The following is a 72,089-nucleotide window of genomic DNA, read 5'->3' on the forward strand; positions in this document are numbered from 1 at the left end:
TTTCAGGTCATTGATACTGTAGTCATACCGGCTATGTACTCAGACTAAATATAAAAAGGAGTAGGAGACTTCCAGTGCATACATTCCATGGTTACTGGATGCCAATGTACGTGTTGCGGTACAAAGAAAATGAAAAAAGGAAATACAAGAAAACAGCGTTAAAATAATTATACTAACGTGTGGTGCGTAATTACGAAGACTACTAAGGTCTCAGAACACATGAGCTGGCTCTAAGCAGGCAAACAACAATTAAAACAAACTTTTACAATACTAACTAATGCATGTCGGCAGATGGGACGCCAATTGCAAATAGCAGGGTGAGATGAGGTAGATGACCACAGATTCGCCGTATCGGTCAGCTGCACCTGCTGGCGCATTTACCTGCTGTGTTCTCACACTGACGGCTGTGCGCTACGGCCACGTCAATCGAGCTGCACAAGCAGACTGCTATTAACGGTATTTCGACCGATTCTACGGTGTGACAGATAAGGCACCAACAGGAGTTTCTAAAAGCCAAACGCTCTTGCCTGTGTGGAGACTGTTGCCGTTGAAGTCCCCGTCTTTCCGCCAGAGCCTGTGCCGCACAGCCGGCCGGGGTGGCCGAGCGGTTCTAGGCGCTACAGTCTGGAACCGCGCGACCACTACGATCGCAGATTCGAATCCTGCCTCGGGCATGGCTGTGTGCGATGTCCTTAGGGTAGTTAGGTTTAAGTAGTTCTAAGCTCTAGGGAGATAGTACCCATGGTCTAGGGTTAGCGTCTTTGATTATTAATAGAAACGTCTTCGGTCCAGGGTTCGATCCCCGCCACTGCCTAAATTTTTATAAGTAATCAGCATTGGCGGCCGAAGACTTCCGGCATAAGAAGTCAGCCTCATTCTGCCAACGGCCTTGTCAAAGAGGGCGGAGGAGCGGATAGAGGTTCAGGGCACTCTCTAGGGGTGGGAAATTGCCCCTAAAGGCGGAAGAATCAGCAATGATCAACGACATGAGGATGCAGAAGGCAATGGAAACCACTGCATTAAAGACACGTAACGTGTATCCACAGGACATGTGGCCTGTAATTGAAGAAGTGTCATGATGATCTCTCCATTGGCAAAAGATTCCGGAGTAGTCCCCCATTCGGATCTCCGGGAGGGGACTGCCAAGGGGGAGGTTACCATGAGAAAAAGATTGAATAATCAACGAAACGATAACGTTCTACGAGTCGGGGCGTGGAATGTTAGAAGCTTGAACGTGGTAGGGAAACTAGAAAATCTGAAAAGGGAAATGCAAAGGCTCGATCTAGATATAGTAGGGGTCAGTGAAGTGAAGTGGAAGGAAGACAAGGATTTCTGGTCAGATGAGTATCGGGTAATATCAACAGCAGCAGAAAATGGTATAACAGGTGTAGGATTCGTTATGAATAGGAAGGTAGGGCAGAGGGTGTGTTACTGTGAACAGTTCAGTGACCGGGTTGTTCTAATCAGAATCGACAGCAGACCAACACCAACGACAGTTCAGGTATACATGCCGACGTCGCAAGCTGAAGATGAACAGATAGAGAAAGTGTATGAGGATATTGAAAGGGTAATGCAGTATGTATAAGGGGGACGAAAATCTAATAGTCATGGGCGACTGGAATGCAGTTGTAGGGGAAGGAGTAGAAGAAAAGGTTACAGGAGAATATGGGCTTGGGACAAGGAATGAAATAGGAGAAAGACTAATTGAGTTCTGCAACAAGTTTCAGCTAGTAATAGCGAATACCCTGTTCAAGAATCACAAGAGGAGGAGGTATACCTGGAAAAGGCCGGGAGATACGGGAAGATTTCAATTAGATTACATCATGGTCAGACAGAGATTCCGAAATCAGATACTGGACTGTAAGGCGCACCCAGGAGCAGATATAGACTCAGATCACAATATAGTAGTGGTGAAGAGTAAGCTGAAGTTCAAGACATTAGTCAGGAAGAATCAATACGCAAAGAAGTGGGATACGGAAGTACTAAGGAATGACGAGATACGTTTGAAGTTCTCTAACGCTATATATACAGCAATAAGGAATAGCGCAGTAGGCAGTACAGTTGAAGAGGAATGGACATCTCTAAAATGGGCCATCACAGAAGTTGGGAAGGAAAACATAGGTACAAAGAAGGTAGCTGCGAACAAACCATGGGTAACAGAAGAAATACTTCAGTTGATTGATGAAAGGAGGAAGTACAAACACGTTCCGGGAAAATCAGGAATACAGAAATACAAGTCGCTGACGAATGAAATAAATAGGAAGTGCGGGGAAGCTAAGACGAAATGGCTGCAGGAAAAATGTGAAGACATCGAAAAAGATATGATTGTCGGAAGGACAGACTCAGCATACAGGGAAGTCAAAACAACCTTTGATGACATTAAAAGCAACGGTGGTAACATTAAGAGTGCAACGGGAATTCCACTGTTAAATGCAGAGGAGAGAGCAGATAGGTGGAAAGAATACATTGAAAGCCTCTATGAGGATGAAGATTTGTTTGATGTGATAGAAGAAGAAACAGGAGTCGATTTAGAAGAGATAGGGGATCCAGTATTAGAATCAGAATTTAAAAGAGCTTTGGAGGACTTACGGTCAAATAAGGCAGAAGGGATAGATAACATTCGATCAGGATTTCTAAAATCATTGGGGGAAGTGGCAACAAAACGACTATTCACGTTGGTGTGTAGAATATATGAGTCTGGCGAAATACCATCTGACTTTCGGAAAAGCATCATCCACACAATTCCGAAGACGGCAAGAGCTGACAAGTGCGAGAATTATCGCACAATCAGCTTAACAGCTCATGCATCGAAGCTGCTTACAAGAATAATATACAGAAGAATGGAAAAGAAAATTGAGAATGCGCTAGGTGACGATCAGTTTGGCTTTAGGAAAAGTAAAGGGACGAGAGAGGCAATTCTGACGTTACGGCTAATAATGGAAGCAAGGCTAAAGGAAAATCAAGACACTTTCATAGGATTTGTCGACCTGGAAAAAGCGTTCAAAATGGTGCAAGCTGTTCGAGATTCTGAAAAAAGTAGGGGTAAGCTATAGGAAGAGACGGGTCATATACAATATGTACAACAACCAAGAGGGAATAATAAGAGTGGACGATCAAGAACGAAGTGCTCGTATTAAGAAGGGTGTAAGACAAGGCTGTAGCCTTTCGCCCCTACTCTTCAATCTGTATATCGAGGAAGCAATGATGGAAATAAAAGAAAGGTTCAGGAGTGGAATTAAAATACAAGGTGAAAGGATATCAATGATACGATTCGCTGATGACATTGCTATCCTGAGTGAAAGTGAAGAAGAATTAAATGATCTGCTGAACGGAATGAACAATCTAATGAGTACACAGTATGGTTTGAGAGTAAATCGGACAAAGACGAAGGTAATGAGAAGTAGTAGAAATGAGAACAGCGAGAAACTTTACATCAGGATTGATGGTCACGAAGTTAATGAAGTTAAGGAATTCTGCTACCTTGGCAGTAAAATAACCAATGACGGACGGAGCAAGGAGGACATCAAAAGCAGACTCGCTATGGCAAAAAAGGCATTTCTGGCAAAGAGAAGTCTACTAATATCAAATGCCGGCCTTAATATGAGGAAGAAATTTCTGAGGATGTACGTCTGGAGTACAGCATTGTATGGTAGTGAAACATGGACTGTGGGAAAACCGGAACAGAAGAGAATTGAAGCATTTGAGATGTGGTGCTATAGACGAATGTTGAAAATTAGGTAGACTGATAAGGTAAGGAATGAGGAGGTTCTACGCAGAATCGGAGAGGAAAGGAATATGTGGAAAACACTGATAAGGAGAAGGGACAGGATGATAGGACATCTGTTAAGACATGAGGGAATGACTTCCATGGTATTAGAGGGAGCTGTAGAGGGCAAAAACTGTAGAGGAAGACAGAGATTGGAATACGTCAAGCAAATAATTGAGGACGTAGATTGCAAGTGCTACTCTGAGATGAAGAGGTTAGCACAGGAAAGGAATTCGTGGCGGGCCGCATCAAACCAGTCAGTGGACTGATGACCAAAAAAAAAAAAAAGTTCTAGGGGACTGATGACACAGCAATTAAATCCCGTATAGCTCAGAACCATTTGAACTATTTTGTGCCGCACGGTGGGGCAATTTTATGTCTGGCTGGGCCTTCAGTAGTCCAGTAACATTGAAAACGGGCGCCTAAACTACATCCAAGTCGTGGAGTACTTTTCGTTTTTTTTTCTTTTGTTTTCTTTTCTTTTTATGGGATGTGACAGAGATGCAAAATACATTACACTATTAGGGTACAATTTTCTAAGGTTTACGTCAGAACAAAGCATATAGTTGAAAAAAAACATGGTCAGAACTGGAGGAAGTGGTGGATTATGTCTATTAGAGGGGGCAGGATGTTGAGCGTTCTGCAGTGCTCCGACTGGAAATATCGAAACTTCTTCAACGGCTGACCGTTTCCACTAAGTTGGACAGTGTAATGTGCGAAATATGGTGAGAGTATGGATGCGGCGTCCAGGCAGTGTAGCACGTTGTGAACAGGCACACACCTTTTCTAGGTTACATGGCAACGAATCACGCCTGCCGCGGCCGGCAGCTGCCTTGCAGCTGCGCCTGGGAGTGCCGTGGCGTAGCAGCCGGCAGGTAACGGCTTGGACCGGCCGCCACCTGGTCCGCCGTTTGGGAGGCTTAACTGCGCTCCATCAGCGCTCCACCGCCGGATTAGCACTACTTACGCTCATTGCCCGATAAACAACGCGTCAGCCCGATGGCAATAGCCGGCCATTCGCCGCAGCATTCGGAGAGCCTGATTTAGAGGCAGGCAGGCCCAAATAATTTCGGTTATTATTACCAACTGAGTGGCCGAAACTTTTCAGAAGGGTTCTCGTCTGAACGGCTTTACATCAGCTACTGAAAGCTGCTCCTCTCACGCTAAGGAGATAAAATATTTTGACTCGTTTTTCATTATCTCGTTTGCCACAACAAAAGCATTGAATATGCCACCCCTTATCTTCCCACAGTAAAGAAATAAAATATTTCGACTCGTTGTTTAATATGTCGTTCGACACAACAAAGAGGTGAATATGACACCTGTCCAGTATTTTTATTATAACAATCCCTGTAATATGTATATTCAAAGAGTGTCCATTCGTTTGTTTGTAATTCATACAAATCTACGGATTTTTCCGATCTCGACGAAATTTTGCACACTTCATCTTCAGGATGAAAGGAAGATCACAGTCTACTTAAGATTTCGCAATCTGACTTCAAACATACAAGTATGTGATATATAATATGGAATGGTTGTTACCAAAAATCTCTAAAACTTCGTGGCCGATTTACGTCAGATTTCTAGACGATCCCCCAACGAACATTTGAGCGGACTAAACGTTGTTATTAAACGTCTCGAAAAGTACTTGATCAATTTGCTTCAAATTTCTATGTTCAGGTGAAGCAATAGACAAAATTACGTGCCTAACAAACGAAACATATCGTGGTAAACTGACTATAATTCCTGTCGCGATAGTAAATTACGGTGGCAATACCCATTGTGGAGGTAGTGCCGTCAGATGGTTTGCAGGACGAGCGAAAACGCTCGAGAATTTAACAGGAACATGACTGCAAACTCTTATTTATTGATTAGTTGCCGTAGTTAGATATATTTGTATTTGTCTTACTCAAGCGGTACTTTTTCCGTAACTCTGTACATTTGTACGCTATGTTTAAGGACAAATATTATTAAATATGAGAAATATTTATTCATTAAGCATATGTACATATTTTTAGAGTAAAAATATTTCCTGCAGAAAATAAAATGTATTGAAATGATAGAAGTTTGCGTCTTACAGTTAGATTTTAGGTACATTATACGTCACAGATATATTACTTCAGTTTGCATTTTGAACAGGAGTCGAAGAATTATCTATAACGAAATAGTCATTTCTAATCTTTCGGTCTGAAATTGGTATGTATTTACAGAAGTCAGATACGGAAGCCCAGAATCCGACTTTTATGAATGCGCATTCCGTTGACGTGATTCAAATATGCACTCTGATTTAAACCGACTGCAGTTTCCCATGTGGCTAGCATTCGCTTGGAGTATCAACAACGGACAGGGTCAAGCAGCAGATAGTAAACAGCTCCGGCAACTCCGGGCATTACAACTAGTACTCCAACGAATTTCTGCACCTATTACAGCGCCGTATGTGGAAAAATCTAGAAAGTCCCTTAGCTTATTAATCAGACCATATGAAGTATGTTTCGGAAGGAAAATAAATGTTAACATGTCATCGTGTCGAACATTACGAAGGGAGAACATGAAGTAGACGCATCTCCAACTCCAATGCCTTTTCCTGGTCGTGTAGCCACAGGCTGTACAGAAAATTTTAGATGATGCCTGAACACCTTTATGGACATCAGTTGTAGTCTGATACTGACAAAAACATTGCGAATAATGATATCTGAACTTACCATCGCCTCTGATTTTCATTCCCGACAGTTTAAATACGTAGCCATATCATGGAAACTGTTGTGTCACCGCCTGACACCACACTTGCTAGGTGGTAGCCTTTAAATCGGCCGCGGTCCGTTGGTATACGTCGGACCCGCGTGTCGCCACTATCAGTGATTGCAGACCGAGCGCCGCCACACGGCAAGTCTAGTCTAGAGAGACTCCCTAGCACTCGCCCCAGTTGTACAGCCGACTTTGCTAGCGATGGTTCACTGTCTACATACGCTCTCATTTGCAGAGACGACAGTTTAGCATAGCCTTCAGCTACGTCATTTGCTACGACCTAGCAAGGAGCAATATTCAGTTATTTGTGAATCATGTACCGTCAGGAGCGACGTTCATCATTAATGGATTAAAGTTAAGTATCAAACTAATTACGTCCGCTTTCTGAATGCTCATTCCTTGTCATGTTCCAGACCTCACGTCAGTATAGTTCTTCCCTCCTCACGCCAGCCTGCGTGAGCTAAAACGCGTGCATTTCGGCCTCCACTCGTAACACTGTGTTGGCTCTCCTGCTAACACAAAAGAAACTACCGAAAATAGTCCACATGCTCCCATGAATTCTTCCCTCCAGAGTCGTCGGCAAGGCCATCTCTCAACGAAAGCCACATCGACAGACGTTTATCGACACTCACTGCTGTTTCGTTACAAAAATGTTTTCGTCCATCGCGTCACAGACGAATGACAGCGTCGTTTGCTTCACTCGAAGCGAAAGTGATCATTATTTCTAACAATCATTGGTTCTTGTGCAGTCGCATCACAAAACACAAGTCCATTCGCGTTACGACAGATCACTTCTATACCTGTGCCCAACGAAATTTCTTTACTCTTTTTCTATTGCCAGCAATTAGGGACGTTGTATATCGTGGATCGGCCTCTATCACATGCTGTCCTATGCCGATTCCATCCAATTTCCAGAGAATACTAGCAGTTGCAAGTCTTTTCACAGTCCATCCTCCCATCTTGTTCGTGGTCTTCCACCGTGGGAGGTTCCTTCCAGTCTTCCTACCAACACTACTTTTAAAAGCATCTTGGATCAGCCTCGAAACATGTCCAGTTCACTGTATTCGCTAAAGTTTGCTTTTTGTACTACGTACGTTGGTACATACATTGGCACAATTCATCACAGCCTATAATTCTCCATTTTTTCCGTCTCCTCCGCCCATTGTATGCTTTCGCTGACTGAAAATCTTCGTCGTAATCATAGTCTTCCTCTCAAACATGATAAGCTTTTCACTATCGTTCATGGTGGTAATCAGTGTTTCAGTGCAATATAACATCGCTGGGGCAATATGCATTCATTTTAACTTTCGTTCGGATTACTCTTGTGAGATAAAATTGGGCGAGTTCTGGCGCCCTGAAAATATTCTGAGTTGGCGGCCACCGCTTGGGAAACTCGGCAAGCCGGAGCTCGTTAGCAACCATGTGATGCCGTACAACGGCCGGACCACGTGGTCCAGCCGACCGCGTGGCTGGGAATTTCATGTTGACGCTGTGTCGATGAATGAGACATGCAGGGAGTGCCAAAGATGGTGGACTTTGTGAAACCTTAATGACAGATATATCACAGTTCATATAGAAATTATTAGTAGCCAGAGGAATCATGATACCTCAAAACGAAACAAATAAATTGTACTGCACTGTATGGTGGTGTACGCGTATGTGGAGAACTTGTTTGCGCAGCAATCGCCGACATAGTATAAGTGAGGCATAATAAGGGGAACCAGCGCGCATTCGCCGAGGCAGATGGAAAACCGCCTAAAAACCATCCACAGATTGGCCAGTTCACCGGACCTCGACACAAATCCGACCGCACGGACAACCGGGCGGGCAACATATACATTACCATTATTTGCATGACGTTTCTGATGATGTAATCAGATTTTCAATATCTTTAGTAGTTTAAAGTTTAGTATCTGACTGTAAATTACACAAGTAACACCCAGCAACGAATTTCCAAAATCTAAACGGTTCATCCGATTTTGTCGATCGATGTATCTTTAGAAAGCGATTATTGTAAAACTAAATTGGTATAAATTACTGGCAGGTAACTTCAATAGTAGATGAGTTATTAGAGGTCAAAGTGGTCGATTAGTATCGACGCATCAGGCCATAAGTACTCCACAGTTACACGAAAAAACGGTAGCAGCATCATTATAAATATATTTATTCATCTTCGTCTTTGTTTATACCGTTCATATGCTATTCATGAAGAAATTGGTCAATTATTTACTGCGTTTAAGAAAGCACAGAGGCTACTGGCTTACTTCTATTCCTTTGATATATGTTTATTTAATCTGTTTATGTATTTAATAATGTGTGCTAGAGCGTGTTTATGGTCCAGCCATAGGAATATTTATTTGATTTCAAGTTATTTAACTGTAAATCCAGTATTTCTAATGTGTTTCATTATGTTTGTGAGTGTGCCTTGGCTTGGAGACAGGGCAGGAGCACTCTAGTCAATCACAGCGATCGTTCCAAAAAGGAAATGTGGAGAGACTGTATGGAAGTGGGGGAGGAGCGTCGTTTCGAGAGAGGACATGGAGTTCTGGACAGTATGGGAGAGGACATGAGGGAGGGCTGGACGAGTACGGCGTGACGGACGCACGGTCGCGGGAAAGACTTGGAGAGTGGAGCAGTGTTTTGCTCGTGGTCGTGATAGATAGAGATATTTCGTAGTGCCGACTTGTGCACTTGTGAGATTTCCGAGGCTTCTGCAGCGAAGACGTAGTACACGTTTGGAAGTGAATATCTCACGAACTATGTTGATGTTCATAACTGATTACGTGAAGTAGGAATCTATTGCTTTCCTGTTATTCAACTTATATTTTATTTAATTGCTGGACCATCGACACCAATAAGTGTTTCACAGTAATAAAGGGCATTCTTAAAGGTACTTCTGCTATCGTACCCATCATTTAAAGTCGTTAAAATAGTACCTGCAGAATTTATTTAATTCCAATCTCTCATTTATAAATGTCTATGTTACATTCAAAATTCGCAATTGTCGAGTGATAGGAACCTTTGACCATTCGATTCATGTGTGTATTCATACTGTATACTGTAGACTCAGCAGTATTTGGCTTGTAATGCGACAACTACGTATCCCAGCCCCTAGACAACTAAACCAGCCAAAACTTTTAATATTTCATCTCTGAGTCTGAGGGTACGTAGCTGAGGACCACCACTCACCTCATTTTTATTTTGAAAGCCAGCACTCTTGATTTCGTGATTGGTTATAGGTTTTTGTATGATCTGGAAGTTTTAAAGATTCGTTAGTTTGCTTCTAGCTGGACATAGTATTTCGCTATGTATGATAAGGTAACTAGTCATACGCCCGAAAAGTGGGTTAAGTTTACTACATACCCGGTTCTCTGTGGAGTATGACAGATCCGCATAGAGCTAATAAACATGTGCCGTCCTACATACATATTGGTGGCTGCCGTGCATTTATAATTTATGATGGCCAGCCGAAGACATTCTCGGGATGTGGCAAAGAAGGACACCTCCGTCCAGCTGTCTGCAACGCAGAATCACAGTTACCGCCTAGGGACCTGCAGGCCACGACCGCTCCGACGACACTCCCCCTGACGTTTGTCAAAATTCTCCATAATTTCCCCCGACCGCGATCACCACTGGCTCCTACCACTGACACATCGTCGTCTCCGGTAATTCCTCAGGCTGTTGCGGACAGACCGACGCCCTTGCCTCCTCTTCCCGTCATGCGCAATGGTGAGCAATCTCTAGTGCAGGGTATGCCCTCCATGGTTGTACCTACCGATGCTGTTGTGCCCGACCATCCGGATCCCCAGACGTCTTCGGCCATTGAAGATCACGTGCGCAAGCAACGGTTGCCGAAGAGACGTCGGAAACGGCGGATCGCCCGGTCTGACCCCTGCAGGACGCAGTCTCAAGACGATGAGGATCACAACTATCAAGATGTTCCCCCTATGGATGATTCCGTAGCGGAAGCACCAGTCTGTCCCCCGTCGGAGGTACAACCATCTTCCCATGCACCAGGCGCTTTAACCTATGAACGCTGAACAGCACCTGAGCCAGCACCACTCTTCCACTGACGAGGTGACGCCGCCTTCGGACTCCACAGGTACTCCACTGGACGCACACCATCCACGCACCTTTGCGTGGTCTGACGATGTAGATGACGAAACACCCACCGTTGTGACAGCAGTGAATGCTGCTGCTCCAGCCTACGACTGCTACTCGATAGTATTACGGGATGGGGATGTGCACCCTGCTGGGACAACGTTCCTGTTCACTGCTGCTCTTCATGCCTCCATGAGCGTCCCAGAAGTTCCAATTCCGCGACAAGCCTACAGGATTGGCTCCATCAATCTCAACACCATTAACACCCCTGTCAAACTACAATTTCTCCATGAAATGTTGAGGGCGTCGGACCTCGATGTTGCCCTTCTGCATGAAGTTCGCCTAGCGACGTTTCCTAATATCTGTGGCTATGTTTCTTACCTTGCGCCGCGTGCTGACGGTGCTGACGGTGGCTACTCCTTTAAAGAAAGACATTGAGGTAGACGACGTGATTTACCTCCCATTCGCTAGGAGTCTTGCCGTGACTTTTCACGGTGCCCGAATCATCAACGTTTACGCTCCCTCGGGCACGGCCAAGCGACGGGAACCGTCGCGGTTCTATTCAGAACAGGTCGCTCCTTTGTTTGTAGGTCGCTACGACCATATTATTCTTGGCGGCGGCTTCAGTTGTGTATTATCCCAGAAGGACCAGCATCCCCATTTCACCACATTCCAGGAACTCAAGTTGCCCGTGCATGATTTGAACCTCACCGATACTTGGGACCGCGTGCATGGTGATCGACCTGGATATATGTACGTCACCAGGCATCCAGTAATTCGTCTTGACCGTGTCTACGTTTCCCAAGGAATCGTAACTGCCACGCTTGACGTTGGGTTATGTCCTACCGCCTTCTCCGACCATATCGCCTACATTTGCTCTGTTTCGCTCCAGAGGCAGAAGATGTGGCGCGGTCGAGGCCTGTGGAAGCTGAAAGTCGCCCATCTCAAGGATCCGGAATGCAGGCAGGTCGTAGAGACGAAGTGGAACAACAACTGTGTAAGACGCCTTCCAACGTATCCTCCAACACTCCGGTGGTGGCTCGACTACATCAGGCCAGCTTTACGTCGTTCGATGATGAATTACGATCGCGACAAAATGCTGTGGCAACGACGTATCACGGAATACTATTTCGCAATTCTCCGGGAACTCTCAAACCATAACCATGCCCCCCCCCCCCCCCCCCCCGCTGTTCTGTTCAACGACAGGTTGAGATTCAACGGATTAAGGCGAAGATTATTTCTCTTATGCGTCACCGCCTTGAAGGCATAAGAGTACGCGCAAGATATCACGATTTTGTACTAGAAGAACCTCCGTCCATGCATCATATTGTCCGAGAGAAGCAGCGGTGCCGAAGAAAGCTGGTCAACGCCCTCGACATACCAGTAGGTCGCCGATTGACGTCTCAGAATGACATCGTAAACGTCTTTGTGGACCATTACAAACAGTTCTGTGCAGCAGATGACCACGACATTATGGGCTCATGTTGGACTGCGATGTATGAAGAACTGATGAACACTGACCTTCCCCTCCCACCCGAATTCGTAGAAAGCCTGCTTATCCTGGTTCCCAAGCCATCGGGGGGGAGTTGGACATTATCGACCGTTGACCATGTTAAATTGTGACTTCAATATTTTTACCCAGATTATTGCCGCTCACCTTCGGCGCGTCAACCCTCAAGTCATTTCTCTGGATCAAACGTGCTTCGGTGGTGACAGTAACATTCAGACGGCACTCAGCGATTGCCGTGACGTAATAGCCCTGGCCACGACCTGCCGCAGTCGCGATGCCTTAGTAACAGTGGACTTCGACCACGCCTTTGACAGAGTGAGTCATGACTTTCTAGGAAATGTACTCCGACGGATGGCCTTCCCCCACACGTTTATACACATCGTCTTGCGGCTCCTCCGAAGTGCCACGTCGCGAGTGCTGGTTAATGGCCCTGTGGCGGGCCCTATAAATGTCTTGGGACAGGTCCGTCAAGGATGTCCGCCATTGATGCTCATCAGTCGCCTAGAACTTAGAACTAATTAAACCTAACTAACCTAAGGACATCACACACATCCATGCCCGAGGCAGGATTCGAACCTGCGACCGTAGCGGTCGCTCGGCTCCAGACCGTAGCGCCTAGAACCGCGCGGCCACTCTGGCCGGCACACACAGACTTCAGGCGGCGTTCGGCTACTTTGTAAGCGCGGGTCGTGTCTTCAAAGTCCGCTACGACGAGCTGACACTTCCTCCTCGAGATGGTGACTTCGGCCTTGTCAACGCCCAAGCGAGAGCAGCTGCCCTTTATGTAAGCACGGTGGTTAAATCGTGGACCCGCCGCCGACTCGGATTATCGGGAAGCCTGATTGACGAACTGGCCCCTCCCTCCCAAGTATCTCTCGTTGCAGTAGCCCATATTTCTTATTCTCTCGCACATGTCAGGACGTTTTCATCGAATACAGTTATTTCCATGCCGACTTGCCTAGTACCAGCAACTCTACGGCACGTGATGTTCACCGCCTAATAATGAGGAATGTTGTGGAAAGCCGATATCCCACGATCGCACGGCCCGTGGTTTGGCATTCTGTGCATCATGTCTTCCTCGAGACGAGCGCTCGTGTGACTTGGTATCTGGTCGTTAATGGAAAATACATGACACAACTTCGTCTGCAGGCCATGAAAATGACAGATTCGCCACTGTGTCCTCGTTGTCACAAGTTCTTTTAATTTTTTAACTCCGTTTACGTTTTTTTTTTGTTATTGATGGTAATTACACATCATCATTTTTCGCCTGGAGGGCATCCTATGTGATGTCAATAAGTATTAAAAATAATAAATAAATAAATAAAAATAAATTGATACGTTACATGATCTGAAAGAAAACGATATTGAAAAAGTATACTTATTAACGTTTCCAAGAAATATTTTTATTTTATTTTATGAAGAAGACCGTCGTTTATTTTAGAACACCAGGTATCTTTATTTGCTTTGTCATATTTAAAAAAAAGAACAACAATAAAGACAAATTCTTTTTAATGTATTAGAAACAAGAAGTGGTTAGGATAGCTGGCTCTCACCCAGCAGGCACGGGATATAAAAAAAAAAAGAAACAAAATGGTAAGGCCGGCACAAATTTTCAATGTCGTCATTCCATTACACAGCTGATGGTTGTCCATAATCTCAAATGCGTGTCATTTCGTGTATTTTACGCTATGCATTTACTGGTGCATAACCTAATGTTACGCAAACGACATTTAAGGGGTTGGCTGGAAACTTTTGGCAACTGTAGGTCACTCTAAATGCCTTCTGAAACACTGGTTATATTACCAACTAGTAATTGTTCCATGCTTTGATCGTCCCCTCAGTTACACAGCGTGTTGTCATTTGCTCCACACATCGCCACCATTTTCTTGTATCGGATTTCTTATTTGATTCACACCACCCAAAGTATACCAGAAATCTTGAAGCGATTAGTGTTTCTGTACAGATCCTGCAGATCTCCTTCCAGTGCTATCTGAATGTCCTATAGTGCTTGACTGGCTTACATAGTGAAGACCTAGATTTGAAGCGCTTAATATAAATAAAACCTTGAATTGTGAAAAATCCAGAATTATTATTAACAATCTTCTTGAAAGGATCCAGGTGATTGAGAGTTATACCCCGAATCTCTCATTTGCAACAAGGAAGAATGCCTCAAAAATATCAAACTGGGGCTTGGGACGGATTTTCTGAGAAAAGTCAAGCTGAAACAAATTGTAGAAATCATAAAAAATTACAAAGTTTTTCGTTAGCTGGGAAACTAACCGATTACAAGTAAACAGCAGCTCTGGAAATCTACGCGTACGAATGTGTATTGGAAATTTGAAAGAGCACAAACTTACGGAGGTCAAAAAAGTTTCCATTCGAGGTTCTTTGCACACATCTCCAGAAAAAGTGAACGACTGAAATGACAATGGTGCCAAGGAATGTAGAATACTGACTACCGCAAAGACGGCTACCGACAAGGTGAGGAGAAGGAAGATCACTGAATTCAACATCTCTGGGAGGCTAAGGTAAGTACTGACGGAGAGCAGGAAGTAGGCAAGAACGGGACCGGAAATCTGCCATGGCCTTCGCCTGAATCTGGATGAGCTACTGGTGAATCGAAGACCAGTCTTAGCGAAAGCGAATCCAGTGTCTTAACTACTGAGTCACCTCGCTCGATTCCAAAGACCCAGGTAGGCTGTATGAAAGGAATGACTAAGAAATCTCTTCACGTGGCAGTATAACTTACGACGGTAAAACATTGATAATTGTGCAGCGTCAAGAATCTGTTACCTTTTTCACTTTTCTAAGTTACAAAAACACAAAGAGACTCCTTGACCGCGGAAAAGGCTCTTTTTAAAAAAAATCGAGAACATTTCGTTTCTGCTGCAATAGCTTATTTAACCCCAAATTTCGCAGCACTGTACTAACAGATACGTTAGTCGTACGTCCCACATTGACTTCTCCGGTTTTTCACGCAGTGTTGCTTGTCTGTTAGAACTGACAACTCCACGCAAACGCCGCTGCTCGCAGTCGTTAAGTAAAAGCAGTCGGCTACTGCATTGTCTGTGGTGAGGGTTAATGGCTCAGATTTGATATTCCCGGCACACTCTTGCCACTGGGCGTCTTCGAATACAGAATTCCCCAACTATTTCCGAAATGAAATGTCCCATGCGCCTAGTTGCTACTATCGTTCCGCGTTCAAGGTCTGTTAATTTCAGTCGTGCAGCCATAATCACGTCGGACACCATATCACATGAATCACCTGAGTACAAGTGACAGCTCCACCAGTTCACTGCCCTTTTGTACCTCGTGCACAGAAAACAACCGCCATCAACAGATGTGCTGACTTTCGTCAAAAAAAGGGCTCTGAGCACTATGGGACTCAACTGCTGAGGTCATTAGTCCCCTAGAACTTAGAACTAGTTAAACCTCACTAACCTAAGGACATCACAAACATCCATCCCCGAGGCAGGATTCGAACCTGCGACCGTAGCGGTCTTGCGGTTCCAGACTGCAGCGCCTTTAACCGCACGGCCACTTCGGCCGGCTGACTTTCGTCGCCTCAGTGTATATTTCAATATGCATTCTAACTTAACAGGACGGAGAAAAATGTGGTAACGAGAGCAGGGTAGGATGACATCGAATCGAGCGAAGTTTTACAAACAACCATACGAAGGGCGTTTGAAAAGTCAGTGCAAAATTACTTACGTGTTTGGGGCAAACCTTTTTTATTTTTGGACATAGTCTCCTTTTAGACTTACACACCTCGTCCACCGCTCTTCTAATTTGTTGATCTCTTCCAAATAATAGGAATTGTCCAAGTCTTCAAAATAGCTATTAGTTGCTGCAATCACCTCCTCGTTTGAATAAAATTTTTGTCCCACCAGCCATTTCTTCAAATTGGGGAACAAATAGTAGTCCGAGGGAGCCAAGTCTGGAGAACAAGGGGGACGTAAAACGAGTTGGAATCCTGTTTCCATTAATTTTGCGACCACAACTGCTGAGGTGTGTGCTGGTGAATTGTCGTGATGGAAAAGGACTTTTTTGCGGTCAAATCGCGGGCGTTTTTCTTGCAGTTCGGTTTTACAACGGTCGAATAGCGATAAATAATATGCACCTGTAATAGTTTTACCCTTTTCCAGATAGTCGATGAGGATTATCCCTTGCGAATCCCAAAAGAAAGTCGCCGTATCCTTTCCGGCCGAAGGACTGGTCTTCACCTTTTTTGGTGCAGATTCTCCCTTGGCAACCCATTGTTTAGATTGTTGCTTGGTCTCAGGAGTATAGTAATGTATCTCTGTTTCATCCACAGTGACGAAACGACGCTTAAAGTCCTGCGGACTCTTCCTGAACTGCTGTAAACCATCCTTGCAGCACTTCACACGATTCCGTTTTCGGTCAAGCGTGAGCAAGCGCGGAACCCATCTTGTGGATAGCTTTCTCATGTCAAAATGTTTATGCAAAATTTTATGTACCCGTTCATTCGAGATGCCGACAGCACTAGCAATCTCACGCACCTTAACTCTTCTGCCATCCATCACCATATCATGGATTTTATCAATGATTTCTGGAGTCGTAACCTCCATAGGGCGTCCAGAATGTTCAGCATCACTTGTGCCCATATGGCGCCTCCGAAAATTTTGAAACCACTTATAAACTGTTCTAATCGAAGGTGCAGAGTCACCGTAATGTTTATCAAGCTCCTCTTTACTCTCCTGACGCGTTTTGCCTTCCATAACGTAATGTTTAATCACCACACAAAATTCTTCCTCGCCCATTTTTTGACTATCACTCGACTTCCTTGATTCACACGAATGCCAAACACAAAGAAATAGATCAATATGGCTGAAACTTGGTGTGCGTCCTTTCCAAAGATGCTACTAACTAAACATGACCTCGATACGCGCCGGTCGCGCCGTCTCTCGGATTTTGCAGGGACTTTTCAAACGCCCCTCGTAGATTGCAAAAACACCGTTGGGGAACTATCACGGTTAAATGATAACCACGCGTTTAATAGCATGTGACAATTTTGATGATTTTTTTCTGTCGCCGGCCGATGGTGGCCGAGCGGTTCTGGGGCTACAGTCTGGAACCACGCAACCGCTACGGTCGCAGGTTCGAATCCTGCCTCGGGCATGGATGTGTGTGTTGTCCTTAGGTTAGTTGGGTTTAAGTAGTTCTAAGTTCTAGGGGACTTATGACCTCAGCAGTTGAGTCCCATAGTCCTCAGAGCCATTTGAACCATTTTTTTCTGTCGGATGCGAACGACAGACTCGGCGGCTCTCTCTTTCCTCTTGTAGACGAGTATACTGTGTACTGCCATTGTGTTTCCCGATTACCTTCTTTCATCGTCATCATCATCATCATCATCATTGTGGTCGTCGTCGTCGTTATCGTTGACTTTTCGCCATCGTTGTCACCGGCAACAATAAAAACAACAACAACAACAACAACAACTGTTACACAAACACAACACTACGCACTTACCGACAGAACAGCACATTTAATAGACACCTGACTAGCAAGCAGCACAGTTGGTCTCATCTGTAAAGTGTTGCACCCGGCCATGAACTTCACTAATAAATAAATAGAAGGCAGAACGGTGAATGATCGAGACCTTAAAAACACAATTATAAAGCGTATGTGTCATCAGGATATCCCCGTGGTAACAAATGAGTTAGTTATTGTTGAAAGGGAATATTCTAAAGCGCGTGAAAGTGGCAATAGCACATGTTTTCCACTCTGGGATAAACACTTGGCCATTCGCCATGTGTGCTCATTTAATTTATCTCGCACAAAGGTGTAACACCTCAGTGGAAGTTCACTCGACGTCTAGACTCGTGTGCTAAGGTGTTTTACCGAGCTCATTAGCCTTGGCCTAGGCCGCTATACATCACGTTACTCGTATTTACGGCCGCACGAGACCGTCTTTAATGACTCTATTATAAGAGCCGCACCAACACGAAATTATTGTGAGGTACGAGCAGATCAGGATATCAGTTATGTTAGGCGCATGTTTAAGCAGAAGTGTACTCTCATTAGCGGGCCTCAGCCGGGATTTATGGCAGGTGATAAATGGCCGTTCTGGTAACGAACGCTGGAGGCTGGATATCGGAGACCGGGCCGTGCCAGCAGCCTCATTTCCTGCGTATTGTTCCCTAATTGCGGCCGCGGGCGACTCCTGTGATTCAGAGTTCAGTTCTCGGCCACTCGACTGGCCGTCCAAACACAGTGCCCACCTCACCCCAGCTGGTACCTATGTTACGTTCATGGAGGAATTTAATCTCTTACGTCGTGACTGGTCAGTTTGCAACCAGCAACATACCACGTACCGTTTGCAATGAGTGTAGGGATGGCGGTTGTCGCTGAAACAACCTGTTTTGGATACACCTTTTTTTTTCAACACCAATTAATCGGACAGTTAAGACCTCTCAAAATAAGCAGCTTCTGAAATAATCGAATTTCGGTTTTTCCCTATTATTTCCTGTAATAAACGCAGAATAGGCAAATAAAAGGAAACTTTGCTGCTTTTCTTGAAAAGTTTTAAGTGGTTTAATATTACCAAAAAAAATTCTATTCTGTTACTGGTGCTAATTTTTTGACACTCTACTCAAAAAAACATGTCGTAATCGAATCCTATAGCTATTTGGACATTTCGAAGCCGCTGGATTCGGCTATATTAAAATGGCCACAGTGAAACGTGGACCTTGCTACGCCAGACAACTCATTTTGGGCGTAATCAATTCCCATATGGCTCAATGTCGTTGCAAGGCAGATGAAGTATTGTGCAACAACTATAAGGAGGCCTCTCAAAGCATAACTCCTGAGATGCCCCGCCAAATTTAGAAGTAGACGTGGAGACGAATACATTTCTGTGCAAGGCCCGATGGTACACGTACAGATCCACTGGATGCACAAGCACAGAGACAAACACACACACACACACACACACACACACACACACACACACACACACACACCGTGAATATTGCCTATGGTGTTGTGTGCATGTGGCATGGTAAGGAAAGCATAGGCTATAAGCGGAGCTGGAGAAAATGGGCAATCACGCCACCGACGATGCGGGCTGCAAGTTGAGAAATCCACCGACGTAAGCTGCTTTAACAAAAGGCTGGGAGCTATGGTCCAGCCCTTGCGAACGAGCATCCCAGGAACGGCAAAACTGGTCGCAGCTTCGGATGCAACTATTGAGTATCTATGGAAAGTAAACAAAGCATTTAACCAGGTGAATATCAGCAACTGGGAAACATAGAGTAAATATCCACTTCAGTTCCAAGTAATTTCTTAATTCATTCCACAGCCTGTTCCGAAGCATAAAGCTTCATCTTCAGATGGCACCAACTGTGAACAAGAGGATGAGCTACTAGCGTACAAATGCAATGAGGCTGAAATAGAAAAATGAAAGCTATAGTAGTAAAAAGTGGTGTACTCTCATAATTATGGAAACACCAAATGCGCGCCGGTCCGGCCAGTAAGTCATGAGGGGTCACACCCACGTTAGACAAGCGCATGGGACTGGAAAAAAATTTATAACTTTGGGGAGGGTTCCAGATAGAAACGAACTCAATAATAATTTAAATAAATCAGTAACTGAGCTCACGCGTAGGACCAGCAACCACAGCGCCCGGCTGGACAGCACGACTGGGAAGTGATTAGTGCAGATAGTCCAGAAGCCAGCTGACAGCGGCGGCGGAAACGACTGCTTGGGAGCCAGTGAGGGGAGGACCCCAGTAGATAGCCGCGAAAGAGTGGGAAACGGGATTCACTTACATAAGTGTGGTTCACAAGATAATACAAATTAGAACTACAAATATAAGAATAAGTATAGTAACTTAAAACATGAGGAATCGGCAAAAGAGCCACCGTGACTGAGTACATCAAATTAAAGGGATGTAAGATAAAAATACAACTAAAACAATAGGTACGGATGATACACAAAAATTTATCTAAAAATTGAGCTGCGCAGTAACGAGAGATGAGATGTGGTAGGAGAATGATGTCAGCTGTAGCTTTCATTTTGGTTTGTTAACCCCATAGTACTTGTAACTAGTTGCCCCTCCTCTTGTTCATAGCTGGTGGTGAAACCGGTCGTGGAGTAAATTAAAAAATTACTGGCAGCTGAAGCGGATTTTTACTATGTAACTATGGAAAGTGATTGAACGACGGAGAAACACGTTTCTTGTTATACCGGGTCAGTGCTCGTGTCTGAATACGGTCATCCAAGTGAACGGCTCCTTGAAACGAGCATCGAAGAACGGCCGCAGACTAGTGGAACAGTATTATTGTATGGGGACATTCACCTGAGCTTCCATGGAACCTGTGATACCAATCGAAGAAGACACCGTGACAGTTGTGGACTTCGTGAACGGAACTGCAGAGCACTTTCATCCCTTCATGGAAGTTGTCGTCCCCAACGGTGATAGCATCTTAGCATCTTCCAGGAGGATAACTGTCCGTCCTCCGTGGCCAAAATTGTACCACATTGATTTGAGAATCGTGATAGTGAACTTATTTTGATGTCCTACCCATCAGATTTGCGTAATCTAAGCCATATGAACACCTGTGGAACGCCATCAGGTGCCACCTCAGCATCCACAAAGAATAGTTTTATACATGTATACAGTTTTTTATATATATAAACAAATAATGTATTATAACAATATTATAAATATATAATAATATTATAACAATATTATAAATATATGATAATATTATAACAATATATATATATATATATATATATATATATATATATATATATAAGGCAGCACCCGATATATACAGGGTGAATATAACTATTTCAGATTTTTGTTACAACATCTATAAATTTATGTATTACACATATTTAAGAAATAGGTAAGTGAAAACACGTGGGTGTACCAGTGGAACGTTGTGTCAAAATTTCAAAGCAATCCGTCAAAAGCTTTCGGAGATTTGCCATTAGGAACATCTACAGTTTCTGTATAAATACAAACGTAGATTCTCGTTTCTTAAAAGTCTCAGAACTCCGATAGTTCTACATTTAGTGCTTTGAAATTTTGACACAACGTGGCATTCGATTACACAAGTGTTTTTATATACCTGCTAGAACCACATCTGGTAAAAATGTAATAAAAGGGGAAACACTATAAAATGTTTAATGTTTGTTTTTTCAAAATCGTTGATCTCTGAAAATTCTTGACCGATTGGTTTGAGATCTTGACACAACGCTGAATTTTAATACTGACGTGTTTTCGTGTATCTATTTCTTTAATATATGCTTATATTTAATACATATAATACATAAATCTGTGTATATGTAATATATAAATGGTAAACATTGTTACAAATAAAGCTCAAAATTTTCCTATCCGATTTACTTCAAATTTTTACACGTTGCTGTGATAAACGTTGAAGCATACAATAGCGAAATGTTGATAGCAAACAAGAAAGTTGCATTTACTGCTTATTGGTTTGTGTTTAGAGTACTACTACAGACTCTACATGTGCAATGAGAAAAGAAAAGATTTAAGTTTAGAGAGAGGAGGAGATGGACAGGGTGGTGAGAGGAAATGGACATAGAAAACGGGAACAAGGAGGTGGGAGAGAGAGGGGGGAGAAGATAACGGAAAGAGAAAGGGGGCAGGAGTTGATGAAGAGAGGGGGAGAGAGTGGGGAAGAGAAGATGAACAGAGGGAGGTGGAAGAGGTGATAGACAGAGAGAGGTGGGAGGAAGCGGAATTGGACGAAGAAAGATAGAGAGGGAGAATGACAGAGACAGGAGAGAGGAATTAGGAGGCATATCATCTAATAATTGAAACTGTGTCAGGGTCGCAGGCTTATATTCGACATTTATTTCACACATTAATACTTATTCGACATGCTTAAACACAATCATTTCAATAGGATTAACCGAGGTCCTGTCATACGTTGATAGCTGATCTGTGAGCTTCTGTCAGAGATGCCACGCCCGTCTGAAGGGGCGGCGTCGCCATTGTGGGAGAGAGAGGCGACAAAGGGCGCGCGGCTCAGCTCACGGCCCACTTGTCGCCCACAGAGGGCGGCAGGCAGCAGGCGGCAGGTGGTGGCTCCTATTCAGGCTGCCCTTTGTGCCCGCCGTGATTACTGGCGCCAGTGTCCGCGCCGTCATGGCATGGGGCTGCAGCCTGAAGGACACGACACTGCGTTACACAGCGATCAGGGACTACCGACTGCTACAGAGCGTGGATACCTGCAGCTGGAGACCTTCATTCAACGGACAGACATGCCTTGAGGTAAGGTTCACATATCTCACACACACTCACAAACACACACACACTTGCACGCAAATACTTGCTTAGTCATTGGATCATTAGATGCTATGGGCTGTGGTAGACTTTTCTGTCGAGTGTGAAAGTTGATAGTACGGAAGTCACTGACGATAATTCTGCATATGTACGAGGAGTACTAATGGAGTTTTAATAGCCACCCCCAATGAAATCCAGCTGCGAACATAAAATATAGTGATATCGTTGGTTCTTCAGTATATTCAAACTTCAATATGACACATCTTTCCCAGCGAAGGATCACTTGGCGAAGATATTGGTTGTAGAAGTAAACAATTCGGATTTTTATGACCTCGAAAATTACATCGTAGTCGTTCTGGAACTGCCTGTCACGAAGCTGTTTCTTCAACCGAGGAATAAGGAAGAAGTCACTAGGTGTCATATCAGTAGCGTACAAGGGATAAGGCCAATTGGCAGTAGTAAAGAAGCGGCGGATTTGGCTGGACCTGTAAAGGGAAATGCTAAGGCTCAATCCAAATATAGCGGGGTCCGTGAAGTGAAATGGAAAGCAGATAAGAATTTCTGGTCGGAGGAGTAAAGGGCAATATCAACAGCAGCAGAAAATGGTGTAACGGGAGTAGAATTCGGAAGGTATGGCAGAGAGTGATGGGTTTGTTCACATCAAAATGGACAGTAAACCAACACCAACGACGATAGTTCAGTTATACATGCCGATGTCGCAAGCCAAAGGTGAAGAGATAGAGAAACTATATGAAGATACTGAACGGATAATTCAGTACGTAAAGGTAGATGAAAAACTAATAGTCATGATGGATTGTAATGCGGTTATAGGGGATGAATAAAATAAAGGGATACGTGGGGAATATGGGCTTAGCACTACGAGTAAGAGAGGAGAGACCGAGTTTTGCAATAAATTTAAGCTAGAAATAGCGAATACTCTGTTCAAGAGTCACAAAAGGAGGAGGTATATTTGGAAAAGGCCGGGAATATTTCAGTTAGATTACATAATCGTCAGGCATACATTCAGTATTCAGATATTGTATTGTAAAGCTTACCCAGGAGCACACATAGATCACAATTCAATAGTGATGAAGAGTAGGTTGACGTTTAAGAGACTAGTTCGGAAGAATCAATGCACAAAGAAGTGGAATACGGAAGTACTAAGGTATGAGAGGATACGCTTGAAGTACTCTGAGGCTGTAGAGATTACGATAAGAAATTGCTCAGAAGGCAATTCAGCTGAAGGGGAACGGACATATCTGAGAACGGCAGTCACTGAAGTTGGAAAGAAAAACACAGGTTTGACAAAGAAGGTAATTGCCTAGAAACCATGGGTAATAGAGGAAATACTTCAGGTGATCACGAAAGAAGGAGGTACAAAAAACGTTGAAGGAGAGTCAGGAATAAATCATTTGGAATTAGGTAATTCGGAAGTGCGGGCAAGTTCAAATGGTTCAAATGGCTCTGAGCACTATGGGACTGAACAGCTGTGGTCATCAGTCCCCTAGAACTTAGAACTACTTAAACCTAACTAATCTAAGGACATCACACACACCCATGCCCGAGGCAGGATTCAAACCTGCGACCGTAGCAGTCGCGCGGTTCCGGACTGCGCGCCTAGAACCGCGAGACCACCGCGGCTGGCCGAAGTGCGGGCAAGCTAAAGCGAAATGGTTACATCAAAAATGTAAAGAAATCGAGAAAGAAATGAAGGGCTGAGTCAGTATACAGAAAAGTCAAAACAGCCTTCGGAGAAATTAAAAGCCAGGATGATAACATTAAGAGTTCGATGGGAATGGCACTGTGTTAAATGCTAAGGAGAGAGCGGATAGGTCGAAAGGGTACACTGAAGGCCTCTAGGCTGATGACGTGTAGAAAAAGAAACAGGAGTCGAGAGGGAAAAGATGGGGATCCAGTACAAGAATCAGAATTGAAAACTGCATAGGATGACTTACGATCGAATAAGCAAGAAGGGGTAGATAACATTCCATCGGAATTTCTAAAATCATTGAGGAAAGTGGCAACAAAACGACTTTTCATATTGGTATATAGAATGTATGAGTCTGGCGATATACCATCTGACTTTCGGAAAAACATCATCCATACAATTCCGAAGATTGCAAGAGCCGACAAGTGCGAGAATTATCGCACAATCACCTTAACAGCTAATGCATCCAAGTTGCTGACAAGAATAACAATCAGAAGAATGGAAACAAAAATTGAGGATGTACTAGCTGACGATCAGATTGGCTTTAGGAAAGGTAAAGGCAATCCTGACTAGTGATTAAAGTAAAACCAAGGCACATTCATATACTTTAGTGACCTGCAAAAAGCCTTCGACAGTGTCAAATGGTGTAAGATGCTCGAAATTCTGAGAAAAATAGGGGTAAGCCATAGGGAAAGGTAAGTAATATATAGTACGTACAAGAAGCAAGAGTGTATAATACTACCGGAAGACCAAGAAGTGCTCGGATTAAAAAGGATGTAAGATAGAGATGTAATCTTTCGCCCCTATCGTTCAATCTACACATCGTAGAAGCAATGATGGAGATAAAAGAAAGATTTAAAAGTGGGATTACAATTCAGGGTGAAAGATACCAATGATAAGATTCGCTGATGACTTTGCTATCCTGAGTCAAAGTAATGAAGCATCACAGGATCTGCTGAATGGAACGAACAACCTATTGAGTACAGAATATGGACGGAGACCAAAGTAATGAGTAACAGAAATGAGACAGCAAGAAACTTAACATCGGGACTGGCGATGACGTAGCCGACGATGTTAAGGAATTCTGTTATCGAGGCAACAAAGTAACCCATCACGGGCGGTGCAAGATGGGCATCAAAAGCAGACCAGCATTTGCAAAAGGAGCATTCCTGGCCAAGAGAAGTCTACTAGTGTCAAACACAGGCCGTAATATGTGGAATGAATTTCTGAGAATGTACTTTTGGAGCACAGTATCCTATGGTAGTCAAATATGAAATGCGGGAGAACCGAAACAGAAATTAATCGAAGAATTTGAGGCGTGGTGCTACAGAAGAATGTTGAAAATTAGGTGGACCGATAAGGTAAGGAATGATGAGGCTCTCAAGAAAATCGTAGTGTACAGGAATATATGGAAAACACTGACAAGAAGAAGGGACAGGTTGGGAGAACGACTGTTAACTCATCATGGAATAACTTCCATGGTACTAGAGGGAACTGTCGAAGGTAAAAACTGTAGAGGAAGTCAGCGATAATTGAGGACGTAGGTCGTAAGTGCTACTCTGAGATAAAGAGGTTAGCGCAGTAGAGGAGTTCTGGTGGCCCGCATCAAACCAGTCAGAAGACTGATCGATGACTTTTTGACTGTTTCTCCCCTCGCTTCATCTTGAGAGCCTCCCATAAACTCGTAATGAAACCGGTTTCACCTTAAAAAACAGTTTCACCTAGCCTTACGATGTTTCGGTCTTTGCCTTTATTCGCCGACATTGAATCCGAATGTTACCACTGTCTGATCTGGCAGCTGAACAACTCGTCTGGACAGACGCAGCCGGCCGTAGGTTTTGTTCTAAAAATGAACAGCATAGAGACAGAAGTGATGACACTTTCTGCAGGACCTGACCATCATTTTGCAGGGCAATGGTCAAGCACGTATAGGGAAAGCTGTTATTGGTTTGTTTGACTGATGGGGCTGCTAAGTGTTATACTACCTACTGCACTCCCCTGACTTAAGCCCTCGTAAGTTCTACTCGATTTCTAAACTGAAGGAAACACTTCACGGCATTCACTTCAGAATTGCTACAAATTCGTCGGGCAATAGATCGCGCCGCTCGAACTGTCAATACAACTGTCACTGCTAAGAGTATCCTACGACTTCCACATCGCTGGCAACGGATTATACACAATGCTGGTGACTACTTTGATGGTCAGTAAGACTTTGAAACACGTATCTATTTTGTACGACCTGTAAATAAATAGTTGGCACTGTTAAAGTTTCAACCCTCGTATTCACGTCAATGGCGCATGAAGCTCTGCCAAACCCGCATAAAAATCCCTGATGTCTTTTGTACCAGGAGACAGGCAGCTTTAGTCCTAGTAAGCAGGTCTACAGGGATTTCATGCACCCACGTTTTGAGGTAAACCCACAGCTAAAGCTCCAGGGGTGTGACATCTGGCCACGTGACAAGACCTCTCCTTCCAATCCAACTATGAGGGTACATGTTGTTCAGGTGCTTGTGGACATTAACATCGAAGTGGGCTGGTGCACCTTCGTGCTGAAACCAAATCCTTTCGCACACAACAAGAGTTACAGTATACAAGAACTGTGGCGGCACGTCTCGCATGAACACTAGGTAACGTGGACCAGTCAAACGGGGAGCACCAAATAAGGTTCCGCTAGATGATCTTAGACAATGCCCGCCCATACGCTGTGGATGGAGTGGGGACAGTCCTCACTCCAAGCATTTCAATACATGCATTAAGACTGGCGGCCGTCACTCTGAACAATTACTACAACCTACATTTTCGTTATGCGGTGTACACTGTGTATGATCGTATCACAATCAATATGCGTTTCCGACCATTGGTTCAGTATCTCAAATAATCTGTTTTGGTACCACTATCGCCCGTTGCCATCTGACCCAAAAGATTTGAGACATCCTGTGGCGCATTTATCCAACCGTAGGGATACTGGGTGATCTGAATGAGTAAAATGTCACATTTGCTCTCTGGCGATGTCCACTTGTTGAAACAGTGGCGACGCTCAGCGGAGCAGAATGGAGCAGAGCGCGCTGACCTGCTGCCCGGCCGGTGCTGTCGAGGGCGACAGTCGCGTGGTGTGGCGAAGCGAGCCGGCCGCGGTTGCGGTGGGCTGCGGTTGTGGCGGTGGGCGGCGGTGGGCGGCGGACGCGGCCCGGCTTGCGGCCGGCTGAATGGCGGCCATTAGCGCCGCACAATGGCCGCGATTAGCGCGGATTAGCGACGGCCGCGTCCCCACACGATCTTCACCAACCAACACGCGCCGCTCCTCGTCTCGTCCTCTCTGTGTACGGGAGAAGTAGCCAGGTGGTTTACTTCGCTGTCACTGGTCTCCTCAGAAAAGAGTCAGCAGAACTAAGAAAACGTTTTCTGTCCCTCTGCCTAGCATTGGCATCTGCAAGGGGCAGGGAGTGGGAACGGCGACGAGAGCTACTTGCTCCATTTTGTAATCTGCAGATGAAGTTTACCAGCGGAAAAACACAATCAATACCCTCCCTGCGTGATAACAATGGTGATGTTACCGGCGACGGTGCTACTAAAGCCCAGACTGCATATTATTTAGGATTCATTCGGAGTAGTCTGATGAAATAAGTCAGTTCACACCCGCTGTATCGACGAAAGGTCCATATCTAAAGAAAGGAAAGTAGCAAAAGTCACCCAAATACACAAGAAAGCAAACAGACTTAATCCCCTGAACTATAGACCCATATCAATGACACAGATTTTTACTTAGATTTCTGAACATGTACTGCATTCTAAAATACACTGAGGTAACGAAATGCTCCATTTGTGTAGCTTCAACTAAAACTCCGCTTTGAAAGTCTATTAATTATCGTCGTGCCGCCTTAACCTCGTCGGAAACCTTTTCGCGTGAATCACCTAAGTACAAATAACATCTCTGCCAACGTACTGCACTTTTACATCTTGTGTACCCAGTACTATCTCTATGTACACTGAAGCGCCAGAGAAACCGGTATAGGCATGGGTATTCAAATATAGAGATATGTAAACAGGCAGCATACGGCGCTGCCGTCGGCAACGCCTATATACGCCAACGAGTATCTGGCGCAGTTGTTAGATCGGTTACTGCTGCTACAATGACAGGTTATCAAGATTTACGTGAGTTTGAACGTGGTGCTACAGTCGGCGCACGATCAATGGGACACAGCATCTCCGAGGTAGCGATGAAGTGGAAATTATCCCTTACTACCATTTTCGAGTTTTCCGTGAATATCAGGAATCTGGTAAAACATCAAATCTCTGACATCGCTGCTGCCGGAGAAAGATCCTGCAAGAACTGAAACAACGACGACTGAAAAGAAGAAGTGCAGCCCTTCCGCAAACTGCTACAGATTTCAGTGCTGGGCCATCAACAAGTGTCAGCGTGCGAATCATTCAACGAAACATAATCAATATGGGCTTTCAGAGCCGAAGTTCCACTATGTACCTTTGATGACTGCACGACAACAAGCTTTACGCCTCGTCTGGGTACGCCAACACAGACATTGGACTGTTGATGAATAGAAACATCGTGCCTGGTCGGACGAGTCTCGTTCGGGCGCTGATAACCTCGCTGTTGTGCGCCCTAAAACACTAATCATCATCATCATCATCATCACGAGTCTCGTTTCAAATAGCATCGAGCGGATGGAGACAACCTCATGAATCCATGGACCCTACATGTCAGCAGGGAACTGTTCAAGCTTGTGGAGGCTCTGTAAGGCGTGAGGCGTGTGCAGTTGGAGAGATATGGCATCCCTGATACGTCTAGAAACGATTTTTATAGGTCTGATCACCTGCATCCATTCATGTCGGTTGTGCATTCCGACGGGCTTGGGCAATTCCAGCAGAACAATGCGACACCCCACACGTCCAGAATTGCTACGGAGTGGCTCCAGGAACACTCTTCTGAGTTTAAACACTACCTGTGGCCACCACACTCCACAGAAATCAACATTATTGAGCATATCTGGGATACCTTGCGACGTGCTGATCAGAAGATATCTCCACCCCGTCGTACTCTTGCGGATTTATGCAGAGCCCTGCAACATTCATGGTGACAATTCGCTCCAGTGCTACTTAAGACATTAGTCGAGTCCATGCCACGTCGTGCTGCGGCACTTCTGCGTGCTCGCGGGGACCCTGCACGATATTAGGCTGGTGTACCAGTCTCTTTGGTTCTTCAGAGTATATGTGCATATCGCTATTCCCATGACTTCCATCATCTCAGAGTAATGAAATACCTGGAACAAATGATCCGTTGACACGTAACCAGAACAGAATCGGAAGTTTCATTGCTGTAAAACACAACTGGCTATTCGTTCATACTTCCTCATGGAAGTATTATGAGCCCTTTGGTGTTCCTAATCTATAAGAAAGGTTCAGGAGACAATTTTAGCAGCCCTCTTAGGCTGTACACAGCAGATGCTGTCATCTGCCTTCTAGTGAACAGAATGGTTTATACAAGATATTTGTTTTGCGTAGAAAGTGGAAATTGATCCTATACTATAAATATGTTAGGTCCTCTTCATGATGGCTCTGAGCACTATGGGAGGTCATCAGTCCCCTAGAACTTAGAACTACTTAAACCTAACTAACCTAAGGACATTACACACATCCATGCCCGAGACAGGATTCGAACCTGCGAACATAGCGGTCGCTCGGTTACAGACTGAAGCGCCTAGAACCGCTCGGCTACACCGCCCAGCCCTCTTCATGAGTTCTAAAACGAATCCGTTGCTCTTTGTTATAGGAGAGACGGTGACGATTATTAAGAGAAAGGTATTTCTCGTCGCAGTAAGATCTTTTCTTGCAATTTCAATCACCAACTTTCAGCTCTAGGTGCAAAAATGTTTAGCTGTCTCTAACCTACAAAGGGAGAAACGACAGAGGTCAAAGAGAAATCACAGGTCGCACGTTAAGATTTAGGTGCACTTTTTTCGCAGGTGCTATCCGAGAACGGAAAATTAGTCTGAAAGCCAAGCCCTTAAACATGAATTGCAGAATAGTCATGCATATGTATATAGCGTGAACGTTAATAAAACCGACAAACTGCAGGGAAAGGAGGAAAAAAGGACCTGTGAACATGTGTCTAGACATGGACGGTGTGTGTGCAACGACAACAAATCGTCCCGGGACACAGTACAGAGCTGCATTGCTCCCACGTCATAACAGAGTTCAAAGTGGCCTGCATGGGATGCAGTGCACGAGTTCAAACGTCGCATCATGGATTGCCCCACTATTTCACACTTTCCAGCCTCTCTTCGAGTAGTGTCACAGGCTGCTGAAGGGTTTGCACATCAAGAACTGGCGCAGCATACACAACGCTTTTCAGATGCCTCCAGAGGTAAAAATCCTGGGGGGTTTTAGCTCGGTGATCTAGCAGGCCATGCTACAGGTCCTCCTCGTCCTATCCATCGCCTGGGGAAGTTTCGGCAAACTGTAATGCGGAAGTGGGGAGGTGCTCCGTCATGCAAACACAACATAGCATGTCGTATTGCCAGACAACCCAGGCAGAGTATTCTGCAGGGAGCTCAGGTACGTTCCTACGTCGAGGCGTTGTGGTATAATAACTGGTCCAAATATGTGGACGCCAAAAATCCCAGCCCACACAATGATGCTGAACCGATGCCGATGAGACGCCTCAATCAGTCCCCGAGGATTGTGTGTAGCCCACATATGACGATTAAGCAGACTGACGGTGCCACCAGTTCTGGTAGATGTTCCTTCGTTAGTAAAGCGGACTGATGACAAAATCCCATAATTGTGATGATCTGGTTCAAAAACTATCGACAAAATCCTTACCGTGGAGGGAAATCCGTTGCTTTTAATCCTTGTACTCGTTGCAAGTGATAGGGATAGAAGCGCCTGTCATGCAGGATACACGTAATCGTGCTCTCACTTACACCATGTTCGCGGGCGACTTGCCTGGAGCTTGTACAAGGGTTTGTCTCAATATCCCGTAGAGACCAGTCCTCAAAATCGAGTGTACGCACAGTCCGCCGCCTCCCTGCACATTCGTCTATCTGGAAGACCACTTGACCACACACGCGCCCAAAAAGCACATGTTGGGTGGTGTGGTTGGTGTCTCTGAGGATACTTGTTTTGATCAGCCGTGGTGTCTGTCGACCACTGCCGTCTGCTTGGCCGAACACAGACACCATCTTGGCTCGTTCCCGATGTGAATACCGGATAATTTTGTTGCTTACAGTACGCTGCGTCAGTCATAAAGCCTACAACACACAAGGAAAACACTGCTCATGGTCAGAGGAACTTACATTCGCCAGCGCCATTTACTGTGGCAACGATCCATTTGCAGACACGCATTCGTATGACCTTCTCACCTCCATTTCCAGTCAGGAATCGGCCTTTGCTGTTCTTCGGTTTGCCGGCCGCGGTGGCCGTGCGGTTCTAGGCGCTTCAGTCCGGAACTGCGAGACTGCTACGGTCGCAGGTTCGAATCCTGCCTCGGGCATGGATATGTGTGATGTCCTTAGGTTAGTTAGGTTTAAGTAGTTCTAAGTTCTAGGGGATCGATGACCTCAGATGTTAAGTCCCATAGTGCTCAGAGCCATTTGAACCGTTTGAGTTCTTCGGTTTTATTAATGTTCACCCTGTATATGTATGTGGGCTGGTCCTGATTTCCATTCTACTACTGTCCCAAATAATCAACACTGCAACAGACTCAATCTATGCTGTGTTATCAGTATTCATCTGTTGAACGAATGCGTGCTACTCCGGCGACCAAATAGATTGAGAACTGAGAGATGTCGTTGCTGCAGGATTGTATACAAGCTCGCAGTTTGGACAATACCTTTGCGTGATGAATAACCATTTACGAAGTGGAATTCATAGCCTGGTAGTTAGGACAGATGACAAAAACACAAAAAAACGAACAGTGCAGATATTCTACTAATCAATATGAATCGTTAGTAATTATTATCAACGGTGGTATTAGGAAAGGAACGTGGAAGAACATTTCCACTTCGTACAGGGTTTAATGGCAACAAGTGCTCATATTATTGTGTGTGGTGTCTCAATACGTACATGCACATAAGATGGATTAGTCGTTTTTTTCTCTGTGTGAACAGTCTTACCACAATCAAGTCACAGCCGGCCGCTGTGGCCGAGCGGTTCTAGGCGCTTCAGTCCGGAACCGCGTTGCGGGTACTGTCTCAGGTTCGAATACTGCCTCGGGCATGGATTTGGGTGATATCCTTACGTTGGTTAGGTTTAAGTAGTTCTAGGTCTAGGGGACTGATGACCTCAGATGTTAAGTCTCATAGTGCTCCGAGCCATTTGAACTATTTGTTGGTGGCTCCGTAGTGGTGTGGGTTGTGCTTACATACAATGGAGTAGGTCCTCCGGTCCACCTGAAGTCGTAATGTTTATGTTCAGCTACTTGGAAACCATTTTCCGCCATTCATGGGCTTCATGTTCCCAAGTAACGCTGGAATTTTTAAGGATGACGATGTGCCATGTCACCAGGTCACACCCAAAATTATTCACAACACTAAACCACATTGTTTATTCTTCACTATCATAAACAAAATATGTTACATTATTTGTTTCCATATTAGCAAAGAATTGGGAGATTCTTGCCGCATACGTAGTAATCATTAACACGCCACCTTCATAAATTTTCGTACAGGTTGCATTAAACCATTGCGGTAGAAATGAAACAACTCATTTAAGATACTGAGAAAGCTGCAACTGAAGAATAGAAATTGACAATCTGTTTAAAATACTGTATATTTGTCTTTCAGTCCTAATGCATATGGTTATTACCCACAATAATCATCTCAATTATCAGTGTTATCATTGACGTTTAACTTACGTTGATTTTTCAGTGATCAGTTTCGAATGAAAATGCAGTAAATGTGTATTGATGAAAGCTCTCAGGTTCCAGAAGGATTGGAGTATAGAGGCATCACCACATTATTGATGCAATGTCGATAAATAGCAGATATGTCCCTTTATGTATACGCGAAGTGCAAGAGCTTTTCTTTGGGATAGATCAGACATGCTTTCTGTTCGATAGATCCATGGTGAGAAGATATTCACGGATGTGCAACGTATCCTAAAAAAGAAGACGTAGCACATATTAAAAAAAAAAAAAAAAAAAAAAAATAAGGCTGCGCGGTGTGGGATCATTACCAGATAGGACTGACGGAGTACATCGAAAAAGTTCAAAGAAAGGCAGCACGTTTTGTATTATGGCGAAATATGGGAGAGAGTGTCACAGAAATGATACAGGATTTGGGCTGGACATCATTAAAAGAAAGGCGTTTTTCTTTGCGACGGAATCTTCTCACGAAATTCCAATCACAAACTTTCTCCTCCGAATGCCAAAATATTTTGTTGACACCGACCCACATAGGGAGGAACGATCACCTCGATAAAATAAGGGAAATCATAGCTCGTACGAAAAGATATAGGTGTTCATTCTTTCCGCGCGCTATACGAGATTGGAATAATAGAGAATTGTGAAGGTGGTTCGATGAATCCTCGCCAGGCACTTAAACGTGATTTGCAGAGTATCCATGTAGATGTAGATGTAGAGGTATGCTAAATTTCCTTCTGATGAACGTGAGTGAATAGATCCTTGTGCACGTGGAATTAGCCAAAAAAGATCTTCATTTTCATTTACGAAGTGCCAACTCCGTAGAATTAGCTAAAAAATCTTCATTTTCCCTTAAGAAGTGACAACGAACGCGTCACAAAAAATGAAAATGTACAGTACGATGACGGGCATATGGAAAGTTCTCGATTTTTATAGACACGCACATCAAACAACAAATCAATTTACGACTCTTATTTGTGTTGATAACATTGCTATATTGAAGATGAACAAACGATTGATTTTATTTAACGCCCACATTATTCGATCCTACGAAAAAAAATTTAGTGTAGTAGGAGTGAACCTCGCCAATAAAAACTTTACGCCCCTCTTAAACCGAATTTCATTAGAAATTCAAGTTTTTATGGCCACTGGAAAGTTATAAAAAATTTGTGTTCCTGAATAACGGACACCTTCCTGGACCAAAGTAAGTGACTTAAAATCTTTATAAAGGTCATTCTTTTTTCTAGTATTGATTCATTAGTAGCATACACTTCGAAAGTCTACTGTCACATAATTAATGTCTAATTTTCTTAAGTGAACATGAATCATGTGTTTGACAGTCTTTATAAGTTACCGTAGCCGGAGATCTAAATTTGGATTGTTTGAAGAGAAGAGAACAGATGCCCTTTTCGGCTCAGTTTAGCTTTTGGAAAAGAGTAAAGAAAAACCTTATACCGTTGTTAGTTAACGAAACTGATGGCGACTTGCATTGGCAAAGGCTCACATCTGTGCCTCCTCTTATGGTGAGAGATGCATATTAACGCTCAGAGTGACGGTCATTATCTCGTCCCGTGCATCGCTGCGCCACTTGTTTGCCATGTAGGAGGTGAGGGCGATACTCCCACAGTGATGCGTTGACGTCTGTGCCACACACGAAAAGTAAAGCTCTAATTAGTTGTGAAATCTAGGAGCACATCTCTCGCATCACTTTGCATACGTCTGCGGCTAAATTCTAGAACAGAAGGCGGAGTGACGAAACGGTTGTCGGAGCGTCGACACTGGCTGGAGATGCGGCGCTGCGAGCTGCAGGGGATGGGCCGGCTGGCGGGTGTGTCAATATTTGACGGCCGCCTTTGTGCTATGATTTAGCGGCCGATCTCGGCCATAAATCCAGCGCCGCGCGAGCCGCCCGATAAGATCGAAGGAGGAGGTGCGGCCTGCAACAGGCCAGCACCGCCACACACCTGGCCGGCTCTCTCCGCCAGCGCTCAGCTGGCGACCAGGGTTCAACATCCTAGGTCGAACACATGGCGAGTCAGAGCGGCTACAACGCTTTATTTAAAAATTAGATAAAAATTTACTTTCACTTCATAGCTAAGGCAATTTGAAATTATCGTGCCGTCCACATTGCGCTCATTAAAGATAATAAATGTAGGAGAAAGAAGGGTAAAGCGACCTGGTTGGGAAAAGTGGCCACTGCTTATTTGATCTCTTCAACAGTGCTGCTTCCTACCGAGAAGTGGCAAAACTAGGTATAATCGACACAATTAGTGTCGTCAGTGGCGTTGACAAAGAGAGCTTGCTCGGTTATCTTTCTATGTAAACGTTTAGGTTTCTCCATCGTTTGATGTAAGTCACACATGTTACTTCAGTTGCTTCACTTTTGTGTAGAGCAACAGAATGTTTACGATATCACGGGTCACGCAATGCCTTTCGGCTTGCAACATGATTCACTGTCGTTTCCTTTGGTTGTATTGTTTCGTGTGTGAACCACTGATACAGACATAGCGTCCGATCGGGAAAACTGGCCACGCAGCACGTCGGGAAGAGTGGCCAAGATGGCCACTTTTCCAGATGGATGGCATTTATTCTCGGTAGTTCATTTTCAACCAGTTTATCCCAATGAGATTTAGCTGACTCCATATTTTATGCATAGTATAACGATTGAAACTGAAACATTAAAAATCGTCTTATACATAAAGCTAATTTCCGTTATTCTGCTCTTCTGCAAGAATTTCCAAGAGCTTTAAGACGCCAAGAAAATACATCCGGAAAACTGAGAAACAAACATGGAACTCGGTTGCGATCCAAATTGCAGCAGTAAAGAATGATAACATTCCTTTTTCAGCAGCAGCAAAACAATTCAATATTCTACATAACACACTAAAACGAAGAGTTGTATGGAAAAAAAGAGATGCTGTTGGCAGTAAAAAGATTATGGGCAGTTTACACGCAGCGCTCAGTGAAGAACAAAAGCAAGAAATCCTTAATTATATTTTTGAAATGGAAAAGCGATTTTATGGAATAGTCAATGACCTGCAGCGATCAGCAATCCATTTGGCAGAGCGTAGCAAAATACCACATCGTTTAAACAAAGAGTCTGAATTGGCAGGCAAAGACTCGGTGGCGTGCTTTAGAGTCTTAGTCTTAGGAAGTCAGAATCCACCTCTATGGCTAGAGCATAAGCGTGTAACATCGCTGTATGAAACATCCCCTCGGAAAAATTTGTGAATTACTGTACTAATAAACCTCTTACGTTATTTGATTTTCAAGCAGCTGAGCAAAACTGAACGTACTCGGACATTTCTCTCTTTACTTATTCTGATCAACCACTAAACTGACACACAATATTTTTTTAGCGCAATGCAATCTGACTTTCAATAATCCCTACAAAAGAATGGCCCTAACTAACAATAACCTATACCTTTCACGAATCACTCACCTCACAAAAATCTTCGTTACTCAAACTACTGCAATACAGCGTGCGCCAATACTGGCAGCTGAATAAAAAATTCTAACTACTGGAGGCACTAACTACTGATAGGTATAGTTAGCAAATGAAAGATTTTGATAGAGAACAAACAATGTATTTACCTTAATAATGTTCAAAAGTCATCGTACATATATCAGTTCATGATACCCAATATTACAAATTTACTCTTTCTGATGGACACACGTCCAAATCGTCCGCTCTCAAAATTCTGTCATCTCTCTCCCCACATCCACCACTGCTGGCGGCTCACCTCCAACTGCCGAACACTACAATAGCGAATATTCCAACAATGCCAACCAGCCACAGACTGCACACAGCACAGCCTATGATTTTCATACAGAGCGCTACCCAAACAGGCTACTTACAAGGTGAACGTAGCAAGTTTTCTGACATCCTTAAACACTGCAAGATAAATAATTTCTTCCTGCTCATCGTATTTAGAATGAACATAAACCGGTCTTATAATAGTTCAGTCCAAGAACAGCAAAGTGTTTGCTACTTTAGCTATAGTGATCTACTGTTGACTTTTTTACTGTGCGTGTCTGCAGGAGGAAAGTTCATTCTCACATTTGTAATCTTCCCTAGGCTAGGACTGAACGCTGAACTTAAAAATGGGGCTCCACCAGGAACCGAATTTGCGTGCCACCCTAGTGCGATGACGGAGAGTGAAAGCTTTTCGAATTGGTTTGAACCTTTTTTAAGACATGCAAAACCAACTGCTCAAGATCCAGTTCTACTAACCTTAGATGGCCAATCTAAGCATACTAAGAACATAGATTCCATTGATGAGACCAGAGAAAATGATAAAACTGTTGTTTGTTTGCCCACACACTGTAGCCACAAGCTCCACCCTTTGGATGTGGCTTTCATGTCTCCTTTTAAAATCTTCTACGCACAATTTTGTGAAAAATTTCTTCCCAACAATCCAGGAAGATCTATTACACAGTTTCAAATAAGTGGACTCTTGGGTGAAGTGTTTCTTCGTGTAGCCGATCCAGTGATAGCCATCGGTGGCTTTATAAAGTGTGGAATCTCTCCTATAGACCCTAACGTGTTTACCGATGAAGCCTATACTGCAGGTGAGGATACTGACATTCGTTTGAATAGGGATACAAATATTATGCCTTGCTCAAAGATTGGCTCTTCTCATTACGAAACTGCTGAGCCCCTCTGGACGCCAAACTGCTGAGTTTTCTTCAAACAGGACTACTGATTCATTTCCAGAACCAACTTATGAGCTGTGTTCAAGTGCACGCTGCCTGTTGATTATAGGTGACAAGACTTCTCCAAGAGAAGGCTCCACTCAGCATCCGACCACTGAAGAACGTCCGTCTATGTATCCAATAGGTAGGTTCCATTCAAGCCCAAAGGGTGTAAAACCTTTGCCTACGAAACAACGTATGAATCGAAGAAAAACTAGGAGCAAAAAAGGAAAGACTGTCATAATCACTTCAAGCCACATAAAAACGTGTCGGCTGAATCTAAAAAAAAAGAAGAAGCTTTTAATGAAAAGAAGAAAGTCCGAAGAAAAAAAAGACAGTATTCTACAATATAAAGCAACACAAAATAAAAGTAAGAAGCTGTAATTGGCATCAAACTCCAAGAGAGTTTCTTCTAAAACGGTACTTTTTCAAGAAGAAATGGAAGAAGAAAATTCCACTGATGAGGACAGTACCACAAACTGCTTTTACTGCAAGGAAGACAAGACTTAATATTGTGTCTAAGTGGATGAATTAGACTGAAATATTGATCCGTAGTTAGTCGTTGATTTCTCTATTTACATAATTAGGAATAATTAATACTTCTCGTTTGTAGACATTTTTGTGCCAACAACGTATTGCAACAAGTTTCTTTCTCATTTGTATTATTTTTCTCCTAATTTAGGAACCAGGTTTTAAATTGTAAGACATTTCCAGGGGCAGATGTGGACTCTGACCACAATCTATTGGTTATGAACTGTAGATTAAAACTGAAGAAATTGTAAAAAGGTGGGAATTTAAGGAGATGGGACCTGGATAAACTGAAAGAATCAGAGGTTGTACAGAGTTTCAAGGAGAGCATAAGGGAACAACTGACAGGAATGGGGGAAAGAAATACAGCAGAAGAAGAATGGATAGCTTTGAGGGATGAAGTAGGAAAGGCAGCAGAAGATAAAGTAGGTAAAAAGACGAGGGCTGCTAGAAATCCTTAGGTGACAGAAGAAATATTGAACTTAACTGATGAAAGGAGAAAATATAAAACTGCAATAAATGAAGCAGTCAAAACGGAATACAAATGTCTCAAAAATGAGCTCGACAGGAAGTGCAAAATGGCTAAGCAGGCACGTCTAGAGGACAAATGTAAGGATGTAGAGGCTTGTCTCACCAGGGGTAAGATAGATACTGCCTACAGGAAAATTAAAGAGACCTTTGGAGAAAAGAGAACCACTTGTATGAATATCAAGAACTCAGACGGAAACCCAGTTCTAAGCAAAGAAGGGAAAGCAGAAAGATAAAAGGAGTATACAGAGGGTCTATACAAGGGCGAGGTTCTTGAGGACAATATTATGGAAATGGAAGAGGATGTAGATGAAGATGAAATGGGAGATATGATACTGCGTGAAGAGTTTGACAGAGCACTGAAAGACCTGAGTCGATACAAGGCCCCTGGAATAGACAACATTCCATTAGAACTACTGACAGCCTTGGGAGAGCCAGTCCTGACAAAACTCTACCATCTGGTGAGCAAGATATATGAGACAGGCGAAATACCCTCAGACGTCAAGAAGAATATAATAATTCCAATCCCAAAGAAAGCAGGTGTTGACAGATGTGAAAATTACCGAACTATTACTTTAATAAGTCACGGCTGCAAAATACTAACGCGAATTCCTTACAGACGAATGGAAAAACTAGTAGAAGCCGACCTCGGGAAAGATTCCGTACAAATATTGGAACAAGTGAGGCAATACTGACCCTAGGACTTGTCTTAGAAGCTAGATTAAGGAAGGGCAAACCTAAGTTTCTAGCATTTGCAGACTTAGAGAAAGCTTTTGACAATGTTGACTAGATACTCTGCCGGCCGGAGTGGCCGAGCGGTTCTACGCGCTACAGTTTGGAACCGCGCGGCTGCTACGGTCGCAGGTTCTAATCCTGCCTCGAGCATGGATGTGTGTGATGTACGTAGGTTAGTTAGGTTTAAGTAGTTCTAGGGGACTGATGACCTCAGAAGTTAAGTCCCATAGTGCTCAGAGCCATTTGAACCATTTTTTGGAATACTCTCTTTCAAATTCTGAAGGTGACAGGAGTAAAATACAGGGAGCGAAAGGCTATTTAAAATTTGTACAGAAACCAGATGGCAGTTATAAGAGTCGAGGGACACGAAAGGGAAGCAGTGGTTGGGAAGGGAGTGAGACAGGGTTGTAGCCTCTCCCCGATGTTATTCAATCTGTATATTGAGCAAGCAGTGCTGGAAACAAAAGAAAAATTCGGAGTAGGTATTAAAATCCATGGAGAAGAAATAAAAACTTTGAGGTTCACTGATGACTTTGTAATTCTGTCAGAGACAGCAAAGGACTTGGAAGATCAGTTGGACGGAATGGATAGTGTCTTGAAAGGAGGATATAAGATGTACATCAACAAAAGCAAAACGAGGATAATGGAATGTAGTCGAATTAAGTCGGGTGATGCTGAGGGAATTAGATTAGGAAATGACACACTTAAAGTAGTAAAGGAGTTTTGCTATTTGGGGAGCAAAATAACTGATGATGGTCGAAGTAGAGAGGATATAAAATGTAGGATGGCAATGGCAAGGAAAGCGTTTCTGAAGAAGAGAAATTTGTTAACTTCGAGTATAGTTTTAAGTGTAAGGAAGCCGTTTCTGAAAGTATTTGTATGCAGTGTAGCCGTGTATGGAAGTGAAACATTGACAATAAATAGTTTGGACAAGAAGAGAATAGAAGTTTTCGAAATGTGGTGTTACAGAAGAATGCTGAAGATTAGATGGGTAGATCACATAACTAATGAGGAGGTATTGAACAGAGTTGGGGCGAAGAGGAGTTTGTGGCACAACTTGACAAGAAGAAGGGACCGGTTGGTAGGACGTGTGTTGAGGCATCAAGGGATCACAAATTTAGTATTGGAGGGCAGCGTGGAGGGTAAAAATCGTAGAGGGAGACCAAGAGATGAATACACTAAGCAGATTCAGAAGGATGTAGGTTGCAGTAAGTACTGGGAGATGAGTCCACATGTGCCCCTGGAAATGTCTTACAATTTAAAACCTGGTTCCTAAATCTCTGTCTTACCATTATATAATCTATCTGATACCTTTTAGTATCTCCAGGGTTCTTCCATGTATACAACCTTCTTTCATGATTCTTAAACCAAGTGTTAGTTATGATTATGTTGTGGTCTGTGCAAAATTCGACCAGGCGGCTTCCTCTTTCATTTCTGTCCCCCAATCCATATTCACCTACTATGTTTTCTTCTCTCCCTTTTCCTACACTCGAATTCCAGTCACCCATGACTATTAAATTTTCGTCTCCCTTCACAATCTGAATAATTTCTTTTATTTCATCATACATTTCTTCAATTTCTTCGTCATCTGCAGAGCTAGTTGGCATATAAACTTGTACTACTGTAGTAGGCGTGGGCTTCGTATCTATCTTGGCCACTATAATGCGTTCACTATGCTGTTTGTAGTAGCTTACCCGCATTCCTGTTTTCCTATTCATTATTAAACCTACTCCTGCATTACCCCTATTTGATTTTGTGTTTATAACCCTGTAGTCACCTGACCTGAAGTCTTGTTCCTCCTGCCACCGAACTTCACTAATTCCCACTATATCTAACTTCAACCTATCCATTTCCCTTTTTAAATTTTCTAACCTACCTGCCCGATTAAGGGATCTGACATTCCACGCTCCGATCCGTAGAACGCCAGTTTTCTTTCTCCTTATAACGACATCCTCTTGAGTAGTCCCCGCCCGGAGATCCGAATGGGGGACTATTTTACCTCCGGAATATTTTACCCAAGAGGACGCCATCATCATGTAATCATACAGTAAAGCTGCATGCCCTCGGGAAAAATTACGGCTGTAGTTTCCTCTTGCTTTCAGCCGTTCGCAGTACCAGCACAGCAAGGCCGTTTTGGTTATTGTTACAAGGCCAGATCAGTCAATCATCCAGACTGTTGCCCTTGCAACTACTGAAAAGGCTGCTGCCCCTCTTCAGGAACCACACGTTTGTCTGGCCTCTCAACAGATACCCCTCCGTTGTGGTTGCACCTACGGTACGGCTATCTGTATCGCTGAGGCACACAAGCCTCCCCACCAACGGCAAGGTCCATGGTTCATGGGGGGGGGGGGGGTGAGGTGGTGCAGTGCTTACTAATCGTGTACTCTCGATTACATTGTAAACAAAAATGAAACATAGTTCTGTGCTACCGTAGTTGACCATCGTCGGCGAGTATGGGGACGGCATGTAGAACAAAAATGAAGCATAGTTCTGTGCTACCGTAGTTGACCATCGTCGGCGAGTATGGGGACGGCATGGAGAGAGACTCATTGTATTATCATCCTCCCCATGTCACGTGTTATTCTTGGGCGCGATTATTCACGTTCACCTGCGCAAGTCATGTATATGGATCAAAGACTCATTACGACTGCGGGAGACATATTATCTCGGACTCGTGCTATAAAAATTCTGTGGATATAATGTGGAACATTACGTGTACTATGGTCTTACTTAAGTTTGATTTAGAGTTAGCGGAGAGTAAGACCTCAGGGGAAATGTAATTAGCGGCATTGTTGAAAGCTGCCTTTTTGAATACGAAATATAATTTGATTAATTATGGTAACGTTTCATCACATACTAGAGGATCACGTATCCGAAAATGTAGCTATGAAGATCATTTACGGAAAAATATAATTTCGTGAATAGAAAAGGTACTTTTAATTCTTTGGTTTTTTCCCTTCTCGCTTGTCTATGGCGCGGTACATTAGTTGGTACGTCGTAACTCGTTATAAGTCAGGCCAGAACCATGGTCGTTTACGCTCTATTTTTAAAATTTAATTTCTGGTCTCTTATCGAAATTAATACATGACTTGGACACTGATTCCCATGATGCAGAGAGAGTACGTCATAGCACCGAAGACGGCTTCCCCACGGCGTACGATTGTGCATCTGACTATTTTAAGAAATTTCAAAGTCGACGATTGCCGGAATTCTGCAGGGCCACAGAAATTTTATTCCATGTGCTGACTTCGACATTGAGAGGCAGACAGAATACGATTATGATATGTAACTGTCTCATTATTTTGAGCCGGCCGAAGTGGCCGTGCGGTTCTAGGCGCTGCAGTCTGGAACCGCGAGACCGCTACGGTCGCAGGTTCGAATCCTGCCTCGGGCATGGATGTGTGTGCTGTCCTTAGGTTAGTTAGGTTTAACTAGTTCTAAGTTCTAGGGGACTAATGACCTCAGAAGTTGAGTCCCATAGTGCTCAGAGCCATTTGAACCATTTTTTTCATTATTTTGTCTTATAGACTTCAAAACTCAATTAGGAATTAAATTTATACCTGGGAGTGTGACAGATACTAGTGTCAAAATATTGGGAAGAGATTTCTCTCCCCAAAAAGTTACCATTCAAGTAACAAGGTAATATTCAGTCATAAAAATTTAACTTTAGTTTAATTGGGAGAGAAGTTAAGCAATTCTTCCAATGTTTGGCAGAGTCACTGCGGTGTTTACTCCTGGCGTCATATGTTGGGAGCCATCGGGTATGACTTCAGGCCACGAATGGTAGGGACTGACGGCATTATTACAGCACAGTGACACATCACGGATATCCTCAATTCTCATGTGTTACGTGTTATGTGACAGTATTGTGGTGCCATTTTTAGGATTCCGTACCTGAACTGGTAAAAACGAAACCAGTACAGTATCACTTTGGTATCTGTCTTGTAACAACAACGACTCTGTAATATTCAACATATAAGTAATTCTTCCCATCTGATTTTTCGATAAACTTGTGTAATTGATGTTCTGATTTCAATTTGTTTGTTTCATGCCATGGTGTTAAGAAAAATGTAAACAAGTTTCAATGTGAATATTAATGTTTATGTCAAATGTCAAGTAATTTGTAATAGAATTGAAATGTAACAAATGTTGAAACTGTTGTAAGATGTTTAAAATTGTAACTGTGCGTTTGGTCCATACGTAGGCAATGTGTTAGGATATGTAGAATGCAAAACCTCGGTGAATACCTTGTCTGTAAGGGAGCGGTAAAACGTGGATGGCAGGCGAGCGCGGGAAAATGCGCACGGGCACTGCACGGTACAACGGGCTCAGTAGTTGGAGTTTAGCACTGATTTGACCAACACCTGGAGCGAGGAGGCTCTCCTGGAAGACATAGCTTCACTGAGCCTCGGGTATGCCGTTCCAACGCCCACACAGCATGGCAAAATTCCATAGGCACTAAATGGAAAAGTGTTGCAACGCTAGGAAGAATTAAAGTGGCGATACGTCAAGAGCCATAGCTGTGGTTGCATGTGTGCTCTGTTCCTCGCCATCTTGCCGCCCGCCAATCGCCGCATCGATACTAGCAGGTTGAAACTTTTAGTACTGTATTCGTATGGATCAGAGAGTGAACTGTGTTTGTTTGGTGCAATAATAACCTAAATTTTACCAGAACTTTTCCATCATTTAATTATCCTCACAACTAACCTAGACAGGGTCCTTTCCAAATGTTGTGCAATCCGAGTGTCCCGAAATGAAAATTAAAATTTGTGTTAATAATAATTATTTGCAGAACTAGCTATATTAAAATGGTGTTTAAAGAAATGTTTTGTTAATGAACCAGTAAATGAATAACGAAGGTCTAATGAAGTTGACAGATAACTTTAGTATTGATGTAGTAATGAAGTTTATTATTTCGAGACGGATATAAAGGCATTTAAACGAGCTGTAAATAAGATGAAAAGAGTAGTAACTTATATACTGGAAATCTTGAATGAATATCAATTCAGTAATCATTTTTTTAAGTAGAGCGATCATAACAGTTTCCGGGTCCCCCCTTCATCCATTTGAATTCTGAAGTATTCTAAATTGGCTTGACAGCAAAAGTTAAAGGCAATATAAAAGTCAAAATTTATTAGTGTTTTATTTTTATCAAAATTGACATTTTGTGTGTGGCACGAAAGTGCAATTTCTAGGGTAACCTAAGCCCGATTTTAATCAGATTAATAGGCAGTATAAAGTTTTGTAGTAAACATTATAGTGTAGTGTTATGTATTCATGATTTTCCATATCAGTACAGAACGTGAAACTATCAGTTCAATAGATTTTCTGGTTCTAAAATTCGACTATATTATGCAGTGTTACAACTTGTTGTTTTGCATGAATATACAGGGTGTTACAAAAAGGCACGGCCAAACTTTCAGGAAACGTTCCTCACACACAAATAAATAAAAGATGTTATGTGGACTTGTGTCCGGAAATGCTTAATTTCCATGTTAGAGCTCATTTTAGTTTCGTCAGTATGTTCTTCCACCTACGCTCAATGGAGCACGTTATCATGATTTCAAACGGGGTACTCTACCTGTGCTGCTAGAACATGTGCCTTTACAAGTACGACACAACATGTGGTTCATGCACGATGGAAATGGCTCTGAGTACTATGGGACTTAACATCTATGGTCATCAGTCCCCTAGAACTTAGAACTACTTAAACCTAACTAACCTAAGGACATCACACAACACCCAGTCATCACGAGTCAGAGAAAATCCCTAACCCCGCCGGGAATCGCACGATGGAGCTCCTGCACATTTCAGTAGAAGTGCTCGTACGCTTCTCAACAACAGATTCGGCGACCGATGGATTGGTAGAGGCGGACCAATTCCATGGCCTCCATGCTCTCCTGACCTCAACCCTCTTGACTTTCATTTATGGGGGCATTTGAAAGCTCTTGTCCACGCAACCCCGGTACCAAATGTAGAGACTCTTCGTGCTCGTATTGTGGACGGCTGTGATACAGTACGCCATTCTCCAGGGCTGCATCAGCGCATCAGGGATTCCATGCGACGGAGGGTGGATGCATGTATCCTCGTTAACGGAGGACATTTTGAACATTTCCTGTAACAAAGTGTTTGAAGTCACGCTGGTACGTTCTGTTGCTGTGTGTTTTCATTCCATGATTAATGTGATTTGAAGAGAAGTAATAAAATGAGCTCTAACATGGAAAGTAAGCGTTTCCGGACACATGTCCACATAACATATTTTCTTTCTTTGTGTGTGAGGAATGTTTCCCGAAAGTTTGGCCGTACCTTTTTGTAACACCCTGTATACCAACTTGTATAGGGAAGGAACTCAGTTAATGCCTAATTAGGCTGGCGACCGCGTAATTATCTAATTGGTAGCATCTTCTGGGTTGCTTTTGATCCATTCTGACGTGTAGTTGCATTTCGAACTTACTTGACGGATCATTGTTATTACAGAGTGGATGTAAGTCTGATTTGCCACCATTCAGGTACACGCGGTCGATATCTATACGTAAATCCTTTCTCATAAGGTGAATCCCGCTCACTTAATATAGCACAGGCTTTAACGAGTACTGTGTCAGGGATTACAGTCTGTCTGACCAACTTTTCAGACCTCTTTTGCTCTGGAACGGGTAGACGTATGACGTTGAAATTTATATCAGATGTTAAGGTACACTGAACCTAGACGATGTAAAAAAGGAAACTTCTAAGTCAATGCAATCAAAAGTTATGACCATTTATCTCATATATTTTGCTGCTCGCAAACTCAGTCATTAACACCTTTACTGCACTTCGCCTTGACGTAGAATCACGAAATTTGGATGGAGGAAAGATTTCCCAGTGCAAGTAAAGGAAAAATCATAAAACTGTTAATGTGTAATTTCATAAACAGTCGAAAATAATGCTCGACAGAAAGCTAATAAGACTTCTAATTGGCTTGCCTCCACCTAAAAGAGGTTACGTAAGGATTATACAACAGCGGATAATGAAATACTAAGTGGATTGCCTCACCCCCATGGATACAAGGCTCAAACCCGTTCTCCGTTCTCAAATCACCGAACGCGGTGACGGAAGCCATCAGTAAAAAGAGTGATTTCGTCATGAGTGAAAGAAACATTGGGAATAGAATTACTTTTAAGTAAACGTAGAAAATCATAGTAGCAATGCGGCCCCCTATGAGTAACAGCAATCTGCAATCTCACCAAATTAAAGTAGTCTGCGTCTCCATTTAGATCCGCGTTTGTCCAGTTCAGAAGCTACAATTCGATTAAAAAAACAAAACAAACACCGTCCATCACGACTGCTAAACCAAAAATCGGCCCCTTTTCGCTAGCCAAAACGTTATTGGATGCCGCTCGCAAGAGCTCTGCGAGACATTGCTTTCACATTCCACCGAATCAGCCGAAACATAAATTTTATGCTGCCCATGTTGGACTGTGGTTTGTAAACTGTGACTGTATATGAAATAAAAGACAAGTTATAACAAAAATGTGTCAGTCACATTTTATTTTCTCCCACAATGCTTTGCGAGGGCCTTCATCCTCCTCTTCAGCAGAGCAGTGGACTACTTCACTTTTATGTAACCAGTTGTTTGGTATGAGTTTCATTTCGCCACAAATAAGGTATAATTAGCACTTGTTAACGTAATATAGCTCTGTAATCACAAATTTGCTATACAGCTACTTCCAATATGTTACAGGAAAAAGAACTCTGAGGATGTGATTAATATACATTATGATGTTTAGATGGCACACAGATACATATCTGCTATCTCTGGACTTTTAACGTTGTTAGTTCGATTTGTGTGCCGTCTAAAGACGAAAACGTATTATTTTGACGAACTTCAGGGTTCCTTCGGCTGCAACATTCTATAAGCAGCTTTATTATTGTTTAAAATTTGTGACTTCAGTGCCATATTACGTTAAAGAGTGTGTATTGTATCTTATTCGTAGTGTAATTAAACTCAAAACAGCCAACTGGGTACGTCAAGAAAATACAGATGAAATGCAGTCCACTGACCCACCTGAAGATGAGGGTGAGAGCCTCCGAAACTCGTCGTGGCAAAACGTGAATGACGCAGGCAGTTGTTTTTTTTTTATATTTCATACTCCAATGAAAGCTGCACAAGACGTACTGACTCATGAACGCTCCTTCGGAAATTTCGTCGCATGTACCAATTACGTTAAGTAATGACAGGCAAAACAGCAGCCACGTTTCTCATCGACCCTAAATTGTGTTTTGTTTACCGAACTATTCAGGCGTGAATCTTTAATCGGCTGCGGCCTGTAACCAAGCCTGTTAGTGTGCACATTGCTTGGACCACCACCACCAGTTCTAGTATACACCTGATGCCCCTTTGCAGTTTGCTGAATAGTTACTCGCACGTTTCGTATAGCCGTCTGCAAACCTGAAATAAATTTGTGCTGAAACTGATTTCCAGAATGAAATTTTCACTCTGCAGTGGGGTACGTGCTGACATGAAACTTCGTGGCAGATTAATACTGTGTGCCGGACCGAGACTCGAACTCGGGACGTTTGCCCTTCGCGGGCAAGTGGTCAATCATCTGAGCTACCCAAGCACGGCTCACGACCCTTTCTCGGTCCGGTACACAGTTTCAATCTGCCAGGAAGTTTCATGAAACTGATTTGCTGTTCAGGTACTACAGGAATGGACAGGATGACAGTACGTATGTCACTATGCCAGGGAATAACTTTCAAGGTTCTGAAGGGAGTTGGTGAGCGTCAAAACTGTATGGAATGACAGAGACTCGATTATATGCAGCTAATAATTGACGACGTTAGATGCGAATGCACTCTGAGACGATTTGGGGATAGACCACATCAAAGTAGTCAAAAGAAAGATTGTAAAAATAAAATACGAGGGTTGCCCAGAAAGTAATGCACCGCATTTTCTTCTCAGCCGAAAACAATGCTACGAATGCGAAACGTTACTTATGTATTATTTGAAGTCTCCTGAGTGAGCGCGCCAAGTTTCCGTCACTTCCGCAGATATCGTAGCTGCAGCACAGTTTCCAGTGGCGTCTGCAGGTGATGTGCATTACAGGCAACGTGCCGTCATTGAATTTCTCACTGTGAAGAAAGAAACTGCGGGGAATATTCGTAAACGCTTGTGCAAAGTCTATGGAGTATCTGCTGTCGACAGAAGTACAGTTAGTCGCTGGGCAGGGAGGGTGAGGTCATCAGAAGGTAGTTCGGCGGAGCTCCACGATTTGTAGCGGTCTGTGAGACTATCCACAGCTGTCACACCTAACATGTTGCAGCGAGCTTATGTTGTCATTCGCGAGGACAGACGCATTACGACTCGGTAGTTGACGCTGGATCAGAGAATCAGCAAATGAAGGCACTGGCACCGCCGCCAGGACAAGAATTGGTACCGACAGGGCATACACACCCTTGTTTTGCACTGGAGGAAGGCCTTCGAGCGACGTGGAAAAATAGGGTGTGTAAATAAAACACCATTCTTTCATGTGTGTGATTCTCATTATGATCAATAAAGAATTGTTGAAGAAAAGAAAAGCGGTGCATTACTTTCTGGACAATCCTCGTAAAATAAAACATGAGAGACAGACTTCTACCCATGACGACTGTTGTGACTGACAATTCGCAATTTTTCACTAACACAACTTTTATTTGTGTAAGTTTACAGGGTTTATGACTGAACAACAAAAGAAATGTAACAATAACGATGCCAGTAAAAGTCTCCTAATTGAGGTAAACAAAAGTTCACTTCTAATTTTCCACAAAGGTTCGTGGTAACACACACACACACACAGACTAGTAAAACTACAATTCAGAGACGAAGACGTAATCTTCAGTGGTCGAACTCTACGAGGTCGGCATCCGGAGTGAACTGAACTTCGGGGCTGATTCTAGCCTCTAAATAGCTGTCTCCAGCCAATCAGTTTTTGGCGTAGTGATACTTCCTGCAGACCGTGGCTCGAAATCCCACTCCAGAAAGTAGTGCTCGGAATGTCTGTTTCCATAATCTTCTATGTAAATAGCCGGTGTTTACCATGGTGCTTTTGGTACGCCTTGGACATAGACAATCCAGTCCCCTGTGGTGTACTATGGGTTGCCGACCCTCAGGGGCTACCTTGACTCCGGCATAACAACGACCATGAAAATGTACACTATCCGATCTGGACACTTGGTAATGGACGGTAATATGAATTGTGTCCACTTCTTTCACGACTTCAACTCTACTGGGGGCACTGTCAATGAGGTGTCTCAAATGTCAGTGGCGGAATGACAGCCCATTCTTCCTTAACAGTCGAAACCAGAAATAGTAGTGACGTGGAACACAGGGGGCTTGAGCGATGTCGAGGTTATAGCTCACACCAAGGTGTACCATTGGATTCAGGTCTGGACTCTGGGCAGGCCGTTCGATTTCAGGATTATTTAAATGCAGAAACCGCTGCCTCACAGATTCTGATTTACGACAAGGTGCGGCAATACTGTAGGCAGTACGGAATATTGTAAATTGTGTCCATTTCTTCCCCAATTAGCTTGTTTTCTTTTTAAGCGCAATAAGGGGACCACACTACAATCCCCAACATCGCCCCCAAACGGTTAACACCACCTCCTTCGCACTTTACTCTTGGGACTACACATGATGACTGGCCGGTAACGTTCTCAGGCATTCGCGAGACCAAACCCTTTCCATCTGACTGCCGCAAGCGCAGTTCATCAAATCACCCATTTCGAGACGTCCACTGCCCACTGGTGTCCCCAAATCAAGCGACGCTTAGCATTGACAACAGAAATGTACGGGTCACGAAGAGCTGTCGACCGTTGTACCCCATTCTTAGTAACTCTCTGCGAACAGTCATTCTGCTAGCTGGCCTGCTGATAGCTGTTCGGAACCAATGACTGATGCCTTCCACTGATTTTATGTGATTTTTGAAAACCATCATGCGACCACTCGACGGTCCTTATCCGTCAGTACATGAGGTCTGCCTTGTCTCGGTTCAACTGTGGCTGTTCCTTCGCGTTTCCGCTTCACTGCCACATCACCGACAGTCGACTTGGGCAGTTTTATAAGGGCTGAAATGTCCATGAGGGATTTGTTGCCCAGGTGAGATCCCTTGACATTCGCCGGCCGCGGTGGCCGAGCGGTTCTAGGCGCTTCAGTCCGGAATCACGCGGCTGCTACGGTCGCCGGTTCTAATCCTGGCTTGGGCGTGGATGTGTGTGATGTCCTGAGGTTAGTTAGGTTTAAGTAGTTCTAAGTTCTAGGGGACTGATGACCTCCTTACAAGGGAACCTCCCCATTGCACCCCCCTCTGATTTAGTTACAAGTTGGCACAGTGGATAGGCCTTGAAAAACTGAACACAGATCAATCGAGAAAACAGGAAGAAGTTCTGTGGAACTTTGAAAAAAATAAGCAAAATATACAAACTGAGTAGTCCATGCGCAAGATAGGCAATATCAAGGACGGTATGAGCTCAGGAGTGCCGAGGTCCCGTGGTTAGCGCGAGCAGCTGCGGAACGAGAGGTCCCGGCTTCAAGTCTTCCCTCGAGTGAAAAGTTTAATTTTTTATTTTCAGACAATTATCAAAGTTCAGGCACTCACACATAATCAACTTCGCTCTCCAAAATTCCAGGACATGTTCAGATTTGCTTGGACAGGATTTGACGGTGTACACATGGAAAAATTTGAAAACTTTAAAAACATATGTTTCGACAGAGCACAGGGAAAACTGTGCGACTGTGAAATTGTTGCATTCACTTGTTGCAGTTTATGTGACAAACTCTTACGTTTTCATCACTTTTTTCGGAGTGGTTATCACATCCATAAGAAAACCTAAATCGGGCAAACCCATTCGCCAAGTGTGCAAGTTAGGTCGGTCGACAACATATTCCTATCATGAGACGCACATGCCGTCACCAGTGTCGTATAGAATATATCTGACGTGTTTTTTTGTGGAGGAATCGGTTGACCTATGACCTTGCGATCAAATGTTTTCGGTTCCCATTGGAGAGGCACGTCCTTTCGTCTACTAATCGCACGGTTTTGCGGTGCGGTCGCAAAACACAGACACTAAACTTATTACAGTGAACAGAGACGTCAACGAACGAACGGACAGATCATAACTTTGCGAAAATGAAGAAAGTAAACTTTACACTCGAGGGAAAACTTGAACCGAGGACCTCTCGTTCCACAGCTGCTCACGCTAACCACGGGACCACGGCACTCCTGAGCTCAGCCTGTCCTTGAAGTTGCCTATCTTGCGCATGGACTACTCAGTTTGTATATTTTGCTTATTTTTTTCGTAGTTCCACATAACTTCTTCCTGTTTTCTCGATTGATCTGTGTTCAGTTTTTCAAGGCCTATCCACTGTGCCAACTTATAACTAAATCTGAGGGGGGTGCGATCGGGAGGTTCCCTTGTTAGAGCCATTTGAACATTGGAAGTCATTGAGCTCCCCGCACCAACCAATATTCCTCGCCTCCTTTTATACGGGATGGTCCGCCTGTCGCGACGTCTAGTGGACAATTCCGCATGACACTGGGGTGTCCGGACACTTCTGACTAGTTAGTGTAAATCACAGAAAGCTCAGTAACCGAAACGGTTTCCTGCATTGGGAACCACCTCTTTTGTTATATTCCGTATACAGTTGTCCGCACGAGGAAACGGGACAACTGTAGTCCCGCAAGACGTCGTTCGGCGGAGCCCGATCGCGGCTGGGCGTTGTCTCTATCGTCGCGAGTGGCGCACGTGCCCGCCCGTTGTCTTACTTTGTATAATGACGTCCGGCCGGCAGGCCAGAGCAGCGCCTAACAAGTGGCGGGCCGTGACAGGCGCGGCTGTTCTACCTGGCGCCTGATAGCTCGTTAGCGTGACAGCACAATGGCAAATGTCGCACCGCAGCACCGCGCGGCCGTGGCCGCGCTTATGCGTCTCCGCCCCGCCGGCGTAACGAAAATATTTCTCCACCTACTGCGAGCTTCAGCGCCGTAACTCGCGGACAAGATAAAAAGCGTCATAAAGAAAATAGCGGGGCCCCGCGCCGAGTGGTCGCCGCCGTAAAGGAACAAAGCGGGGCTCGAGTTACGAGTGGGTGCTCCACCTCGCACAATGGGACCAGTCAACCGGGACAGTGGTAGCAATTCAAAACACACGAGAAATCTCGTTCTTTTATACGGCTCCGTCACTCCTGCACCACTTATTCTTTGTCGGCGGTTCTCTCCGGCGTTCGAGGAAACGTTTCATCGATATCTGAAATCTTCTTACCTTGTTTATTACTCACACACGCTTTCGAAAACACTTTTTATCTTATTTCCTGGATTCCGGTATATATTTTAAGTGCTTTCGTCGGGCTGATAAGCTAGCCCTGAACATCTAACGGTAGCTACGTCGTAACAGCTGAACTAATGGAGACTGCCTAGTACCTAAGTTACTGGCTGTTGTCCTCGCAAAACAAATATTAAATACTGTCTTTTCCAAGCAGTTTATCAAATTTAAATCTTTTGTTTTTTTCATAGGTGGAACTCAGACACAAGAAGTTTCTGGCGACTTGAACTTATTTCATGAAGGCCTAGGATTAAGACACACTATTTAAAACCCTGAAAGAAATGTGGCTGGCTGATCAGTAAACTATAAAGGACGCGTGAACCGTTCTGCAGTGCACTGAATGTTACAACGTAAAAACTTCAGCCTCGAACGCGGATGATATAGCATGCATCCAAGAAGAAACGAGCCGCAAGCTGTAAAATGACAATCGCTAAAAGATCGTAATGTCACCGCCAGCGGAAGAAGGTGCGGTCCTTCTACGACTGCTGAAGAGAAGAAAATGCATGTGCCATAACCTGATTTCCGAGAAACTTCCCCCAGTGGGAGAGGGGTCAAAATAAGCGAACACCTGTCTAGGCTTATCCATAAATACTCAGCCGTCCCCGAGAAAGCCACGGACAAAGTTTCAAAGTTTTCAAGGTACTGTATGCGATTTTAGAGAGCAGCACAGTGGCTGCCGTACCGGTTTCACTTTTTTGTACCTCGTGTTCGAAGCCTAATTATTAATTTTGTTTTTTATTTATCTTCCCACGTCCATATAACTTTGCTACATGAATGTTTTCCAGTGCAACTTGAAATAACATTATTCTTATTCCTCTACTAATTCTAAGTCAAGTGAATGAATTAAAAAACGAAACAATCAATGAATGGAAAATTTGTTTAAAATATTGTTCAGTGAAATACCTGTAGTGTATCTCGATTCATAATCAACTGCAAGCACCAGTTTTCGGAAAAGTGATCCGTTATGTGTAGTTTGCCGCGAAAGTATTGACAACCGTGAAATCTTCAGCAATGTTAAACCACGTTTCTTTCCGGGGACAAATTCATACGAAGAAATGTCGTTGTGACAAATCTATCTTCGCGCGATGCGCGTAATGTTCGGAATATCTTTTCCGAATGTTTCTACGATCGGTATCACCCAAGGGTGAGCACCGAATCTTCTTGTACAATAAACATAAGAGTAAAGTATAAAAATTAAGAACTTATATAAGAATGAAATATAAGAATATGAAAACTGAAAAAGATTATAACCCCTAAAAATACGATATACACATATATTATGCGAGTATAACAAATTTATGACACTTATTGTTAAATCCAGTCGTAATTTACGCTTAATATAAAGCCCTCGTATCGCCTAACGTGATAAGACACATTCGTGTCGTAACCTTCTACGGACAGGGGGCAGATAAATGAATAAATTAAATTATAATAAAATAAGTAAACACGCAAAAGTGACAAACCACGATGTTAGCCACTGTGCCAGCTGGTGGACTGAGCTTATCACTCGCTAAAAAGCATCTAAATTCCGTCGCAAACTTTGATACTAGCTTTCTCAGAAACGTTAGAGTACCTACGGATAAGCTGAGACACGTGTTCATTTATTTCGCCCCCTCTTCCACTGAACGAAGTTTCTGGGAATCAGGTTATGATACCAGCCGTGTTCTCCTCGTGAAACCCCAAACTCGCAGTCAAGGGGACACGCGTGCCCAACCATACGACGACAGAGTGAGTGCGCCGGCCGGAGTGGCCGAGCGGTTCTAGGCACTTCAGTCTGGAACCGCGCGACCGCTACGGTCGCAGGTTCGAATCCTGCCTCGGGCATGGATGAGTGTGATGTCCTTAGGTTAGTTAGGCTTAAGTAGTTCTAAGTTCTAGGAGACTGATGACCTCAGCTGTTAAGTCCCATAGTGCTCAGAGCCATTTGAACCATTTGAACAGAGCGAATACACGCACGCCTGGATCATGTGCTGCACTCAGTCGCGCTCAAAATAGTGAACGAGATGCAAGCGGCTGTAGTCTGTTCCCTGACAGCGGAAGGAGTGCGGGGAACAAAAATTGAGCGAATAACGGCCTAAATATTCGGAGAACAATGAATTTCCGTCGCAAGGATCATGTAGTGATACAAGAGATTCACCCTGTGAAGGACGAATCTCGTTCGCCGACGATGCACGGTCTGAAACGCTACACCACATTACCGATGATACTGTCCATCAGGTGCATACGCTCAGTATTCAAGAACGGTGAGCTGCGGTTAACAGCTATTGCCGCGGATGTCTGACTGAGCGTCGGAAGTGTTCACGCCATCATTAAAGACAGATTGAAATTTCGCGGAGTGTGCACCCAATGAGAGGTCTGACGGTCTTTACACATCACAGGAAACATCTAGAATGTCTCTGCTACACCTGCAGTGCTTTTCCAGGAAACGGAATGAGTTGATGTCATGTCTGGTCTCGGTTCCAGTGAAAATATGCAGGGTTTCTATCACCCAAAAAATCCAAGGATGTCCACACAAATGCAGGAAGGGTTATGTTTTCTTTCTTCTTTGATAAAAGACCCCGTCCCCTTCTTAACGACTTCCTCCAGCTTGGGACAACGATGACTGCGCAGCGATACGTACGATCTTTGATCTCCCTTCGCAAAGCGATCAAACTGAAACCACTCATTCACGGGGTCTTTCTGCTCCACGACAATGTAAGGCTCCAATTAGCAAACACAGTGAAGGAGTTCCTGCAGACTTTCAAATGGGATGTCCTCAGTCACCATACATTTCGGTCCTGTCGTCCTGCGATTATGCCATTTTTGGTAAGCTAAGGAGGGCTCTGAAAGGTAAACGATTCACCTCGTTTCAGCGCGTTTGTAACTGGTTCATAAAGCAGCTCCAGGAATTTTACGAGACGGCCATTCACCAAGTTTGTTGCAGTGGCACAAGTGTCTTAAAAATGGTAGGCTGTATTTTTGAAATGTAAGTACAAGTTTCTGTTTAGAGGCATCTGGCATTTTTTTATGTCACTCGCACCTAATATTTCAGAAGAGTTACCCTAAGCGCAATCTCACTACTCTTGTTGATGTCTTCGCTTAACTGCCCAGCAAATTTAGCGAAAGGCTGGACAGGACAGACTGCCACGGACAGAGTGGATTTATTTACTCCTATTGGATTCACAAAAAAGTCCATTATTAGTCAAGATGGCAATTTATTATTTTTATTGATTACTTACAACTTTCAGCTGAGGTTATTAGCCATGATCAGATGACACGATAATGGTACGCTTTCCGCGATTTATTGATTGCTTGAGGGTTGGAAGGGTTGCACCCAAATGAAGGTTGAGCACCATTTGTAAAATACAGAAGACAATTCATTTAACACTACATAATAAAATTAAAATGCTATCTTCAGAGGAAAACAGTTTTAGTAGTGTTAACAATATTTCGATTAATACAGAACAAGAGCCTTTCAGCTTCGTTAGAGCTTTGAGATAACAACTGAACAACTGTTCTGAAGTACTAACGGCAAGCCACCACCCAAATTGAATGTAATTTAAAGAGGATTATTAGGTAGTATTTATACTTTACCGGAATGATAATTACCTTTACTAAGCAGAAATCAAAAAGTGGAAAGATCAGGTGTTCCGAGAGCTGTAACAAAATTAAAATTTTACCAAAAAGAGCAGTTACAGAACAAAAGTGATATCATAAATATAAATACAGCAACATCAGAGTTAGAGCAAATGCCTTAGCCGCCCACGCGGGAGTACATCTTAATGTCCACCGCCGACTGGCCAACCGACCTGCCGCACTGACCTTCAGGCTGAGCACGGAAGCAGAACGTGTCTACAGCACACAAAATACTTTCTTAGAAATACACATAACAACTAAATATCAATTCAAAGTTCCAGCCGCAGTGTCGGGTGTGAATTCAGCTTAGCACAGATCGATGAAACAATATCTTTTGGATAACGAGCTGAGATTGCGTAGAATAATTAGTGTTAACACGTTATGTGCCTCTCCTTCCTCTGGAGTAGTAAATGACTCAAGAGGAGCTCCAGAATGGGCTCTGGTTAGACTAATGACAAAATTTAACACGGGAGAAGAGAGAGCACAAACGAAAATTGCTTTTGAAATTGAACAAATACACGCCAGAACAAATGTGTTACTTTTCTACCAACTAATTTGCACTTCAATCTTCCTGCGAAAAGGAAGCAAGTTCCACAACAGAGCGGCTCCAAGCAAGTAGACCCGCTCGGACTCACAGTTTAAGATGCAAAAATCCAACGGTAAAATCAGTATCCATAGCACTAACGTCTTACACAGAAAATAATCAGCAACGTTAATACGACCGCGACCCGCATGTTAAGGGCCAGGTAGGCACCATTATTATGGTCTATCATACACACAATACCTCAGAGTGAATACAAGTACCGCTAATCCGAGAACACTTACAATACAGGGAGGCTGATCAGAACAGCCCTGTACAACTTAGTCAAATGTCGCCTACCAACAGTACGACTACGGACTGTTATGATTCTGGCGGGAACCGTTACTGCGGAGCTATGAACTGGCCGCCGAGTTAGGTGACCTGCATCGACCATCACGTAAGTGCAGCACATAGTCGGAACCGTAGTTCGAATAATTCCTCACCAAGTATGTCCTCGCCGGATTCTTAGTCGGTTCTGGAGACAGGTGGTCTGGGTTGCGGGGGCAGGAAGGAATTCTACTGCTTATATATTTCTTATACACTTTTTTATGCAGTCTTCGGGTTAGGATAGGCTGAACGTTTTCAGTTTCAAGCCTAGCCTCTTCTTGGAAACCTGGTTAGAGTAAACCACCAAAGATTAAATTATTCTCATTGTCACGAAGAGTGTTTATCTACTTCCTAGTTCATTTTCTTATTCTGGTCTGGAAAAAAAATGGTTCAAATGGCTCTGAGCACTATGGTACTCAACTGCTGTGGTCATCAGTCCCCTAGAACTTAGAACTACTTAAACCTAACTAACCTAAGGACATCACACACATCCATGCCCGAGGCAGGATTCGAACCTGCGACCGTAGCAGTCGCACGGTTTCTGACTGCGCGCCTAGAACCGCGAGACCACCGCGGCCGGCAGGTCTGGAAAAAGCAAAGAAAACTTATTCAGTAGTTATCACAAATTCTTTCTAAATATCTGAAAGAAATATTTCGATAGAGGGTAAAAAAGATGTAAAAACGCAAGACCTGTGCGACCTAACACCAATGTGTTACAACAAGTGGGATATTCTCGGTCTCAAGGGACAGTGGGATCGGAACTGGAGACTGAACTGAACTAAGTGAACTAACGGGACGGTATGGGTCTTCCGATGCGACGCAGTTCGGAAATGGAGGCTGAACTAAACTAAGCGAATTAAAGGAACTGTTTCAGTCTTCCTATCAGATGCAAATTCGCACAGTTCGGAACTGGAGCCTGAACTGAATTAAGTGAACTAACGGAACAGTTCCCGTCTTATGATCAGACGCACTTCGCACATTTCACCGTTAGACGTTCAGAACTACAAACTCTTAGGATCTGGGAATAGGGTGTACTCAGTATCAAGGGAGGGGAGATTCGTGCGTGTACATTTCAACTTCTAGTAGGATGGGGAAGAACGAACGATAGTTCACTAGAAGAAATACCACTCCAAACCATTCCTTTCCCGGAATAGTTCAGCTAAAATGGTCCGTTCATGAACTGCACATCCCTAGAATTCATTCAACGAATTGTCATTCAATAGATTTCGATGAAACATTAATGTAAAATCACCCAAGCTTAGACATCATCGCATCCACTGTATAATAATATTAGGTCACATAATCCCCACATGTACAGCGTGAAATTACAATTAATACACTACGTTACTATAGGGAAGTACACTCCTGGAAATTGAAATAAGAACACCGTGAATTCATTGTCCCAGGAAGGGGAAACTTTATTGACACATTCCTGGGGTCAGATACATCACATGATCACACTGACAGACCCACAGGCACATAGACACAGGCAACAGAGCATGCACAATGTCGGCACTAGTACAGTGTATATCCACCTTTCGCAGCAATGCAGGGTGCTATTCTCCCATGGAGACGATCGTAGAGATGCTGGATGTAGTCCTGTGGAACGGCTTGCCATGCCATTTCCACCTGGCACCTCAGTTGGACCAGCGTTCGTGCTGGACGTGCAGACCGCGTGAGACGACGCTTCATCCAGTCCCAAACATGCTCAATGGGGGACAGATCCGGAGATCTTGCTGGCCAGGTTAGTTGACTTACACCTTCTAGAGCACGTTGGGTGGCACGGGATACATGCGGACGTGCATTGTCCTGTTGGAACAGCAAGTTCCCTTGCCGGTCTAGGAATGGTAGAACGATGGGTTCGACGACGGTTTGGATGTACCGTGCACTATTCAGTGTCCCCTCGACGATCACCAGTGGTGTACGGCCAGTGTAGGAGATCGCTCCCCACACCACGATGCCGGGTGTCGGCCCTGTGTGCCTCGGTCGTATGCAGTCCTGATTGTGGCGCTCACCTGCACGGCGCCAAACACGCATACGACCATCATTGGCACCAAGGCAGAAGCGACTCTCATCGCTGAGGACGACACGTCTCCATTCGTCCCTCCATTCACGCCTGTCGCGACACCACTGGAGGCGGGCTGCACGATGTTGGGGCGTGAGCGGAAGACGGCCTAACGGTGTGCGGGACCGTAGCCCAGCTTCATGGAGACGGTTGCGAATGGTCCTCGCCGATACCCCAGGAGCAACAGTGTCCCTAATTTGCTGTGAAGTGGCGGTGCGGTCCCCTACGGCACTGCGTAGGATCCTACGGTCTTGGCGTGCATCCGTGCGTCGCTGCGGTCCGGTCCCAGGTCGACGGGCACGTGCACCTTCCGCCGACCACTGGCGATAACATCGATGTACTGTGGAGACCTCACGCCCCACGTGTTGAGCAATTCGGCGGTACGTCCACCCGGCCTCCCGCATGCCTACTATACGCTCTCGCTCAAAGTCCGTCAACTGCACATACGGTTCACGTCCACGCTGTCGCGGCATGCTACCAGTGTTAAAGACTGCGATGGAGCTCCGTATGCCACGGCAAACTGGCTGACACTGACGGCGGCGGTGCACAAATGCTGCGCAGCTAGCGCCATTCGACGGCCAACACCGCGGTTCCTGGTGTGTCCGCTGTGCCGTGCGTGTGATCATTGCTTGTACAGCCGTCTCGCAGTGTCCGGAGCAAGTATGGTGGGTCTGACACACCGGTGTCAATGTGTTCTTTTTTCCATTTCCAGGAGTGTAGTATCAGAAAATGTTGTGAGTATTGGGAGAAGAGGAGAGGAGGGGTGCATAATGTCGGATGTGGCTAAGAAGAAGCAGCCACGGTGGTCGCTGTGGAAGCAGAGTTTTAGAACAGCGGAGGCGTTGTTGAGATGGCTGCCGGGTGGAGGAAGGCGCACTGATTAGAGTCTCGTTCAAATGTTGGCAGATAGAGTAATCGTTGCTCTACCTGCGAATGGCCAGCAGCCATCGTCATCCCATGTGCGATGGATGTTCAGAGTTCAACATGTCACTCACCTCGTCAACAATTACTGTAGTGTCCTGCAGTCGGCAGGAAAGAACTAACGATGAAGTCTGAACACACTTTATTTAAGTAAAACGCCTTCTTAGCGTGAACTAATTTCCAAACTCAAGAACAACAAAAAATCCCCTGTTTCTTTGGTGGTAAAGCCAGATAAGAGTACAGGACCATCAAAAGAAATAATAACCAAAATACTACGCTACACAATTACAAAGTGCCGTTGCCTCCAACAAGATACAACTTTCTGCTGAAGGCTATGACGAGTGTCTACCAGGGTAGAGATGGCGTAGGTATTGACCGGGGCTGTCCTAGCTGTAGATATGACTAGGCTGGCTTGCTTGTAACACTGACTCTGCGGAGTGCTACACGTAGTCACATTAGTTCCAATTGGTGGATCTCCGTCACATGACTTTTCACGAAGTAGTGCCTTGTTTATCTGGAAAGTTTGCTGATGTTTACATCCATCCACTGGCGAGCTCTTGAAGGGAGGTCGGCAGCCCACCTTGCTTGACGGTTGTGCAGGCCCTCTAACTGTTAACAGGACGCTACGACAGTTACTGTAGATGAGTTAAAAAGCTTTTGGTTTTTGTGAGCGTTTGCATTTAAATATTTAGAATACCTAAACAAAACAATAGAGCTAATTAAAAAATTCTATGAAAACAGAAGGCCAAAACTGAGCCAATTAAATGGATCGCTGGGATCAAGGAGTATCTTAAAGTAGGCAGTATAACCCAGGTAGACGTTACAGATAGAAAAACCTTCAGATAACAGATATTTAATTGGTAAGCAGGCCAACCGTCAATAGCGACAATGACTGATTGTACACTGCATTGTCATATTGGGCCTATACGTGAATAGTAATAAAAAGTTATGTGTAGTACTGTTCAGAGAGGTCTTTCTTTTAGAGAAATACCGAAGAACCTCTACCCAATGGAAGTGGAAATCCGCTTGCACGAATCTCCCCTCCCTTGATACTGAGTACTCAGATGCTAAGGGTTCGTTGTTCTGAGCGCCTAACGGTAAACTGTGGGAAATGGATCTGATCAAACGACCGAAGCAGTTCCGTTAGTTCACTTAGTGCAGTTCGGCTCCATTTCGTAACTGTTCACCACGTAGAGTGGCCGCGCTGTTAGAGGCGCCATGTCATTTATTGCGTGGCCCTTGCCGCCGGAGGTTCGAGTCCTCCCACTGGGATGGGTGTGTGTGTTGTTTTTAGCATACGTTATTTTAGGTAGTGTGTAAGTCTGGGAACCGACGACCTCAGCAGTTTGGTCCCTTAGGAATTCACACACATTTGAACATTCCTAATTGTGCAAACTGCGTCTGATAGAAAGACTGAAACCGTTCCGTTAAATCACTTACCACGGGCAATGAATTCCAAATACCGCTTTCCATTATGACAATACCTCGGTGAATCAGCGACATTGCCAGGAATTAGCGTGAACAGTTGGCTGCCGAAATTGAAAGCCTCCTCGCGTTCCTCATCGCACCAGATGATCCACGGATGATAGCGATACGGCTAGGTTAGCCATTTCATTGCGTGACCTGAACGACATCCTACATGTAACGAAAGAACTCCTGGATGTTATTTGACGAAGGACACTGTTACAGGGGCAGATATTTTAGAAGCGGTCGAAGTGGCAGCTGAAGGAACAGGACTCACTTGGGGAAAGCTGTTTTCCGCAGCCGCAGATGAGGTGCCAGCAATGCGCGATAAAGTAAAAGGGTTTATTGGCCTATTGCGGAAAAAGCTTAACGCGCCGAGTTTACCTGCCGTCCATTGTTTTGCACAGTAAGAGGCTCTTTGTGCAAAAGTTACCGGTCTTCAAGAAGTGATGAACATAGCGGTTCATATCGTGATCTATATTTATTCTCACGGGATAATTCGTTATCAGATCAAAGGATTTTTGATTTCATTTGAAGAGGAATATCCAAATGTTCCATACCCTGCTGAGGTACGCTGGTTGAGCAAAGGAAAAATAATTTCCCGAGTTTTTCGACTACGCGACGTTACTAGCTCGGTTTTTGGAGGTCAAAGGACGCCCGGAGGCACTTTTGCATGACCATAAATGGATAGCTGATTTAGGACTTTTAGCAGATATTATGGCTGTCATAAATGATTTAAGTCTGAAACTCCGAAAAGAAAATAATCTCATCAACGATATGGTAGCAAAATAAAAGCTTTCCAGTAAAATAAAAACTTTCCTCCTCAGAAACAACCTATCAGAGAAAAGTAGGCAACTCTTCTCGGAGCTAGGCAAGTGACATGTAAATTTTACCTTTAATATCGCATCCGGATTTTAAAAAAATGCTTTATTAAAAACGATACTGTGGTTTTGTTTGAAAGCATCTGTGCGGGAAGGAGTGCGCTTTGAAAAATACTTCGAGGTGCTACAGTCCCATGACAATGGGTTTCGCGACCGATTCAGGGAATCTAATGGTATATCACTAACAGTAAAACTAGGCGATTTTGTGAAACGTACAAGTGTAACATTACATTTAAAACAACAGTCCACAGCACCTGTTTATTAAAACATATTGCCTTTTATTATTTCAGAGCAACTTTACACATTATTTTCGTTTACTGACATTTGATTTTACTTTTGTTACAGGAAATTACTAACTTGCAGCGAATACCTGATGTGTTTGTAATGTCCTTTTCGATAGCAACTGAAAGTGCACCGTTTCATTTACATTTAGAACTAATCTATTTGCTAACTGATGATCACTGAAAAGATTCATTTTACGTTACAAAGGGTTTACTCGAATCCTATTAGAATTTGTCGTCCGCCCCTGGTAGCTAAGTGGTCAGCGCGAAGGAATGTCATACCTAACGGCCCGAGTTCGATTCCCGGCTGGGTCGGAGACTTTCAGGGACTGGGTGGTGTGTTGTCCTTATCATCATTTCATCCCCATCGACGCGCAAGTCGCTGAAGTGGCGTCAACTCGACAGACTTGGACCTACCCGATGGGAGGCCCTAGCATTTGGTTCCACATTTGTATGTGAAAGGATTTTTTTCTGTTTTGCTTTGTACGAAAACCATATTTCGTGCAAGTATTTCTATCATTTAAAAAATGATCTAAGAATTGCTGTCAGCCGATCCCTTGCTAGAGAACTTAGTAGAATAATTGCAAATAAAAAAGTGAACATTGAAGAGATAATTTTGTCTTTAAACCAAGTTTAAAATCATTATTATTGTTACTATTATTTGAATCTCTTTTGCACCAGTAATTTGTCCAACCAAACCAGCCTTTGCGCCACTGCACAGAAACATCGTCCAACCAAACCAGCCTCTGCGCCACTACACAGAAACATTTGGCAGTGACAACGAAAACGGAGGTGAAATTTCGGAAAATGTCGAGACAGGCGGTGTGAGCCAGACAAGCGTAGGAAAATAGAAAGACATCGTTCTCGGTCAAAGTCTGCAATCTGCACTGCGCGATGCGCTGGTGAAAACATTGTGAGAGGCCCTGCACTGAGGTGGCAAAAGTGAAGCGATATGCACATGTACTAATGGCGGTACTATCGTGGACACAAGGTACAACAGGGCAGTGCATTGTCGAGAAGTCATTTGTACTCAGGCGAGCCATGTGAAAAGCTTTCCGACGTGATTATGGCCAAACGATGGGAATTAACAGACTCTGAATGCGGATGGCAGTTGGAACTAGACGCATGGGACATTCCATTTCGGAAATGGTTAGGGAATTCAACAGTCCGCTGTCGGCAGTGTCAACCACGGACAACGCAGTGGCCGACGGCCTTCACTTAACGACCAGGAGCAGCGGCGTTTGTGTAGAGGTATCAGTGTTAACAGATGAACCTATCCGTTAGGACAGTGCGGCGAAGTTTGGCGTTAATGGGCTATAACAGCAGATGACCGACGTAAGTACCTTTGCTGACAGTACATCGCCTGCAACGGCTCTTTCGGGCTCTTAACCATATCGGTTAGCTCAGTTGGCCTGGTCAGGTGAGTCGCTGTTTCTGTTGTTAAGAGCTGATAGTAGGGTTCGAGTGAGGAGCAGACCCCACGAAGCCATGGGCTGAAGCTGTTAACAAGGCACTATGCATGCTGGTTGTGGTTCCATAATGGTGTGGGCTGTGTTTGTACGGAATGGACTAGTTCCTGTGGTCCAACTGAACCAGTAATTGACTGGAAATATTTATTCTTCGTGCATACATATTTAAATTGGATGATGGTGGGACATCAGCTGGTATAATTTTTATTAAAAATGAAACTCCTCCAGCTGTACGTAAGATTTCATATTTATTTGGCTACTAGTTTCGACGTTGCGTCAACGCCATCTTCAGGCCGTATATAACACACCATACATAAACAATGTGAGACATCAGTAGTCTGCAAGCTATTGTACAAAATAAATACATTATAAACATATTATATAAAGGACGACTTTAGTAAAAGTAGTTACATTTCGTTCATTTTCATTAAGATGCAATTTACCTTGACATTAGCAATTTATATGGTACAGACAAGTACAAATGAAGGCATCCTTTATATAATACGTTTATAACATATTTATTTTGTTCAGCAGCTGACAGATTACTGATGTCTCACATTGTTTGTTTTATGTATGGTGTGTTACATACGGCCTGAAGATGGCGTTGACGCAATGTTCAAACTAGTATCCAAATAAATATGAAATCTTAAGTAAAGCTGGAGGAGTTTCACTTTTAATAAAAATGGAAATATTTATGTTCGGCTACTTGGAAATCATCTTCAGCGATTCATGGACTTTATGTTCCCAAACAACGATTGAATTTTTGTGGGTGACAATGCGCCATGCCACCGCGCCACAATCGTTCGCTATTGGTTTGAGGAACATTCTGGACAATTAGAGCGAATGATTTGGGCATCCAGATCACCCGACGTGATTCTCATCGTGGGACATAATCGAGAGGTCACTTCGTGCTCAAAATCCTGCACCGGTAACGCTTATGCAGTTATGGACGGTTATAGAAGCAGCGCGGCTCAATAATTCTGCAGGGGCTTCCATTGGCTTGTAGTGTCCATGCCACGTCGGGTTGCTGCACTACAACGGGGAAAAGGAGGCTCGACACGATACTAGGAAGTTTCCCATAACTTCAATCACATCAGCTTAAATTCTGCTGTATAAACAAGACTGTGTCTACCACATCTATCAATAAAAAAGTAACTTCCCAAATATTGGTTATTACACGATTAATGTTGTTATATCATATTACATCTCACTAGAAATTATGAGAATGACCGACAGAGAATGCTCGGAGAAGGTATGTGGCTGTGAGTGCGTGACGTGATCTACAGAGAATATGACGCACTGTTCCAAAACATTTTCATGGATATCACTACGTGGAAACTGTAACTGTGACTCAACTGAAGAGGACTGAGCTATGTAAACATATTATATTACCTTACGTTTTGTGGACTTACAGTTAAGAAATAATGTCGATTAAATCAGTTGTGAACATGGGCTCAGTAACTGCTGTATCAGTAATTTATTAATACTGGTACTGTGATGCAGCTACGGAAATACGCATTTTCGTTACCACAGATTTTTCGTTTTATTCACTTAAATTTTCGCCACTAGTAGGCCGTTCTCGACCGTTTCTTGCCTTTAATGTAAATGTGATGCCTGCATTCATTTTTCTCTGGAATTTCGACCTTTGGCAGTGGAGTTGTAGATAAAAAATGAAAGAAACTCTGGGACCATAACCCTCACCCAATGACACTCAGCAAGGCTGAGAATCAAGCCTACTACTAAGGTAATATTTTTCCGACGGGCGGTAACACAAACCATAGGTAGCAGCGGGGCCGAAGGAAGAGCGCGGAAGGACTGTTTCACTGTTCCTACCAAAGCCCTCGTACGCATTCTTCTCAGTTGCTTACTATGCAACAAAATTAGTTTCCAAATACTACGTTTGGCAAATATCCTCCATTGAAGCAAGGCATTGCTGGAGTGGCTTGGAAGTTCTGAATGACCTGTAGCAGCATGTTCAGGTGTTGCACAACTGAGTCCATAATATACTCCTGGAAATGGAAAAAAGAACACATTGACACCGGTGTGTCAGACCCACCATACTTGCTCCGGACACTGCGAGAGGGCTGTACAAGCAATGATCACACGCACGGCACAGTGGACACACCAGGAACCGCGGTGTTGGCCGTGGAATGGCGCTAGCTGCGCAGCATTTGTGCACCGCCGCCGTCAGTGTCAGCCAGTTTGCCGTGGCATACGGAGCTCCATCGCACTCTTTACCACTGGTAGCATGCCGCGACAGCGTGGACGTGAACCGTATGTGCAGTTGACGGACTTTGAGCGAGGGCGTATAGTGGGCATGCGGGAGGCCGGGTGGACGTACCGCCGAATTGCTCAACACGTGGGGCGTGAGGTCTCCACAGTACATCGATGTTGTCGCCAGTGGTCGGCGGAAGGTGCACGTGCCCGTCGACCTGGGACCGGACCGCAGCGACGCACGGATGCACGCCAAGACCGTAGGATCCTACGCAGTGCCGTAGGGGACCGCACCGCCACTTCCCAGCAAATTAGGGACACTGTTGCTCCTGAGGTATCGGCGAGGACCATTCGCAACCGTCTCCATGAAGCTGGGCTACGGTCCCGCACACCGTTAGGCCGTCTTCCGCTCACGCCCCAACATCGTGCAGCCCGCCTCCAGTGGTGTCGCGACAGGCGTGAATGGAGGGACGAATGGAGACGTGTCGTCTTCAGCGATGAGAGTCGCTTCTGCCTTGGTGCCAATGATGGTCGTATGCGTGTTTGGCGCCGTGCAGGTGAGCGCCACAATCAGGACTGCATACGACCGAGGCACACAGGGCCAACACCCGGCATCATGGTGCGGGGAGCGATCTCCTACACTGGCCGTACACCACTGGTGATCGCCGAGGGGACACTGAATAGTGCACGGTACATCCAAACCGTCATCGAACCCATCGTTCTACCATTCCTAGACCGGCAAGGGAACTTGCTGTTCCAACAGGACAATGCACGTCCGCATGTATCCCGTGCCACCCAACGTGCTCTAGAAGGTGTAAGTCAACTACCCTGGCCAGCAAGATCTCCGGATCTGTCCCCCATTGAGCATGTTTGGGACTGGATGAAGCGTCGTCTCACGCGGTCTGCACGTCCAGCACGAACGCTGGTCCAACTGAGGCGCCAGGTGGAAATGGCATGGCAAGCCGTTCCACAGGACTGCATCCAGCATCTCTACGATCGTCTCCAAGGGAGAATAGCAGCCTGCATTGCTGCGAAAGGTGGATATACACTGTACTAGTGCCGACATTGTGCATGCTCTGTTGCCTGTGTCTATGTGCCTGTGGTTCTGTCAGTGTGATCATGTGATGTATCTGACCCCAGGAATGTGTCAATAAAGTTTCCCCTTCCTGGGACAATGAATTCACGGTGTTCTTATTTCAATTTCCAGGAGTGTATATTGTCTGCAGACCCAGACAGTTGTGGGTATATTGACCCGAAACACCGGTTTTTAGATACTCCTATAAAACAGAAGTCGCAGTGGGTTATAAGTGTGAAAACTAAAGTTTTCGTGAAGAATGCTTCTCACCAGTGTGTCACTTATTGTAAGGTGTAAGGCACGTTGTCTGGCTGATCGGTATGGACGTCTAAGCTTAACCTGCGTTAGAGCTACAATTTTATGTTAGAATATGCAAAAAACGAGCTATAAATTACTGCTAATATTGACGGCTGTTTTTGTTCAATCACAGTTATCCGCACGTCATCATTTTCGCGTTTTAGTAATAACAAACTTGTGAACTAAGCTTTGACTCTTTTTGTAGCAGTTATTCTTATGTGACTATTGTTGTGCGTCAGTTTAGCAGTAGATCCTTAGTTTGAGACTGCTACAGTACGTCGCTGCTAGCTACGATATGTATTATTATTGTCTCGCAACTTTTTAAGGCTCCTCAAAAATGAGTATTACATTTTATGAGGGACGTTCCGAAAATAAGTTTCGTCACTGTTTTTCACACAGAAACTTTATTGTCAAAAACGAATACACCATGACATCATGAACTATACACCTTGCACTGTTTTCTTCGCCACCAACATCGAAACATTTGTCGTAGCGCGCTACCAGTTTGAAGAAATCACTCTGCTAAAACTCGGCGATGCAAGGAATTGAGGAGCTCCGCGAAAGAAGGCTGTGTATCAAGTTTTTAGCACAATGGAATTTTCACTGGACTAAAGTGATACATCACATGAGACGTGCTAGCATAGCAATAATTTTCTTTTTTTTTCATTTACGAGTTGATCTATCTGTAGTTGGAAAGTTGACCATACTGGAAGAACGTTGTATATCAATGAAAATAGCGGGCGTGGCTGGTGTACGTTTCACTCCAAAGCAAAATGGCAATGTTAAATAAAATCATAGAAAGGAAAAGCAATCAATCAAGTTGGCGGCGTGTCAAGAAAATTAGGAAGAACAGTGGAAAATCTTGTATTTCTACATCTGGTAAAGACGTTTCCGAAAAGTCTACATCAAAAGTGGTACATATAAGAATGTTGTATATCATTATAACGTAAAAATTGTACACTAGAATAATTTGCTTGGTCTGGTTATGTGTTTGGGCAAGAAAACAAATGAACGATTATACTTTCGTATAATTATAAATTTACAGGATATTTTAGAGCAGTAGAGCATAAGTGTATTGTTTCAGGGCATGGGTTTCTGCCTTGGGACTGTACTTTTGAATTACCTATGAATGGAAGTATGTCGAACATGAAGCTTGTTTGAGTACACATTAGAAAGGAAATGAGCCAGAATGATCTTATTGCTGTCAATGTTCTTGAAATAATTACGAAGTCTGTCCCACACTCGAAAAGTACATTTACATGGCCGAGTATCAATGCAGATGATTTGTATGGAGTGTGTCTGCGTCTTAGTCACAATGTAATTCAATTCTGGTTCATTCTTTGCTCAAAACAAAAGAAAATATTAACCTCCAGTTAACTTTCTGATACCTGTGCAATGCCTGTGCTATCTCCCAAACGAATTGCAAGTGTCATTCATGATCAGAACAGTGTTCTGTATAGTTGTGTGGGAATTATGTCGGAGTAAAGTGAATTCGGTAGTGGGAAAAGTATTGGTTCCCGTACCGTGGGTGCATCCTTTGTCATATAAAGAGCTTCTTCCTTTTTTGGCCGGAATACTGAGGGTCTTGTTGTATATGTGTCGATCCCTTGATGTGCAGTACAGGGAATGTTATGTGAACTTACATTCTGACTGAACAGTTCAATTTATTTTCCCTCCGTTTAATTTTTTCTTTGTTATTGTTTCTTGTCCTATATAAAACTATATTTTAAATTTGGTGATTAATTAAATAAATACATTGTATTATTTCAGTCCGTCAGACAGTGCATTTTGTTAATAATTCCTATTATTTTTACCACTATAACAGAAAATTAATATATTTTTGATGTACAACGTTCTTACTGGAAGCTAAGTAAAAATCAAGGTAACTTTCTAAATGTTGTAAAATATGCTAAAAACATGTTACTATTTTATAATACATACTGTATTTCGCAAGGGTAAAATGCATGGAGCGAAAGCCTACTTAGAATTTGTACAGAAACCAGATGGCAGTTGTAAGAGTCGAGGGGCATGAAAGGGAAGCAGTGGTTGAGAAGGCAGGAGCTATTCAGTCTGTATACTGAGCAAGAAGTAAAGGAAACAAAGAAGAATTTGGAGTAGGGACTGAAGTCCAGCGAGCAGAAATAACAACTTTGAGGTTAGCCGATGACACTGCACTTCTGTTAGAGACAACAAAGGAATTGGAAGAGCAGTTGAATGGAATGGAAAGCGTCTTGAAAGGAGGATACAAGATGAACATCAACAAAAGCAAAACGAGGATAATGGACTGAAGTCGAATTAAAGCAGGTGACGCTGAGGGAATCATATTAGGAAAAAAGACAGTAGTAGATGAGATGTGCTATTTGGGAAGAAAAATAACTGATGATGGCTGAAGTAGAGAGGATATGAAGTACAGACTGGCAATGGCAAGAAAAGCGGTTCTGAAGAAGAGGAATTGTTTAACGTCGAATATAGAATGGAGTGTTAGGAAGTCTTTTCTGAAGGTATTTGTCTGGAGTGTAGCCATGCATGGAAGTGAAACATGGACAATAAAGATCTTAGACAAGAAGAGAATAGAAGCTTTCGAAATTTTGTGCTTTGGAAGAATGCTGAAGATTATCTGGGTAGATCAAGTAACTAACGAGGAGGTACTGAATAGAACTGCAGAGAAAATAAATTTGTTGTACTAACTGGCTGGAAAAAGGGATCGGTTGGTAGGACACATTCTGAAACATCAAGGGATCACCAGTTTCGTACTGGAGGGAAGTGTGGGGGGTAAAAATCGTAGAGAGAGACCAAGAGATGAATACAGTAAGCAAATTCAGAAGGATGTAGGTTGCAGTAGTTACTCGGAGATGAAGAGTCTTGCACAGGATACAGCAACATGGAGAGCTCCGTCAAACCAGTCTTCTGCCTAAAGACCACAACAACAACTTTATCATATGTAATAATGAAACGTATAAATTAATAGTAGCAAAGGAAAACAATAATCATTTTTATTTCCCGAAAAATTATGAAATTGTGATATACAGTGTTCTCTGTGGTAGGTCTTCAGTGGTCGCACCGCCTGCTCCATCTCTGCAGCGGTTTGGAAGTGACGTCCCGAGAGTGTGGTTTTCAGTGCAGGGAACTGGTGAAAGTCCAGTCGGGGCTATAGGTTAGATGATCCAATCTCTTCCGCCCGAAGCGACGAACCTCATCCTGTGTGAATCTTACTGTGCTTGATTTCGCATTGACGTCCAACAGCACAACATCCTCACTCAGGAGCCCTGGTCTCTTTCATGGCATGGCGGACCTAAGTTTGGTGAGGGTGCCATAGTGGCGTGCCACACTGATGATCCTTTGCTGGAGGAAATCAAGAAGAATCACATATTTCGGGTCCCAGAACACTGTGGCCATCACCTTTTCTTGGAGGGCGACACTTTGAACCTTTTTCTCGCTGGTAAGCTAGGATGCTCTCATGTTATTGAGGCGGCCTTGGATTCTGGTGTAAATTGTTACACCCACGTGTCATCGCCAATGATGATTGTGAACAGGAATTCGTTTTTCTCTCACATTTACAGTATCAAGTGATCGAGGCTGGTTACCATTCTTGCATTCCTGCTCACTAACATCATGTTTTGCACCTCAAATGGCTCTGAGCACTATGGAACTTAACTTCGGAGGTCATCAGTCCCCTAGAACTTCAAAATGGTTCAAATGGCTCTGAGCACTCTGGGACTTAACTTCTGAGGTCATCAGTCCCCTAGAACTTAGAACTACTTAAACCTAACGAACCTAAGGACATCAGACACATCAATTCCTCAGGCAGGATTCGAACCTGCGACCGTAGCGGTCGCGCGGTTCCAGACTGTAGCGCCTAGAATTGTTCGGCCACCCCGACCAGCTGTTTTGTACTCTAGCAATGTTGTTTTTATTCGTGGATACCAAGGGACGCTTACTTCGACCTTCATCCTTCGAACTTTGCCAATCTTCTCTAAATATGCAATACCACCGACCAGCCATTTCAGGAAACATGATCTCTTCACCATATATGTTCCGTAGGCGTTCGTGGATGAGAAACACACTAGTCCGACATGCCCATTCAT

Source organism: Schistocerca americana, chromosome 4 (assembly GCF_021461395.2).
Source record: "Schistocerca americana isolate TAMUIC-IGC-003095 chromosome 4, iqSchAmer2.1, whole genome shotgun sequence".
Classification (NCBI taxonomy): Eukaryota; Metazoa; Arthropoda; class Insecta; order Orthoptera; family Acrididae; genus Schistocerca; species Schistocerca americana.